This window comes from Nicotiana tabacum, chromosome 24, assembly GCF_000715075.1.
Source record: "Nicotiana tabacum cultivar K326 chromosome 24, ASM71507v2, whole genome shotgun sequence".
Taxonomy (NCBI): domain Eukaryota; kingdom Viridiplantae; phylum Streptophyta; class Magnoliopsida; order Solanales; family Solanaceae; genus Nicotiana; species Nicotiana tabacum.
In genome coordinates, this window is record NC_134103.1 from 98,377,269 (window position 1) to 98,449,357 (window position 72,089).

Here is a 72,089-nt window from a genome sequence, read left to right on the forward strand (position 1 = left end):
GTCACCTGTTCATCTGCTCGTTGCAATATGTGGGCTCTTGCTGTCTCTATAGTCGTGCATGGAGTGGGCTTGTTGAGCATGCTTACTAGCATATCCGCCAACCATGCTTTGAGGAGTTTTTTCATGGCTGGTGGCGTCCCTTCTCCTGTGTACGTATGTGGAGGCCCATTTTCCATTTGGTTTTGTTATGCTACAATGGGGGGAGGCGACCTTTCGCGCTTAGGGGAGGCAATGGGTATCATATCATCGCCTAATGTTTCACAGCTCTCGTTGATAGCGTTCATGAGGTTGTTAGGGAAATCACCTGTCACTTTAGTCCTCTTTCCTTGGTTACCTGCCATATAGGTTTCCTTACGTGCAAAGAAAGAGAAATATCTTGGGGTTTGTTAGGCTAGTGACTCACGTTAGCTGCAGATCTAAAGGAAACTAAAAAATTAGCTAAGAAATCCTCACAGACGGCGCCAAATTGTTTGACCCAAAATATAGATCTTGGTTCAACCAAATAGATTTAAATAATGAAGAATCAATCTTTGCTAATAATAATATCCAAAAGATAATGTTATTGGTTTTATGATAGATGATATGTATATTGATCGAATGGTAATGAATGTGAGCACTAATAACAATATTCAATGATCCAAAAAGATGGAAGATAGCATTAAGTAGTGATAAATATCAATAAATGACATTTACGTAAGTCACCCGAAAAAGGATGAAATCTGTGAATATTCTTTCTGACAATGAAGAATGATTGATGAGTCTTAGAACACTAAGGTTGTTCTTGGATCGAGTGAAAAAGCTAGACAAGAATCTTAGTAAAAATAAAAATTTTGTATGCTTGTAATATGAACAGATTCTCTTTATAACGTCAATGTATTTTCTTACAAGTAAATATCTCATGTACCTTATCATTGTGTCTCTTTCTATTTGTAGGGAACATATTCCTAAAAACTCTAATAGTACAGGTGCAGAGAATATCTATTAGAATATTATCTTTAGTGTCCTATCTTGAAACTAACCGTTATAACTCTGTCTAGGATGCCCGGCCTCGACCTTGATCTATGATGACTTCTCGACCTTGATCCTTGCCGACTCTTCAACCTTGGACATGTCTTCATTGGAGTTGTGTGAGTGACATATAGCAGTCTGTGAATGCTTCCTTAATGTTAACATGGTTTAATCATATTAGAGATAATTTTTGACCCATACAGGACTAACAAGTGCTTACGTTGACCAATTACTAAAAGGCACCACATTAGCATTAGTGAAGTGATCAACAGTGACATATAATCAAGGACGCGTCTCTAGTTGTTGAGGAAGGTGATCGACGGACTTTAACAATCAATGCTACACGGATATTGATTTGGCAAAAAATAAATTTTCAGAGAATTGAAACCTGAGGTCAAGCTAATTAATTGTGCACGGGATAAACTTCTCATTTTATTTGATACTCTAATCTATTTGAAGATCGAAAGCTGGACCTTCAATATTACAATCCAAGCCCATGACACGTATTATTGCGCTTTGACTCAACTGACCTAATGAATTTATTGCTTGGACTATACTATTATCCAGTTAAAAAATACGTGTATTATGTAAACTTGTATTGTCTCTTTTAAAACTTATTACTATCATCTTTCTTTTAAATGTGGGATTTGCCTAAATAACATATGCATCCCTTGTTCAGAAGTTTACTAGTTTAGAAGTTTGCCAGTCTCTTTAACTCGCCCTCTTCGACTTGTCCTCTATCATTGACGGCACTCATCTTCAGGTAAAAACTAACCGTTATTCACACTAAGTCAACGAATGCAAGACTTATATCTTGTATTTACACCTTTTTATAAAAATCATGGTTAAGTAATATACACTTTAAATTGTTGATTATTAAGGTTAATTATTTAGTTAGGGTGTAAACACCCGATGCAACTGCATAAATTGTGTGAGGGTTGTCTATAATTGACAAATAGAAACTCTAGGATCCAAAATCTTACATTACCAATGTTTTGAATTCACAAATTTATGTTGTCAAACATCGATCACCCTCAATTAACCTGTATCAGTTGTGCGAGTCACATTCCATTTTCTTGTATACTTCTCATTGTAGACTCCTACTATTTTTAGAGATTTCTGTTGTTATTGGTAAAAACAGAACTATCTACAAAGTACGGTAACTTTTTTGTTTTGATGATCCGATCTTTCTTCAATAAGATGATTTTACTGAAATATTTAGAACTCTCATGGGTTTTTGGCCAAGTAGACAAAAGTAAACAACCTCGAATTCTACCAAAACTTAACAAAGGTTAAAGTCTTGTAGTATCATGAGGCAACTCTCGCTAGTTTCATGAATTTGGACCAACGAACTTTACATTATTCTTTAAAATGGTTAGTAATGAGATGATTCTGTATTAGTAGAAAAACGGCATGACATGTGGACTATCATCGAGGTGACGAGGCATGGTACGTGGACTATCAATATAGCGACAGGTGGCATTCTTAATTAGACGAGTTAAAGAATACAAGAAGACACGGGAGGAACACCTTCGGGTTACACTGAGAAAAGAATCGGACTTGACAGCTGTATAAGAAGAAATATGATCGGAATGGACAAAGACCATTAAGAAGGGAAGATGCACGAACCTGTCATAAATAAGAAAAATCAATATATAATTACAGTTACGGGAAATTATCAGCCATATATACTTCCGTTACAATTATATATGGTAACGGGTAATCAAGACAATTAATGCCATTAACGAGCCCGAATTAAGTAAGGAAATCGCTATAATTGTTTACTCCTATATAAGGACTTAGACCTCATTTGTAGTGCCATCTGATTTTTATTGAAATTTATGCAATCATTCTTTACTTTATTCACAAGGTTCTAACTGTAATTTTGGGAATGATTAACAATCTATTTCGTATTTTCTTTCTTTGCCAATTATTTTCATTACTTGCTTTATCCTTCAAATTATTGGAAAAGTAAAGTAAATCTTGGTTATCAATAACCCGATTTCTTCTTTATATTGACTTTGACCGAGAAATCTATTTTTGGGTTAAACAAATTGGTTCCGTTACCGAAAATCTGATAATTTGTTCACTTTCCAAACTTCATTTCTAACGACCAAATATGTCAACCGCTAACGAGAAAAAATAGTTGAACTAACAAGTTGGAACTCCACATCACACACCTACGGGATCCCCTCAGCAATCCCGTAAAAGTTCACCTGAAAAGTCTGCTTCGTGCACTGATGGTCAATATGGAGGCGACCAAACCGTGGAGCAGGATACTCTAAAGCAATTGATTGCAGAACATTTGAGCAGTGCACTGCAGGCTTTTGTCAGAGGATTACACAACGCAGCACAAACTCCTCCACCAGTTAATACAACGACTTTGGAGAACCTACGTTCAGGACTTGATAACTCTGGAAGTAGAGAAATTCCCAATGAATCTCGCGTTGGAGGGTCAGGTACACCAAATAATTCTAGTTTACAAAGTTTAGTGCTAACTTTGCAGAAACAGCTGAAGGAGAAAAATGAGCGTATAGAGCAAATACCTGGCGTGCCTCCCATGATCAAAAGTGCGGATATTGACAAGTATTCACAACAACTCTGGAAGCCAAGTGCATCGCCATTGCCAATTCCCAAAAAGTTTAAAATGCCTGATATTTCCAAATATGATGGAACGTCTGACCCTCGAAATCATCTAACCGCATTCACTACCGCTGTGAAAGGCAATAATTTAACGAAGCTGGAGATCGAATCAGTGTTGGTTAAAATGTTTGGCGAAACACTCACAAAAAGAGCGTTAACATGGTATTCTCTCTTACCTGAAAATTTCATTGATTCTTTTGCTGAGCTTGCAGATTCATTTATAAAAGTACATTCGGAGGCTCAAAATGTTGAGTAAAGGATGGAATACATCTTCAAAGTTAAACAAGGGAGTACAAAGTTGCTTAGGAAATTCATAGATAGATTCCCACGAGATAGGATGATTCTTCCACGAGTACCTGATAACTGGGCGGCTATGACATTCACAAACAACTTGAACGAAAAAAGTTCAGAAGCCACGAGAAGGTTGAAAGAAAGTTTGTGAGAGTTTCCTACAACAACATGGAATAATGTGTACAATAGGTACAATACAAAGCCGTGGATAGAACAAGATACAGTCTCACAACTAAGGGCTGAAAAAAACCAGGTTCGAGACGCTTAGAATCAGAAAGAAGGACCGATAAAAACAAATACGAGCCATACATGGGATCCGCGGGGAGAGACTCTCGATCTAAACAAGAGAATGCACGATTTGATTCAAGATCAAGACAAAAAGATGCGAGTTCTTCATCCAGGTTCAAAAAGGAGCGGAATGCCCGAAGCAATGATTCCAGTACACAAGCAAGAATAGGAGATTATAACTTTAACATTAGTACCTCCGAAATGGTGGCTGTTTTAAGAGGTATGGGAGATAAGGTGTGATGGCTGAAAAAAATTAGATCACTTCCAAATAAAAGAAACCCAAATTTGTTGTGCGAGTTTCATAATGATCATGGCCATATAGAAGTAGATTACAGGCTTTTGCAAGGAGAGGTCGAACATTTTTTGAAGAAAGGCCATCTTACTGATTTGTTCAGTAAGAAAGGGAGAAAATCATACATGAAGAACAGGCAAGAACCCCTAAAACCTCCATCACCAAAGAGAACAGTCAATGTCATAACCGGAGGAGATGAGGTCAATGGAGTAACTTACACAACTGCGCAAAAGACATCAAAAGTTATTTTCACTCACGAAAAGCGAGTCCGGCAAGTCTTGGATGGCGACAATATAACATTTGACGATGAATACGCGGACAGCTTGATGATTCCTCGCAATGATGCACTGGTAATATCTCTACTTATACATGATACTAACGTAAAATGAGTTTTGATTGATCCAGATAGCCAATGATAATACCAAACTGGGGGTGGTAAAGGAAATGAAAGCCAATGATAAGATCATACCAAAGGGATGGTCTTTTCTCGGTTTGATAATTCAAGCGTAGTTACGAAAGGGGAAGTTGTACTTGCCACATTTGCAGAAGAGGTCATCAAAGATACAAAGTTCCAGGTGATAGATGGCAGACATGGCCTATAATATAATCTTAGGAAGACCATGGATTCATGATATGGACGTTGTCCTATCCACGTTGCATCAAGTTATCAAATTCCCTTCACAATGGGAAATCCGACAAATCCGCGAAGATCAACAAGCTTCACAAAGAATTAACTCGATGGTGATTTCAAACACAGTAGCCAATGATGCAGATGCAAAATAGCAATTACATAATTCAATTGCGGACATTGTTGTTCATACCTCAACTGAAAACACACAAGGTCAAGCCGACTCAAGACTTGATGTGATTCAAGAGCTAGAGGAAAATGAGAACATTAAAACAACCACGGAGGAGCTCGAAGGTGTAATACTATTTGTCCACTGGCCAGATAGAAAAGTTTACATCGGAGCAAATTTGAGCACAGAGATGAAAGGCAAGTTAATTGAATTTTTACTTGTTAACGCAGATTACTTTGCTTGGTAGTATTCAGATATGACAGGTATACCACCGGAGGTGATGACTCATAAGCTGAATGACGATTCATTACACCCACCTGTCAAGCAAAAGAAAAGGAAGCAATGGTCCTTCAAAAATCAAGTGATTCAGGATGAGGTACAAAAGCTTTTGAAATTTGATTCAATACGAGAGGTAAACTACCCTGACTGGTTAGCTAATACCGCTCTGATTCCAAAAAAGAATGGAAAATGGTGAGTTTGTGTAGACTATACTGATTTAAATAAGGTTTGTCCTAAAGATTCATTTCCTTTATCGCATATAGATCAATTAATTGATTCTACCGCAGGTCATGAGCTTTTAAGTTTTTTAGATGCATATTCAGGTTATAAACAGATAAAAATGCACCCTCTAGATGAGGAAAAAACTTCGCTTATCACAGACAGGGGAACTTACTGTAATAAAGTCAATTCATTTGGCTTGAAAAATGTTGGAGCCACATATCAGAGATTGGTGATTTAAATGTTTCAAGAACATCTGGGAAAAACTATGGATGTCTACATAGACGATATGTTGGTCAAGTCAACACAGGCGGGGGATCATTTTTAACATTTGTCTGAGACCTTTAAGATTCTCCGCTAGTACAACATGAAGTTAAACCCAGAAAAGTGTGCTTTTAGCGTGGCTTGAGGTAAGTTTTTAGGTTTTCTTATCTCTAACAAAGGTATTGAAGTAAATCTCGCACATATCAAAGCTATTGAGGAAATACTAGATATACTCACGCCCAAGAAAGAAGTTCAAATATTAACAGGTAGGATAGCAGCTCTGGGAAGATTTATATCAAAGTCATGAGAAAAAAGTTTAAAATTCTTTTCAGTGTTGAAAAGGCAAAATCAGTTTGAAGACTGACAAGTGCCAACAAGCTCTGAAGGACCTAAAGGCGTATCTATCGAATCCACCTTTGTTAGCTAAACCAAAATACGGAGAGAGATTGCTCATTTGCCTCGTTATGTCAGAAGTAGCGGTAAGTGCGGTATTGGTGCGTGAAGATAAAGGTAAACCATATCCAATTTATTATGTTAGTAAGTCCTTATTAGATGCTGAGACAGAGTATCCTCACCTAGAAAAACTTGATTTAGTTTTAATTATGGCATCAAGAAATTTACGACCTTACTTTCAGTGTTATCCTATTTCTGTTATAACAGTTTTCCCACTAAGGAACATACTGCATAAACAGGAATTATCAGGTAGATTAGCTAAATGGGCAATAGAACTCAATGAATATGATATCCTATATCAGCCTAGAACTGCAATAAAATCGCAGGTGTTAAAAGATTTTGTAGCGGATTTTAGTACGAACCTAGTTCCTAAAGCAGAAAAAGAACTACAAGTGTTTACCGGAGCTAATCCGGGGACTTGGACCCTATTTATTGACGGTTCCTCAAATTTTAAAGGAAAAGATTTGGGTATTGTTTTAATTCCATTTTCGGGTGAAGTCATAAGACAAGCAATAAAATGTTATCCAATAACTAACAACCAGGCAGAGTATGAAGCTGTGATTGCAGGCTTGGAGTAAGGTCTCGTAAAAGTTTACCTAAAACCTGGGGTTTCGTGCTGCCGTGGCAGTGCATGGCATTTCTGCGGTCCATTCGGCGATCACAAAACTGATCTGTGGACCGTAGATCTGCCGCGGAATGAAGAAGAAACTTGAGCTAATTTTAGGACCATTATGCGGTCCATTATGCGGCCGGATAATCATTTCGCGGGCCGCACAATCCATCGCAGATCCAATATAAAGATTTCCAGAGGGGAGTTCTGCGGTGCATTATGTGACCGCGGAATTGGTCTGCGGACCGCAAGCCTATCGGAGAGTGAAGCAGAAATGCCCAGTTCCGGAGGGACATTATCCGGTCCATTTTGCGGATCACAAAAGCATTATGTAGTCGCATATGCGACCGCAGATATGCATCGGGACTTTATTTTTCTAATTTTTGTAACCCGACCCTATTTCGATATATAGTCGTTGAAGACCATTTATAAGGTAAAAATCTGATATTTTGAGAGTGGGGGAGTGCTCTAGAGTGAAAGGGGGTTCCTAAACTCATTGTTTCTCAATTCTTCCTCATGTCTTGGAGAATTATCAAGAAAAACCTCACTAGGATTTCATCCTAAAGGAAAGATTCTACTATCTAGCCCTCAATTTCGGGATTTAACTAAACATAGGTAATGAGAAAAGCAATTCTGGGGTGTGGGAGTTATCCATTATGCATGCATGTACTATCAAGGTTTAGGGGAAGATTGTTGAGCTAAATTGGATAGACTTTGGGTAGTGGAATGAAGGAATCCACCATATGAGGAGCTTGAAATCATAATACCCACCTAGTGTTTGATAAAATGCTCAAATGAGCTGGAACCATGAACTTTTTCCTAATTTGTGTTCAATTTTGCTAAATCTCTAAATAGATCAAAGTTGCTAGGACTTATGGAACTGTGTAGTGAGTTAAGGAAGGCTCAAAGTGAGGTATGTTGGCTAAACTCCTCTTTTAGAATTGAACCCCACAATGGCCTTATAAGTCATGCGTTGCTCATTCGTTCGAACTTCATATACGAGAATTCTAAACAAGAACTGGACACTTGAAATGAATCCAAGTGTAGGTTCTTTCTCAGGGCGTAGGGAATAGCACGTAAAAGATAGTCTGGAAAAACAAATACATGATTTCAACATAAAAAGCGGTGGATGAGCGGCAATGGCTGGGGAATGGGGAAAGTACATCCTTTTGTTCTCAGTTCGTTGGAATTACTTCCATCACTAACTAGTTCAGCTCGGCTAGTGGGCTTTTGAGTTCGAATAGAATCTAATAAGTGAGATCTCGAGTAAGTGTTTACATAATCTTCTTATGTCCAAATAAATGATTCATCGAAATAATGAGACACCATTGATATCGACAAATCTGAGGTCGCCAAATGCTTGGGAGTTCCTCTAATCAATCCCTTTCCTTCTTCTTGTTGCTAGATACGGTGAAGGGATGGTAAGGCTTTGAAGCCAAGCAGGTAGCTATTAGAAAGAAGTTGAAGCTACAACAGTATAAGGGAGAAAAGAAATGACTCTTGCTTTGCCCACAAGCCCTATTAGCATAGCAAGTCTGGTCACTGGTGTGTTGTTCATTCTAGCGATAGGCTCCAAGCGTGATTCTGATTCTAAATTCGGTTTTATGTTCTAGAATAAATCTGTTATAAAGAAAGACCTGCCTATACTGAAGAGGGGCTGAAGTCTAAAATCATTCCTACCAATCATATAGTCAAGCTTGAGTGCCTCCCTTTTTTGATGATCTTGTCACTTCTCTTTAACTATAGCTTCAAGATGAACTAAAAGATCTTAGTAGCCAGAGGAAAAGAAAGCAAAAGCGATTCCCGTACTAGCGGCGGGCGAAATGGAAGCTGCCTAAACCGTAAAAATTGGGTTATGGAGAGCAATACAAGCGTCATGCAGCTAGGCTGAAATTGTTGAACCAGAGAAATGAGTTGGAAAGGAGTGGAACGAAAGCAAAAAAGTGAAGACCAAAAGAGACAGGCTTATGACTAAACACTACCCGGAACGAAGCCCAATCAATTCGAATCGGTCAGTCGAACAAACAAAGACTATAGTTCGCGATCAAGTCGCTCACTTCTATAGCAGTTCGGAATTCCATTTTGATCTGTAAAGTTCTTCAATTGATCCATCAAGGATAGAAGGGAGTAGGGGTAGGCATGAGTACACTCATTTCACACTCGAACTCTCCTATTGTGTGTGCTTTCAAGCAATAAGAAATCCTTTTTATTTTTTATTACAAGTCTATATTTGATTCTATATCATATATATATCTCTCATTCTATATTTATTTCAAATTCTAATTGTTTAATGGAATGGTTAGTTATAACTAACGAGATATTCCTCCACTTTCAGGCGAAAGTGAAGATAAAAAAAAATGTTTCGAACCGATGGGATTTTTCAAATGGTAATGAAGCTTGTCATTCTGTTTATTTGGCAAAATCCGACTCTGGGTTTCATATATGTCTGAGGATCCGCATAGACCTCGATTTATGTGTTATTTATCCATTCTTACTTTTTTATGCTAATGTTGGTGACTGAAAATAACTCTCTATATTTATATAAATAATAATAAATAAGACGAATGTAGCATTAGAAGCTTAAGTATCCGGAAAGAAGGACGAATGAGAATGTGGAAAAGAAGAGATGGTCTTATCTATATCAATAGGAGACAATATGAGCAAAAGACAGGAATCCCTAAATCCTGTAGAAAAGAACTCACTCTATTCGGATAAGGGAAACTCCAGAGATTGCTTTGAAATAAGATCCTTGCGTTGACCCTTTCCTGAACCAGAACCGAGGGAGGATGAGAGGAAAAGGGGATCAAAATGTCCCATAAATAAAGTGAGGGATTTCCATTCTTCCTTCCCCCCTCCTCACCCCCCTCCGCTTTTCAATAAATAAGCCTCGCGGGCCCCTCTCTGATAAGGAAGGAAATGAAATAATCTCAATATTATGACAAATCCGGTCTAATGGTTGTTCTCCACTAACCACAAGGATATAGGGACTCTTTATTTCATCTTCGTTACCATTGGTAGAGTGATGGGCACATGCTTCTCAGTACTGATTCGTATGGAATTAGCACGACCCAGCGATCAAATTCTTGGTTAAGAACTATTGACTGTAAACCATAGGTCTCGGTGAAGTAGCCCATAGGTATGGGATTATTCCAAATAAGCCTTGTGTCAAAAGATATATGCGTTCAATATGTATTCCAAATGTTCTTGTTATGTTGAGATACTATGTGAAAAGGTGATTTAAGTATGGGTTGTGTGTTAATATGTTATCACTTGAAAATGTGATTCTAATGAAAGTTATCGTGTCGAATTGCGTAAGAAATCATATGTGCCTAAGACCCTTAATTGCTCAAATGTGTATTTAAAGTCTTGAATAGAAATGTTTGTTGTTGACGATCCATGATGATGTTTGAAAGTGAAACAGTAAGTATAGAATATGAAATACGGCCAACATGCCAAAATAATGATATTACATTTGGGGCCATTAGTGACAATGAAACAAAGAGGCGAGAACAAGATGTTGAAATTAGTTGTGAACCCTTTTAATAATAAATGCTTTGGGAGTATCGTTTAGTCACCGAGGAAGGGTAGGTCAAAATAACCTAACCCCGAAACTACACGTGCCGGTGTAGGAGTGATTGAGGGGTAAATCCTCGTGTTAATGTGATCAGGTTGTTTCCCCTTATATGAGATGAGAATGATGTGTTGAAATGTTTCCCCTTTAATGGGATGAGAATATTGCTAGCGAGATGTGATGAGATGTCGACCCACACGGCATTGTGGTGAGACGGCTTAGCCGATCAGGCTGAGATCGGATGTCATGCCACGCACATGGTGGTATTCTCAGTGGATGTCTCGGGGTGAGACAGGTTAGCCGATCGGGATGAGATCAGACTCTGTGCCAAAAATACGGTGGTGTATCGGTGCTAAAGCTCTCCCAACTTAAAAAGATTAAAACTTACTTGAAATTTACCTTTCCCCTAACTTGGCACCTTGATGGTGTTTGAATCTCTTAATGATTTCATATTTCCTTCTTTGTTTACTATTATTCGTTCTAATGAGAGGGTGTTTAGTTTTACATACTAGTACTTTTCCATATGTACTAACGTCCCTTTTGTCGGGGGCACTGCATCTTTAATGGATGTAGATGGTTCCATAGCAGGTGGTATTGATCAGTGACAGCATCACACACTCTCCTTAGCTGACTTGGTGAGCCCCACTTTATTTCGGGGTCTTGTATCTCTTGTCCTTTGTACATAACATTTTGAGGTATAGCCGGGGGCCTTGTTATCGGCACTGTCTTAGCAATCTTTTGCTTCTGTTAGAGGCTTTGTAGACATAGTGTGGGTTGTATCTTGTTTTGGGAAGGTTGAACTAAAAATGTTGTAATCATATCATTTGTTCCACTTTAACTATTATTGTATAGTGTTCTATTTTGGGGACTTGTTAATGATGTAACTTATGGAAATGAACCGGTGTTATACACATGACCTCTTACTGTATAATTAATGAAATGTATTCTTCTCTTTATTCATGGGTGAGTTAGGTAGGCGACATTGTGCAGGCTTTCTCGATCGGGGTAACTCTGTCGAGCGCCGGTCGTGCCTCCCCGAGGTCGGGGCGTGACACTTGGAACTGGTACGAGAACTTGGTATCGAACAAATTGTGATCAAAGTGGCTTGCAGGTAGTAGTTAATCAAATGCAGGGGACTTACGTAGCAAGAGAGACATGAATGCAGCATTACATCGAAAAGGTACGGGAATTGCTTAGACAATTTCAAACACGAGAAGCCGTGTAAATACCCAGGGAGGAAAATGCAGAAGTAGAGACGTTGGCAAATATCGCGTCTGCCGTAGATGCAACAAATGCAGAAAATATTGTTGTGGTACATTTGTTTCATCCAGCACTCGATCAAACCAAGAGTGAGGTAAATTTCAATAATTTAACTTGGGATTGGAAAAACGAATTTGTGAACTTTTTGCAGTATGATATCTTGCCTGGGGATAAGAAGAAATCCCAATTGTTATGGTTGAAAGTTGTCCGGTACTACTTAATTTGTGGAAATTTATATCGTAAAATTTTTGGTGGACCTTTAGCACGGTGCCTCGGACCATCACAAACGGAATATGTAATGAGAGAAGTACATGAGGGGCATTGTGTCAATCACGTCGGGGGAAGATCGTAGGTGAAGATATTAATAAGGGCCGGATATTATTGGCCAAAAATGGAAGAAGAAGCAGAAAACTTCATAGCCAGGTGTGATAAATGTCAACGATATGCCAATAACATGTATCGGCCAGCGGAAATGTTGCATTCAATTATATCACCATGGCCCTTCATGAAGTGAGGGATGGACATCATAGGGCCTTTGCCTCAAGTTAAAGGAAAGGTACGATTTATGTTAATTTTAATGGATTATTTCTCAAAATGGGTAGAAACATGCGTCTTTAAACAGGTGCGAGAAAAAGAAGTTACGAATTTCATTTGGAGAAATATTATATGTCGATTGAGAGTTTCAAAGGAGTTCCCATACCCCACGGTATGGGATAAGACTAGGTATATTGTTGTTGGAGTTCCAAAGGAGATCGTCTGTGACAATGGACCATAATTCAAAGGTGCGAAAGTCATTGAATTCTTCCAAAGTTGGCAGATTAAACAAATTACTTCCGCACCTTATCACCCAATGGCCAATGGACAAGCTGAGTCGACAAATAAGGTTATCATCAATAACTTAAAAAGGCAATTGGAAAAATCAAAAGGCAAATGGCCAGAAGTACTATCAAGGGTGTTATGGGCTTACCGAACAACGGCAAAAACTAGTACGGGCGAGACACTATTTTACTTGTGTATGGAACAGAAGCTTTGATTCTGGTGGATATAGGCAAACCAAGCACGAGGTACACACATACAACTTAAGCAACAAATGAGGAAGAGTTACGAGTAAATTTGTATTTGATGGGAGAAAGGAGAGAAGCAGCACTAATTCAAATGGCGGCTCAAAAGCATATGATTGAACGATATTATAACAGGAGAGCCAATTTGAGGTACTTCAAGATTGGGGACTTCGTCCTCATAAAGGTGTTTCGGTCAACAAAAGCAGCAAACGCAGGAAAGTTGAGTCCAAATTTGGAAGGCCCATATAAGGTTAGAGGCATTGCTGGTAGCGTACGAGTGGGAAACCATGGATGGCAAGATGTTACTATCAAATTGGAATGCAGTCTATCTAAAGAAGTATTACTTCTAAACGAGGTTAATACCCATGGTCAGGTATCACGCAAATTCGATTTTATTTTGCTCATTTAAATTTTACTAACCATTTTAGAAGATTGAAAAAAAGCTGGTCCATACCAAATGATGATATTAGACTCGAAAAACATACGGAATGCTAAATTATTCCCGGTCTAGGTTACAATTTTTCTTATGAAAAAAAGGGTTATGCAGTCATCATCTAAAAAATTATCTCCGAGTCCCATCTATATTTTCCCTTATAGGAAAAGGACCAAACGAAAGGAGTTGATCCAGTGTTCGGGATTTCATACTTGAATGCTCTAACACTTGGGGGACTATGCATATAGAAGGTTGCACAGGGAAGGAAGATGTACACCAAGGGCATAGTTCAGCCTAAATTAAAACCTTGAAGAAACCCTTGAAGATTTTTCAAAAGCGTTCAAACTCGCAAAAAGGATGCAAGATATTCCTACGAGCTTCTAGGTTAAGGCCATAAATTTAGTCGAGGGAAGATATACCCGAACTTGTAAACCTGCTAAAATGAAAGCAGTTATGAAAATATTGTACGAACAGATATGAAAATGATGTACAAACTTACTTATTTGAGAGTTTGAAAAATAAAACTTCCTCAAATTACCTATCGCTTTATATCCACTTCATGTTTCATATCTTTGTACCAATATGAAGATGAGACGTCATCTTCATCAGTTTCGTTAATATAAAAGGGCCCTTTTTTTATGAAAACCTGTGCATTTTGTAGTCACTGTCTATTAAAGCATTTTAAGTACAAGAATAAGCTCAAAATTTAAAGAGCAGAAAGAATAATATGTGGTAAAAGCAATAAAGATATTTATATCATTACACCAAAAAGTAGGGACAGTAAAACCTTCCAAAAATTGTCCAAAAAACACAAGGGAATTCCAAACAAAAACCAATAAACAAACACTTTCAACAAAAGTCGGGAAAGGGGAGAGTTAAGGAGCATCATCTACGGGAAAATAAGGATCAACTTGAGGAGAAGAGAGTTGCAAATCGGCTTCACCAGGAGCAAGTCCATCTCCGTCACCCTTAGAACCTCCATCCTAGGCGTAGAGAAGATTTGACGCTACTGAGTTTGTTCAATTGTTTCTCTAGCCTTTACAATATCAACATTAAGGTCAAAACCTTCCTGGCTAGCTTCAGTTAAAGTCTCAAAGCGAGTGTTCAAAAAAGCCCAGCTAACATCAAGTGATGACTGTTGCCGGCCAATTTTGACTCTCCCTTTTAAAATTAATTTATTTATACTTAATAATTTGCAATAAATGTTTTTAAAGTATTTTTCACTAATGAATACCTATTTCTACAAATAAATCCAGTATTAGTTTCAAAATTAATCATTTGGTATTAGTATTATGTAATTACAAATTATATTTACTATTTTAGGATTATTAAAATAAATTCTATATGTAAGTTCTATAATTAATTCAATAAATTACTTCTTAAAATATTTAATTAGTTTACTATTTCAATAATTAGTACTTCCTCCGTTCCAGTTTATGTGAACCTATTTCCTTTTTGGTATGTTCCAAAAAGAATGACCCCTTTCTAAATTTGAAAATAATTTAGCTTAAACTTCCAATTCTACCCTTAATGAGAAGCTTTTATAAGCACACAAATACTTTGAATCCCTTTTGACTTTTTTAGGACCACAAATTCTAAAAATCTTTATTTTTTCTTAAACTATGTGCCCAAACAAATAAGTTCACATAAATTGGAACGGATGGAGTAGTATTTAACAGTTATAACTTTCGTTACATTTTTATGTAAATTATTAATTTTCTTTAACTTAATTTCAAAAGGGTTTAAAGACCAAAAGCTCACAATTCCAATTCTTGAATCAATTATAAAATGACTAACTTTTAAATGATTTTTAGCCCAAATACAAGGCCCAATACGGACCTGACCCAGTCCAAACACCCATCTTCTTCTCCACTTTGGCAATACATGCCACTCTTCCTAAACCAATCACAATCTGCCACATCACTCGCCTCTCTCACTCACAAAGAAAGCACAATGAATCTAGACTATTGATCTATCAGATCAACGGCCCACATTTTATTCCCAATTTTCCTTTACTTTTTGTATCTCACGAGACTCAATCTCAACCGTCCAAACCCTATCATCTAACAGCCATCAATTTTCCTCATCTAAATCATTTCAAAATTCCTAATTATTAAAATGATCGGAATTGTTGATCAACAAATCCAACGGCTCCCATTCCATCTCCCTATCTTAACTCAGAGACGACCAAATTCCCTCCCCAAACCCTAATCATTTCACTCAGAGACCTGGACGCCTCTCTTTGCCTTTCTCCTCTCTTTTCTCTCAACCTCACGAACTCAATCAGTCACAAACCTTGCACAAATTAGTGCAAGGTCACAAATCAATAAGAGACTTCATCTCATTTGCCTTCTGAATCCGCTAATCTCTCCAATTTCATTCCCATTTCATCACATAAATTCGAAATCCCCAAAGCATAACCCTAGACTCAAAGACAAAAGCTCAAATCGCTTGAGCTATGTTATTATCTTTCAAATCGGAGCCTAAAATCACCTCTTACCTCCTGAACTCCGTGAATCGTGATGCAAATTCCAATTTCAATCACAAAATTCAAACCTCTGAATCTTGAAACCCCAGACCCAAAGACGTAATATTAGGTCTTTGATGTTTCTTCGTGTTTTGTCAAATCAGAGTATGCATGAACCTTCTTCAGAAAATCATCATGGAATCCTATACCCAGAGGTCAAACGTAGTGACCTCTAGGTTTTAAGGTTTGTCCGTTGGTTCGAATTTTCAAAAACCAATTACCCTTCACTCAGGTAAACTCAATACTAAATTCCCCCCTCAATCTTTAGATTTTCACTCGATTTGCTATCATCATTATCATAAGTCATCTTCCACTATCTTAGTTTGAATCCTGAAACCCTAAGGCATTGAATGCGACTATAAAAAGGGGCTTTCAATGCTCTCACCTAACAAGAGATAACCTAAGAACTAAGACCTAACACTAAAGAGATACACACACAGAAAACACTAAGATGTTTAATCTTAGGTTTCTCATTGTTTTTCTTTTCCTTTTTGCTGAGTATTATTGCTAGTCCAAACTCGAGTGTTCTGGGATCTTAAGAAGCTGAAAAGAGCTCTCGTTTGGTATGCTGCTCTCAAAAAGGTCAGCACCTCTATCATTCTTCTTTTTGGTTCGTTTTATTTGAATACTACAAAAATGCTAAGTTAGGTTTTGTATATTACAGTTGTTCTATAGTGTTTAATATGTTAATATTTGTGCTCTATTAGTTTAATGACTGTTTTTGATTAGTTGTCCTGCCATGAGTCTTGAAATGATGGTTGATTAAACTATATGATTGATTCTTGCTGATCTTATTCCTTGAGTTCCAACCGTCTACATGCTTAAGTTGTTATATGTTCATGTTCACATGAACCTTATAAGCTTTGTTGGCATACAGTAACCTTTATCCTTGCATGTTGCATCTTTGTAACTTGTGAGTTTCTTAAGTTGAACCTATATTCTGATAATTATGATTGAATGAATTTTTAGGTGTTTCAGTTTATATCTCCTATCCTTTAGTCTTATGCAGTAACTCTAAGTGTTTATATGTTATTTCCCTGCTCATGTCTGTTAGACTGTTTCTGAGTTGCTACTATGGTCTTCATTTTGTTTAGTTGCTTGTTGCTTATGTTAACATGATCTTGTTTGTACTAAACCTCTCATTTCTTCTCTTTATAATCTTATTGTACACACCCTTTTAAGGTTATGTCATCTTTCCTCATAATGTGATTAACCTTCTATTATTCCTTCTCTATTATAAAGACTAGTAATTGGATAAACTAAACTTAACTGTTTTCTTGATTAGTCAACAACCTCAGCAGCATGTTTATTTGATATCTCATATCTCTTATCTTTAGGGTCATCATGCATCTTTATCTTTTAAGGAACCTAGCTATTCTATCCTAGTTATGTAATAACTTGTAAAAAGTAAGTATAATCAACTATGTATTCCTATATTGACTTAGAACTAAGTTTTGAGTTAAACCGTTTTTGATGTAGTGTCTTTCCCTTATCTGTAACCTTTTTCTTAATTGAACTCTCAAAATGTGTAAGGTTTTCCCCTGTTTACATAAGAATCATCATTGCATTTGAAATGTTTAAGTATATGACTGAATGTTGCATGTTCTTGTTTAGTTCCTGATTATATATCCTGTCCAGAACTGCCCTAATCCTTGCTCTTTTGATAACTTTAAAACCAAGTCTAATCCCTAAAGTCTCATAAGGATCCTGGCTAATATTATCTAAACTTGATGATTTATTAGAAGTATGATTTGTAGAAATCCTTAGGAACTCCTTGTTGTGGTCTGTAAATTGTACATATGTTGAAAGCCTTGATCATGTCCTAGATGTCTTCAACAGCCACTGCAAAATGATTAGACATGACTATGTTGCTTGAATTTACATTGCTGATTCTTTTTAAAAGTATTAATGTAGTAGTACCAACCTATGTATGTGCTGAAAACAAAGTCAACCAGTTCACATTAGGTTTACCATATACAAGAAACTTCTATATATGCTGAGTTGCTATTGTATAGCTTTACCTTTCTTTGGAGTATTGCCTTACTCTAAATTTGGACTGTTGTAACATGTTTGGGATGTTTCTTATGTTCACCTGTATGAGTTTCATAATTTTTCTTTCATGTGATACATATGTTTGTTTGGACATCCAGTACAGTTTGTATGTTCTTATGATAGGAGGGAAGGTATATATTTTGTGATTGGTAATATTGTAACATTTAAGTTAAATTGGAAGGGCCTCATTGGTACTTAAACTCGTAAGGGAAACCAGTTATTAGTGTTTAAGGATTTTTGGGAGCGGAGCTCGACTCTAGGTTGGGCTGCCCTCCCCGGGCCAAGCATTGCCCTGGGCCTTGAGTCCCTTGTGAAATTTGAAGTGCCGGGGGATCCAAAGGGAGCATCGACCTCTCATTGACACATTTAGTACTTTAAAAGTTTAATGTTTAATGACAACGAAAGATTTTCAATGTGAATTATTTGCTAAGTGAAATCACCACATTAATATATAATTTCCCACAGTATTAGTCATTTCCTCATTTCAATTAATTTTTTATATACATGTCATGTGTATTAGAATATGCTGAGAAAATTGAGTATATTTCTAATGACCTTCTCTGCTCCTTTGGGTATGCGTACATTTGGGCCTGCTGAGTTCTTAAGGAACTGAGGCCCAAACCAGCTCTTGTTGCATTTTGAAGAGTTTAGTTTTGTCATGGCCGCATCTCTCAAGTCGCTAGGCCTATCTTGTTGGGGCCCAATCATCAGAGTCGAGTCCTCTCTCCCTACCTCTTTCGTTACTGTTCTTCATTTCCATAGCTTAGTTTACATCTTTCATCATCTTTTGTTTACTGCCCTTATTTTTGTTTTTATCATATGATGTCCTCTTGTATTTACACTCATATATTACATTATGTATTTTTCTTTTATGCTATAGTATTACATGGAACATAGGTAAACCTAAATTAAAATAGGACTTAAAAAGAAATAGCTAGTAATTAATCTACGCCTCCTGTTAATTATAACTTGTTCATCTTGCACACTCACTTTTTCTTAATCATTTTTGAAGCTCATGTGCTTAATCAGAACGACAGCTCGTTTCCAAAGAAAATTAGGAAAGAATAATTGGTTTTCACTAACAAGGAATGAAATCAGATTTTCTTGGTTTTCACTAACAAGGAATGAAATCAGATTTTCTTAAAAAAGCGTGAACGAACAGTCTCAAATAAATTTCCAAAGACTTGCTTCTTTAAATCTTCTTTTTTTAGAAAAATCAAGGTATATTTGAAAATCATCTTTCTTACAAACAACTCTTAAGATTACTCTCGCATCTATTCTTCAAAGTACTTATTTTCATGACTTAATAATTACCAGCCTTAAAATCTAGACCACTTTCAAAATCCTCTTAACTTTCAATAACTCTTTATAATCCTACACCCCTTCTAAAGTCTTATATGTACTCCTTTTAACATGTAGTAAATCATGACTTAGTGACAATTAAGCATAGTATAAATAATCGAGCCTTTAAATTAGTCTGAGTCCTATGGAGCTACCTCATGTAGATTTTAAGGGGTGCCTAACACCTTCTCCTTAAAAGAATAAAATCCTTACCCATAATCTTACTGGTTTGCAGATCTGTAATGAACATAATTTAATAATTAAATAGGTACCCTAGTATACCTTTAAATATTAGGTGGCGGCTCTCTTTCATCAGCAAGAGAGAAACCACAAGTTGAATCCTGTCTTGACTAGTGCAAAATAGGGTGCATCAACACGGCGACTCTGCTTGGGATTTCACACTTAGGTTTTGACCTTAATAGACTTAGACTAATTTGGCTTCTAGATTTATTTACACCTTGCTTTGATTATAGTTGAAATTGCAATTACATGAGTAATGCTTTATTTACTCTTTATAATTATTTGCTCTTTATGATAATCATGCTTATTGCTGCTACACCCTTATTTGTTACTACTTTATATACACTGTCATCACATCTCTTTCAATTGAGTCTTGGCCGTACACTATCACACATAATGGCACGCGAGGGTTGTCTTTTACACCCCCTCCGAACCTTCTTTTAAAAAACTCTCTAGTTTCAGAGAATGGTTTTGTCAGGTCAACTGACATAACTTCTCGCAGCTTTCATTCCAATTCAAAAGTAGGAAACACTCTACTCTAGTAAAATAGGTAATACTGCATAAACATTAGGTGAGTCGGTCCTTGGTACCGACACCAATTAGGAAGCCACCTTGATGTCAACGGGTCATGCACCCAACGATATAATTTTAGTGAAAAGACCAACAAACATGACAAGAAACTTAAGGATCCAAAGCAAACACTTACCCAAATATCCTTCTTTTACCCACCTCGGAAAAATGAAAATAAACCAAAACATCCCTGAAATTAACATGGTAATGGGAGCACCACATAAGCTAAAACAGTGGTGGAAGAATATTCGTCCGGAACACGGAGACGAGGTTCGGACGCACCTAGGGGAATTAACGACATTGATGAACATCCGAGCAGACAGGGTGCTCACTCGCCTGTTGATAGAACTTTGGGATCCGGTGAAGGTGGTGTTCAAATTTGCCGACTATGAGCTAGTACCGACATTGGAAGAAGTCACAAGTTTCATGGAGCTGCCGTTCAATAGAAGAAAGCTAGTATTGCCAGTTACTATGCCTGGTTATCAGTTCTTGGATGCTCTAGGTCTTACCAACAATAGAAGTCTCAGAAGTATCGAGGATATATCAGTGAGCCTCGACCAGATGTTCGATAGGTTTTGGCACCGTAAAAGCTACGAATGGTATTCAGGGGATTTTCAATGTGACTAGGCGACGTGGGAGAGTTTCAGACCTATCACCTTTGCAATGGCACTGCTGGGATTATTGGTCTTTCCACAGCGAAGGGACCGGATCAACATCAACCTGCAACCAGTGGTCCTGGCAACCTTCTGCGGCGATCTTCAAGTTACTTCGGTGTCGATGGTGTTAGCTGAGATGCTGAGATCTTTGTCCGCATGTGTAGGAGGGTACAATTTCTTTAAGGGTTGTAACCTCTCACTTCAGATCTGGGCTACTGAACACTTCTTCCAGCGAGAGGCCATCATCGATTACTTCGTGGGTGTCAGCAATATGATCTGCAGCCACAATGAAAGAATGAGACACTTGATCTTCCCACATGGGCAAGAAGGAGGGAAACACTGACCAATCTGGCAGGAGAATGGATCAACTGGAAACTCTCTTGCTTAGGTGGAAGGGAAATATTGAGGACTCCTCAGAAGTATTTCATTGAGTTGATCAGACTGCAAGGCAATCAACCATACTCACCCCTGCGGGTCCTCAGACAATTCGGGATGATCCAAGATGTGCCTCTATGGACAAGGACGGCGCTGTACAAGGATGAATACAATGGCCAGATCCCAATTCCCAAGATAAGAAGACTGCAAGAATAATGGAATAACCTGGTGACAATGACTATGGGTCAAAACTCATGGTGTACTCCCGAATATTACGTCTGGATTAACGAAGAAGAAGAAGAAGAATTGGCCCGCCCAAGCAGAGAGGGTATAGCCTAGTTAAAGGATGCAGTGGTTGCCTTGCAGATTTATCATGAGACCCTGCCGCATTATCTTGTGACCATATCAATGCATCGTCAGGTGTTCCCAGGATCCATTGACCTCATGTTGCCACCCACTGAAGATGATGGTCGGGTAGTAGAGTGCATCTAGATAGAGTCAAGTATAGAGCCAGAAGAAGATCCGGAGGAGGAGTCTGAATTCAACGATGATGAGGAAGACCTGGAGGAGGATCCGGAAGAGGAGCCAGAAGAAGAGAATGGCACAGGAAACTACTCAGGGGATGGATATTAGAGTTGGTTGATTTTCCCTCTTTCCTACTTTGTACCTTTACCCCTAGTTTCTCTTTTACTTTCCAAAAGGGTGAGTTGTCCAAGCCCTAGCAGTCAACAATGATGTAATCCTTGTTCCCACTTATATCAGTCCAAATTATCAATGAAAACAAATTTCTTCGGATCTAAATGTGTCAAGTCTAAATTTCTATCAAATATCCACGAACTAGGCCTACCTCCGGCAATGAGAGGCCCCCGCAAATTCTAGGAACGCGCTAGTTGTAATGCACGAATTATCTTCTCTATGTGATTTCCTGCTCGCATAAATAAAGAAACTGACTCTTGTTCCTTTTATTTTCTTTCTTCTTGTTTTCCTTTTGCTTTATTATTATCCCCAAAAAGAAAAGAAAGTTGGTTTGTGCTGACAAAAACTGGTGGAACCGCCATACAATCTTAGGTCAAAGGGAAAGATGCCAGTCGTAGAAAACTAAAAATGCACATGCTCTGGTCATAGCCGACTGCCGGGGCGATCGGGGGAAAAGATAACACTAGGAATGATGAACATGTGGCCAGGATGGCCCAGGAAATGGTTAAGGGAGGAGGTACAACATATCAGAGAACTGGTGCACCTGGCCATGACAATACTTCCTCAGCCACCTAGATTCCCTTCTTTGGACTCACTTCCAGATCACTTTCCTTCCACATCATGCCAAAATAATAACACCCCAACTTCAACTCCCACCACTCAAGTCATACCTTCAATAACACCCGCTAACCCACCAAATCCCCCTATTCACACTCCTTACGTACCACAATACACTCAGACATCACAGAACCCGCCTATTACCACTAATTCAACTACCCCTCCTTGTGACGGAGTCACTTTCACCACAAACCAGCACATATCTGTGGTACATGTCGCCACCCATGAGCGGTAAGTTCCCCCTGTATATGCCATTTTAGAACCTACCTTTACAGCACTGTCACGGTCAGGGTGCCTTATGATATTGATCAATACGCCGAGATAGAGTGAGAAGACAGGCGTAAGGAAGAAGAGTCAGTACCTGAGTAGTTGCAAATGTTGAGAAGGCAAATGAAGAGTCTCCAAGTTGCCCGAGGAGGTGAAAGTTTGGACTCTGAGGACCTATGTATTCATCCAGATGTGGATATGCCAGTAGGGTACAAACCCCCAAAGTTCGATATTTTTGATGGGACGGAGGACCCTCACGCACATTTGAGGGCTTATTGTGACAAGTTGGTCGGAGTGGGAAGAAATAAGAAGTTGAGGATGAAATTGTTTATAAGAAATTTGACGGGAGAAGCACACCAGGTATACCCGACAGGACCCACAAAATTGGAGAACTTGGAAAGATATGGCCGAAGACTTCATGAATCATTTTTGATTCAATACAGATATCACTCCTGATCAGTTCGCAATGGTGAACCTGCAAAAAAAACCATCTAAGTTGTTCCAAGGATATGCACAACGGCGGAGGTCGGAGGCTGCCAGGGCGCAACCTCCACTGGATGACAGTGAACTAACCAAGTATTTCATTAGAGCCCATGATGGAATATACTTTGAAAAGATGATGGGAATGATGGGTCAAAAGTTCCCCGAGCTGGTCAAGATGGGAGATTTCTTAGAAAAGAGCATAAAGTCTGGTAAAGTACAATCCATGGCAGTACTGCAAGTGGCCAGCAAGTCCATCCAGTCAAGGTCAATCGGTATCGTAAAGAAGAAGAAAGAGGAGGTATCAGCAGTCGTCCCTTACTACCAAACCAACCTACCTTACGGAAGCACCTCTTATTCCCCAGACAGCCACATACCACCACCCACTTACGCTCCAGTCTATAATACCCAGTCATATTACCACCCTCAACCACAATACAACCCTCCCCGAGCCAACAACAACCAAAACCCATAACGGCCATATGCTCATGTCCAAAGCACTACTCATCAAAACTTACATGTTTAGGCACCACACCCTCATCCTAACTTTGAAGAGAGGGATCCTAGAACTTATATCCCGATTGCTGAGCCTCTAGCCTAATTGTTTGAAAGGTTGAGAAGAGAAGGATTGATACACCCAGTGTGGGAAGGGTTCATGAGCATTGATGTTTGGCATATTTCGATATGTGTTGATGTTACTTTGCCCATGTTTTAACCACTTCTTGATGTTATTTAATCTTTAAAACGCCCAACATGGTGTAATTATTGGTTTGATGACTAATTAAGTTATGTGTGACGATTTAAGGTGTTCGGAGTGCAAAATATGAAGAAAAGGTGGTTTAGCCAGAGGAAGAAGGGTTGGATGCGTCGCATCCAACCTAGGAAAACATCATCCTGCGTGCAACCTTAGCAGTGAAGTTGGGCCATAGCGTTCGCCATCGCGTGCGAAACTGGGAAGTAGAAAAGAAGGCTGGATGCGAAGCATCCACCGTAGCATCCGAAGCTGAGAAGTGGAGGACGAGGTGGATGCGACGCATCCACCCTAGCATCATTCCCTGAAGCTGATTTGGATTAGAAATAGGAGAACTTTGGCCCACGACTTTGGTACGCAATATATAAGCCAAAAACGCCTCTTTTAGGTCATCTAACATAGTGGGAAGGGGGAAAAAGCCACGACAAAGCTGTGGAGGCCGGAATTCATCAAGTTTCATCTTTCTCCTACCAAACTTAGTAATTTTTATATTTCTTTGTATGATTTGTTGTTTGGCTACCATGTCTATATGGAGCTAAACTTCACGTTCTAGGGTTGTGGTTCTTTCATGACTATTGTTATTCGGATATTGATTTTGACTTCTTGATTTATCATATTAGTTTATTTATTCAATCTTGCGCTTAATTATTTAATTGCTTGATCACCAATTGAATATTATCTACGAATCTAGAATTGAACTCGAAAGTGGGAATTCTATATTGCATATAGGATTGAGTAGGGCAAGTTCTTGAACTCGGGCATCGGGGAACGGATTCGTGGTTAGGATAGACATATACCTAATTGCCTTGCTTGGTTGATTTACAGGAATTATAAATGCGTTCTTGTTGATTCTAACTCCATAGACATATAGGCGTTAGGTTAGCTTGAATAGGCGAGTAAGAACTCGACAGATTCTTATGAGCAATATTAACCCTGTCAACCAACAAGCTAGATAAATTAGTCGGTCAATTCAATTGAAGAATACAATAGGATTGTTAGATAGCCCATAACCCTAGATCGTTTTTATTACATTGATATCATTAAAATCTGCTCTTTCTCTGTTCAAAGTTTATTATTTATATTTTTCTTATTTAATTAGTTAGAATAAAATATTTTTAGATTTAATTCTTGTTTAGATAATTAAGATAGGCTAATTTAGTTAATAGCTAATCATAAGTCCTCGTGGGTTCGACATCCGACTTTTAGTCACTTTATTACTTGACGACCGCGTATACTTGCGTGAGTGTGTTTGGTAGCAACAAGTTTTTGGCGCCGTTGCCGGGGACTTAGAAATTTGCTATTTTTCTAGATTAGACATTTTTTTTATCTATTCATGTTTTTTTATTATTTTATTTTAGTTAGTATTTTTTATTTATTTTAGCATGGCATCTTGGAATAAAAATTGTTCGAATGATGGTTATTCTTATTTTGATGATCCTTGTCCATATTGTGGAGGACCCCACTGGTGGAAAAATTGTCAGAATGTTCCCAGGAGCGAGTTGTGCGCACAATCTCAATCCTTTGAGTGGAATATTTGTAATATGTGTGGTGGTCAAGATGGCCATTGGGATGGTTGTCCTAATTTTGTTCATCCTTCTCTGAGCCCTTATTATGATCTTTCTAATGATATTTCTGAGTTTGATAGGGACAATGAAGTGCAGGATATGGAGCCTGATGCATATATTAGGGATATTCTGAGGCAAGTAGCAGAGCAACAGGATGAACTCAAAAAAGATATGAAAAGAATGAGGGCAGCAATCACAAGAATGAAGGCCAATATGGAAGAATTGAATGAAGAGAGTGAGTACCAGCAAGAGAAAATTTTTGAAAAAGAGGAGATTTTGAGCCAAACTTGGCTGGCAGAACAGGCTGAAAAGTTAGAAATATATGAAGCTCAACATGAGGAACTTACTGATGGGATGAGACACTTTATAGAGGGAAGATCTAAACTGGGACAAGGGATCTATAAATTTGTCACTACTATTCACGACTTGCAAGATAAATTAAATGCAAAGGTTGTTGCGTCTATCGCCCAACAAAATAGTAATGAGTTGTCAGAAGCTGAAAGGGAGCTTATACGCCAAATTGAGGAGCTAAAAGTGGAGAGCCAATCATTCGAGCATATTTCTGTTGATGATGCCCATGTTGAGAAAAGTACACTAGAGCCATGCGAGGTAGCAGATAATGTTATATTTGAAGACTCTAATGTGTGCACATATGAGGATATAAATAGTAATACAATTCTAAAGTTGGGGCGTGTTGGTCCTCATTCTAAACATTTTTCGACATTGTATTTGGATGATGACATGGAAATCGAGTCATCTAAGCCTTTGGAGGAGTCGATGGAAGAGGAAGATGATGCCTATATTTTTGAATTTGTCATGCCAAAAAGAAAAAAATACATTCCTCATCTAAAGGCCGAGAAGTGTAGAGTGAAAAATTTATTACTTGGCCTGGTTATCTTTGTAGCCCCACCACTGGAGCATAGCCGCAAACTGGATGCCATGTTAGGGGCTCAATTCATAAGTTCGAGGTGGAGGCAAAAAGTGGTTCACGTTGTGCCGCTACGTTAAATCAGGCGCTTCTTGGGAGGCCACCCAAGTTAGTTAGTTTATTTTTATTTTTATTTTTATTTTTTTGTAGTATTTATTTTTGTTTTGTAGGATTATGAGCATAGGAAGCAAAGCCATTAGAAGAGTGCAAAAGCGAGCTAGATGGTGAGGACTAAGTGTGGGGTGCCCACACAAAGGACGATGCCTGGGGGAAGTCTGAGTACCTCGTGAGCCGCTATTGCTTCGGCCTTTGGCCTACCAGGGAGTCTCGTTTACCCTCTTATTATTTATAATGTGCATTGAGGACATTGCAAAATTTTAAGTGTGGGGTGAGGAGATCGTTTGGATAAGTTTCTTTGCTATTTTAGCTTAGTTGTAGTACTCATTCTTAAGTGTAGTAGCTTTTGTGAAGGAAAAAAAATGAAAAATTAGAAAAATTGGACTTTTCCCGACGATTGATCTCCTAGACAGTTTTCTTGAGGGATTAAAGTCTAAACAAAAATCCAAAATATATCTTTTAGCTTTCTTTAGGTAGTAATAATCCCCTGTGGTTTTTCTTTGTGCCTCGGTTCTTTTCCATGGGATGTAGTTTGAACCGGGTAGTTTTTTTCTTTCCGAGTAGATTAGGAATTTAGGGAATAAAAGGAGCAAGAATGATGAACCTAGGCGCCCTTGACTTGTTTGATAGTAACATATTTATACTTTCGCATGTGTAGTATCTTCTGTATGATTTGAAATTATTGATGATGCCTTGTTAAAATGGATAGCATGTTTTGTGGCGCCTATTTCTCATTTTCTTGACTTGTGTTCACTTTGCGCTTAATGCTTAATATCTCGTGGCTCCGTGAATACTTGCATTACTTGAGAGTCGGAATGTAACCGTCCTTAATGAGTCATGTGCCATGTGTGGTGAGGTTTTTGTGTAGTCCATGTATTGTACTTGTGTCTAGAACTTGCCCGGTATGTGAGTTGAAGCGAAATTTTAGGTGATGCTCGGTTTGAAAAATGATTTTAGGCTTTCTTTGATATTTTTGAGCTTATTGCTTATCACAAATAAAATCTATCCCTAGTTAAACCTTTTGAGCCTGTAGACCTTTTATTTGGTACCCACATTACAAGCCTATACCCTTTTTATTCTTAATTGACATTGTTTTGATCCTTTTACCTCTTAAAGCACTTTAATTGTTAGATGAGCGCTAAAAGAAGTAAGAAGGGACTAAGTGTGGGGTGACTTTTGAGTGGAACCAATGAAAGAAAGAAGGGTGCACTTATTTTGTAAAATAATACACCACTAGCGGAAATTGAAAGAGAAAAAAAAAAAAAAAAAAAAAAATATATATATATATAAATGAATAAATTGTTATCTTGTTCTTGCTAGTGGGTATGAACTAAAGTAGTGCTTAAAGAAAAAGGGACTGTTTTGGGGGTGATATTGTTTGTGAAATTGAAGTGGGGTTGAAAAAAAAATGCTTAAAGTAATTTTGTGATGTATTAAAGTGCTTAGGAGGGTGAGTCACTATTCCTTAAATATATCCTACCCGTCCCTTAGTCCACATTACAACCATGAAAAAGTCCTAATTGATTTTAGATCGAGCGAGCTTACATTAGTAGAGATTTACATTAAGGGCAAGCCTATGGTACTAATTTCATGCATGTGACTTCTTTGTGAGAGTGAGCGATTTTCTTTGATATATGTGAGTCATTAAAATATATTTGATCATGAGATTCGAATGTGTGGATTGATTCTACTCGCTCTTTTGTTCTTGTTGTGAGGGCACATGGTTTCACGAGGGATAGGTAACGTTATTAGACTTCTCTATGATGTTGGTTGTTCAAGCCATGAATGCATTGTGACATTGAGTCGGTTTTTGAGGTTAGGATTGTTGTGAGCATGTTGTCTTTGTTCGAATATGTTTAAAGAATGGCTTAAGTAAAGCGAAGGGTATGTGATGCATAGCCTAGAGCCTAATGGTTGCAAATAACCACGGTCAGAGGTGCAGTGTGCTTTGAATGATAAGAGCTCAATTTTGTTTCGTCTACTATAGGATGGTTTGTTCGAGGACGAACAAAGGTTTAAGTGTGGGGTAGTGATGTTTGGCATATTTCGATATGTGTTGATGTTACTTTGCCCATGTTTTAACCACTTCTTGATGTTATTTAATCTTTAAAACGCCCAACATGGTGTAATTATTGGTTTGATGACTAATTAAGTTATGTGTGATGATTTAAGGTGTTCGGAGTGCAAAATATGAAGAAAAGGTGGTTTAGCCAGAGGAAGAAGGGTTGGATGCGTCGCATCCAACCTAGGAAAACATCATCCTGCGTGCAACCTTAGCAGTGAAGTTGGGCCATAGCGTTCGCCATCGCGTGCGAAACTGGGAAGTAGAAAAGAAGGCTGGATGCGAAGCATCCACCGTAGCATCCGAAGCTGAGAAGTGGAGGACGAGGTGGATGCGACGCATCCACCCTAGCATCAATCCCTGAAGCTGATTTGGATTAGAAATAGGAGAACTTTGGCCCACGACTTTGGTACGCAATATATAAGCCAAAAATGCCTCTTTTAGGTCATCTAACATATTGGGAAGGGGGAAAAAGCCACGACAAAGCTGTGGAGGCCGGAATTCATCAAGTTTCATCTTTCTCCTACCAAACTTAGTAATTTTTATGTTTCTTTGTATGATTTGTTGTTTGGCTACCATGTCTATATGGAGCTAAACTTCACGTTCTAGGGTTGTGGTTCTTTCATGACTATTGTTATTCGGATATTGATTTTGACTTCTTGATTTATCATATTAGTTTATTTATTCAATCTTGCGCTTAATTATTTAATTGCTTGATCACCAATTGAATATTATCTACGAATCTAGAATTGAACTCGAAAGTGGGAATTCTATATTGCATATAGGATTGAGTAGGGCAAGTTCTTGAACTCGGGCATTGGGGAACGGATTCGTGGTTAGGATAGACATATACCTAATTGCCTTGCTTGGTTGATTTACAGGAATTATAAATGCGTTCTTGTTGATTCTAACTCCATAGACATATAGGCGTTAGGTTAGCTTGAATAGGCGAGTAAGAACTCAACAGATTCTTATGAGCAATATTAACCCTGTCAACCAATAAGCTAGATAAATTAGTCGGTCAATTCAATTGAAGAATACAATAGGATTGTTAGATAGCCCATAACCCTAGATCGTTTTCATTACATTGATATCATTAAAATCTGCTCTTTCTCTGTTCAAAGTTTATTATTTATATTTTTCTTATTTAATTAGTTAGAATAAAATATTTTTAGATTTAATTCTTGTTTAGATAATTAAGATAGGCTAATTTAGTTAATAGCTAATCATAAGTCCTCGTGGGTTCGACATCCGACTTTTAGTCACTTTATTACTTGACGACCGCGTATACTTGCGTGAGTGTGTTTGGTAGCAACAAGTTCCCTCCAGATATTTTGATGCCACTAAAAGATGCGTGTATCATTCCAATGTACCTGGTCACGATACTAAAGATTTTTTTGAGTTGAAAAATGAAATTGAAATCCTGATCAAGAGCGGAGCCATTCAGTGCACTCCAGCACCACCTAATGTGAATCGCATCCCACTGCCAAATCATCGAAACCAGGCAGCTAACATGATCACATTAGACGAAGAATATAACCTTAAGGGAACAATTATCACTATAGAGAATGCAGAAGCCGCAATGATCCCTCCTCAAAAAGCTCCAATAATTATAGTACAATTAAGGTCTACATTGATAGTTCAAACCTATCCGCAGCAACCTGCAGATGCTACTCGAGACGAAGAAGATCCGGAGTAAAAAACCATCCCATGGACGTACCAGCAAAAGGGAAAGGCCAAAATGATAGACTTTGTCGTAGCCCACGGTATGACTAGGTCTGGGAGATTCTACGCCCCTTAAGATGTCAAAGCTTTTCGTAGTTGTGAAAGCAGTTTTTTGTTGGAATCCTTTTTTTAAAGAAAAAGATCGAGGAAACCCGGGGAGAGAACAATTTCCAAGGAGGAACAAAACAGATCTAGAAGCCGCTGAGTTTTGGAAAAGAATGTCAAGCAAAGAGTATTATGTGGAAGACCAGTTGAAGAAAACTCCAACACAAATATCTATCATGGATATATTAATGAGCTTTAACGTTCATAAGAACGCTTGCTTAAAGTACTAACTGTACCAAGTAACACCACTAGCGAGGCGTTTGCTGCGACAATTGGAAAAATGGTCGAAGCAAACATGATCACTTTCAGAAGAGACAAGCGAAGCCACATAAGGGTCAGAGCCTTTGATGGTTCACAAAAGATATTATTGGAGAAATTTATCTAGCTTTGCAAATTGGGCCGGTCGATTTTACGGTGTTGTTCCAAGTGATGGATATCTCTTCTTCCTACAATTTTCTGCTGGGCAGGCCCTAGATACATATGGTAGGGGTTGTGCCGTCTACTTTGCACCAATGCATAAAATTCAAGTAGGGATGCTAAGAGATTATGGTTCACAGCGAGTGGGATCACTCCGCCTATTTGGAGTATGTTGTCCCATTCATTGAAAGGTTGGACGGAGTTGTCTTCCATGTTATAGAAATCATGCAGACTACTGAGTTGGTGAAGACTGAACAAAATTTGGGAATGCAGTCGTCGTATAGATCCAAAATGTCTATGAAGGAGATGATGAAATATAGATACAGACCAGGAACAGGGTTGGGAGTCAAGTCAGATGGAATCACAGAGCCAATTGAACATAATGGGCATAAAGGAAGGTCTGGCATATGATATCAGCCTCCGAAAGTGAATGCTCGCATCGTTAGCTCCGGGAAAAAGGTTGTTTTGCTAGAGCATGTTGTAAGTTCGGGATAGAGTTTGACACCCGAAGATGATTTCATTGATGGGATGGGAAAGCTGTTCATGAATATGATTGAAGAATGTTGTGAAGGAACTGACATCAAGACACTGACTATCAGGGATGCCGAACCAGGGGAATAGCTACAGAATTGGACAGCCAGTCCATTTGGTTCGTCGGGAGTCTTGATAGTATGGAACTGTAAAAGTTTTCTTTTGAAAAGAGAACGATCAATTGCCTCTTGTGAACGCTTAAGACGTTCCCCTTTTGATGAAACAAAAGAATCATTTTCCTAAATACCACCACTTTGTTTTACCGCTTTATTTATACTTAGTTTTTCTTTTCAGTAATCAAATCGATAAAAAATCGCGTTCCACGATTATGACATGTAACGAAACCGCTGAGCGCAACGACCCAGATTATGAGGAATATGATGAGAGTTTGATGCCAGACAATCTCCCGCAGGAGATCGAGCAATTGGAGAGTCAGAATAATCCCAATCTTGAAGAAACAGAAGTGGTCAATCTTGGAAGCGAAGAAGATGTAAAAGAAACCAGAATCAGCATTCACCTAGAAGCCGAGCAGAAGGAAAAAATGATTGAGCTCCTCTAATAGTATGTCTATGTGTTCGCATGGTTCTATGATGACATGCTAGGATTAAGCACCGACATTATCTCGCATCGACTACCCACTGACCCTACCAGACTGTCGGTAAAGTAGAAGCCCAGGAAGTTCAAACCTGATTAAAGTCTGAGGATAAAAGGAGAAATGACCAAACAGATAGAGGCAAATGTAGTAAGGGTGACCAACTATCCAAGCTGGTTGGCAAACATTGTCCTAGTGCCCAAGAAGGATGAAAAAATCAAAATATGTGTGGACTACCGAGACCTCAACAAAGCTAGTCCAAAGGATGATTTCCCCTTGCCAAATATCCAAATTCTCATCGTAAATTGTGCGAAGCATGAACTGCAGTTGTTTATGGATTGTTTCGCCGGATACCACCAAATCTTAATGCACGAGGAAGACACAGAGAAGACATCTTTCACCACGCCTTGGGGAGTCTATTGTTATAGAGTTATGCCGTTCGGTCTCAAGAATGTCGGCGCCACCTACATGAGGGCCATGACGACCCTCTTTCATGATATGATCCATAAGGTTATTGAAGTATATCTGGGTGACGTTATCATAAAATCTCGAAGGAGTTCAGAGAACTTGGACGACTTGAGGAAATTGTTTGAACGCTTGCAAAGGTACAGTTTAAAGTTGAACCCAGCAAAGTGTGCGTTCGGAGACCCCGCTGGGAAACTATTAGGTTTCATCGTAAGAAGGAAGGGGATAGAACTGGATCCATCAAAAATCAAGGCCATCCAGGAATTAACACCACCAAAGAGTAAGAAAGATGACATGAGTTTCTTGGGAAGATTGAATTACATTAGTCGTTTCATAGCCTAGTGAACCCATTTTCAAGCTGCTAAAGAAGGATGTTGCCACGAAATGGACGGAGGAGTGCCAGAAACCCTTCGACAGAATCAAAGAGTATCTTTCAAACCCGCCAGTGCTAGGAAACCATTGTTACTCTATTTGTCAGTCTTGGTCAATGCCTTTGGAGGTGTGTTGGGGCAGCATGACGAGACTGGGAGAAAGAAGCAGGTCATCTACTACTTAAGAAAGAAGTTTACACCATGTGAGGCCAAGTATACCCTGATAGAATGCATTTGTTGTAATGTAACTTAGATTTCTAAAAAGCTAAGTCATTACATATCGGCATACACTGCACATCTAATATCTCGGATCGACCCGCTCAAGTACATTTTTCAGAAGCCAATGCCTATCGGAAAGTTAGTTAATGGAAAATTCTCCTCAGCGAATTTGACATTGTGTACATAACTCAGAAGGCTATCAAGGGAAAAGCTTTAGCCATCCAACTTGCTTAGAATCTAGTGGATGGAGATTATGAACTTCTTACCACGTATTTCCCCAATGAAGAAGTACTATTTGCCAGGGAGGATATTGCAGAATCATACCTTGTGTGAAGAATGTTTTTCGATAGAGTAGCAAACTTCAAAGGAGTCGGGATTAGGGCAGTCCTGATTTCAGAATCTGGACAACACTATCCAGCATCGACAAAGATAAGATTCCCTTATACCAATAATATGGTTGAATACGAGGCATGCATCCTTGGAATCAGAATGGCAGTCGACATGAACATCAAAGAACTTTTGGTTATAGGAGATTTTGATTTGCTGATACACCAAGTCCAAGGAGAATGGTCCACCAAGAATGTTAAGATACTGTCGTACCTTCACTACGTGAAGGAGTTGTGCAAGAAGTTTACAAAGATTGAGTTCAGGCACGTCCCCAAAATTAAGAACAAGTTCGTCGACGCCCTTGCGACCTTACCATCTATGATTCAGCATCCAGAAAAGAATTACATCGACCCAATTGAGGTAGAGTTCAGAGATCAACATGCCTATTGCTTCCATGTGAATGAAGAACCAGATGGTAAACTATGGTATCACGACATCAAAAAATTCCTTGCGACCCAGGAGTACCCATAAAATTCTACTAATAGTCAAAAGCGAGCACTCGGGAGGTTAACAAACAACTCTTTCCTCAACGGGGAAGTCATGTATAGGAGGACCCCAGATTTAGGTTTGCTGAGATATGTGGATGCCGCTGAAGTGACCAGTCTATTGAAAGAAATACATGCAGGGACGTGTGGACCCCACATGAACGGGTTTACATTAGCCAAGAAAATTTTGAGAGTTGGATACTTTTGGATGACTATGGAAAGAGACACTATCCGCTACATGCAGAAGTGTCACCAGTGCCAGATCCATGGAGATTTAATCAGGGTTCCACTAAATGAGTTAAATGTAATGGGTTCACCCTGGCCGTTCGCCTACTAGGGAATGGACATGACAGGATCCATAGAACCTGCAGCATCAAACGGATGACGAGCTAAAAACATAACACAAAATTATGCTCGCTAGTCGAATATAGTATAGAAAATATCATATCCACAGGTATTGGATTTAAACAATGTTTTCGTAGCTTCCAATTTTAATTGCTATCCAAGAAGATCAACAATTTAGAGTTGTGTGATTTAAAACTAAAATTTACTAAAAGTCTAAACTATTGGCTAATGACAATCGCAACAAGAGTAAGCAAGAAGATATAAAAGGGAGAAAATAAGGGTTGATTGGATAGGTGTAAGATACTTGTTTGGGAATTAACTCTAGTTACTTCACTTCTATGGTTCAAGTGAGTCTCTCGAATTTACTCTATTATGTTCAAACATTCAGTAGAAACTCATCTCTCGATTATGTCTCAACCTTACGATATGAACTAAGTTAAGCTCGGTGAAGATATGTAAGAATTCATAGTGGATTGATCCTTAGGAGAACCTCTTTCGATTATCCTCCTAACTAGGTATAAACATTAATTCAACTAGCCTCTTTCGATTACTAACAAGAATCAATGAATTCAACCAATAAGATAATGAAGAACATCACAAATTATGCCTCTTTTGATTACATATACAAGTGAATATATATGCAACAATAAAAACACCCCAAATGATTCAATACATAAAACTAGAGTTAATATTCACAAACAAAAACAATTCTCAAAATACCAAATCCATGAATCCATAAGGAAGAATTACTCCATGGATGTGGAGAAATTCATCACAATTAAGTTTAAGTTAAAGGAAAACATAAAACATCCAAACCCTTGTCTTGAGTGAGGATGAATGGTGAAGTCCTTATGCTCTTGCTTCTCCCTCTTCTCCTTAGCTTCTTTAGGTCTAAATTATGTCAAAAGTCCTCAAAATACCATTTTTCTATGTATATATACCAAGTAGGGTTGGGCCCAAATAAATACACCTTCTTCTACGTGAAAAGGGACACTTTTCTGGAGTTGGACGTGCGCGGCCGCGCACCTAGAAGTGTGCCCGCGCACTTTTCACATTGTTCTGCCCCATATGTGCGGTCAGTGCGTGACTGCACATTTTTCGCGCACTGTTCACCCTGTTCTGTTGGGAACTTGAAACACTATAAAACAGGAAAGTTGTAGCCCTTTGGATTAGCATTCCAACAATATATTGTGGAGCCCAAATGAAGTTCCGAGCGAAAAGTTATATTCATTTTACTAGATACTATGCAGTATGCCTGCTCGATTCTTTGTTCGTTCTAAACTATCATCCGTTGATCCCCGAACACGATCCCGGCTTAATTTCTTGGGCTTTTATTCATCAAAGCTCCAAATCACTTGAATTCATTCCATAACATCTACATAGCTCGTAATCACTCCTACAAGGCATAAAACACACAATTAGTGCAAAACACTAGCGATTAAGGCTCAAACTCAACTAAAGTGCAGTAAATTGGAATGTAATAATCGACTAAAACATGAGATTATAGCCTACCATCAACAACCCACACTTAAACCATTGCTCTTCCTCGAGCAATCAAACCACACTTTATATAGACACAACCTTACTAAGTAACTCTCCTAACTCATCATACCAAGAACATTTAAAATAGACTAAGCACAATAGTGTAACATCTTCACCTCAAGATTTGACTCACAAGCACCACGCATTATTCACAACTTACTCACTTACTCTGACATAGAGATTAAGAATTACCTTTCCCTCATGAATCAAGTGCCCTCACACAACAAAAGAGAGAGTAATTCCACAAACAATAAAATTCAAGAACAATGAGGAACTCAAGATAGAAAGAATTCACTCACTCTCAGAAACGATATTCATGTGCCACAAAAGATGTACCATAGGCTTGCCCGTAGTGTACTACTCTACTAATTGATCTTATTCACTCAAGGATCAAGTAGGACTTTTAACTGGTCGTAATGTAGGTTGCGGGACGGGTAGGATACATTTAGATATAAGAATGACTACACCTCCCTAAGCACTTTAATACATACACTTTAACATTCAAAACCCCACACTTATGTCAAACCATACTCCACCTTAACATCAACATGCATTAACTCCCCAATTTATTTAAGCACCATTACATTAAGAGTTACCACTTATCAATGAATCTAGTTCACAACAATACAACTATTTTTTTTCTTTTTCAATTCAAGTGGCTCTTGATTTTTTCAATTCATTGCTCCTTTCTCCTTATTTTAATAGTTCCACTCAAAACCCAAACCAACCACCCCACACTTTAACTTTTATAAAGTTCATAATAATTTCAAGTGCTCACGAGAAGTAATTGGTTCAAATAGATGATCAATTCAAACAACTGGGTAAGACTTGTAATGTGGTTGCCAATGAAATAGGGTTACAGGCTCAATGGGGTTAACTACGATTACATAACAATTTGGTGGGTAAACACATATATCTGGCTCAACAAAGAAACGCCTATATCACTTTCAAGACTGAATAAAACTACTATTTCGCTTTGCAAACACACGGGGAAAATTCTAGACATCAAATGCAATGCACAGAATAACACAAAAATCTCACACACACATGGCACATGACTCACTCAAGATTGGCCTCATCAAGACACTCTAGTCAAAGCAATTAAGCAAAGTTAAGATCATACAAATTAAGGCACTTATCCAAGAGTCAAAAACTGAGCCTAAGCGTCACAACTAAAGCACTTACTATTCTCAAGGCATAACAAAGTCAAGAGGCATTGCTTTCAATTCAAATCATAGCACAAGGTTCCCTACTCCTAACAAAAATAAAAACTAACTACACCCGGTTCAAACAAAATCCTTGGAAAAGAACCACGGCACAAAGAAAAACCAAGGGGGAATTGATACACTACCTACAAAAGAAAATCTTTTTGTTTTTTTCTTTCGACTTAATTCCCTCAAGAAACACGTCAAATGATATCCATCGTCGGGAAAATTTGATATTGTTTCAAATTTTATGGATTTGTTTTCAATATTTTTCTATCAAACTACTACTAACCAAATAAACGAACCAAATTAATATACATACAACATACATACAAACATATCCCCCACCCCACACTTTAAGTAGTGGCATGTCCCCATGATAGACAATTAAAAAGTATAAGGTAAAGAAAACTTCCCTGAATTTTCTTCTTTTCCGAGAACTTATGAACTCCACCCCTAATTCTGAATTTATTCCTCGTTTTCGCTCCTTGGGATTCTTTATGGAGCTCATTAAGCCCAATTCTTCTAAGGATACATGCAAGACCCGCTCTTTTCTTTCTTTCGTGTCTGCATCTTGAGTGGTGAAATGCTCGTTCATGATGATCCTTAACTTGTTTCTGCATTCTTTCACAGGATCAATCCATATATATTCCTGTAAATCCCCAAAAATAAAATCCACATGATCAAGATTAGAATAAGAAAACAAGGATGAAAGGTCAAGTGAATATTCCTCTGGTATGCCCAAGACCATTTGTTTCTCATTCTCTCCTACTACATGTTGCAGATGTGGAAAGGTGGATGGGGGTTTGAACTCTTGTTTCGTTGCTTCACACTAAACCACAGCCTTATTTTTTATCACCTCGGTTGAATCAGAGTCATCTTGAACAGTGAAAATCTCTCTCTGTGGATGCTCATCCTCTTGGGTAGGCTCATTCTCACAGGGTATCTCCTCTATATATTCACCATCACAATGCAATGAGCTTCCTGACAGTGTACTTACCAATTGACTCACTTGCGTTGTTAGGTTGTTAATGGCTTCATCATCTTGTGTAAATCTCTCTACCGGCTTATTTATGAACTTATACACAAGCTCTTCCAAACTATCATTCTCCCCTTGAGGTGGTTGTCTCACTTCACTTCCATTCAAGTTATAATAAGGATATTTATCCCAACCAGAGTCAAGATTATGCTTGTATGAATCCTTAAACATGTACGGACTTGAAACAGAGTGAGGCTGTTCAAAATACGAACCATAGGAAGAATACATATCTGCTTGACAGTCAACCCATAAATAATTTCCACCGCATTTAAAATACATAGCAGACCGCTGATAATATTCAGCTGCTAATTCTTCAACCATTTTTTTAGGCTGGTTGTACTCCATCTTCACAGCATTTAGAGTTCAATACAGTATCTTCTCCAACTTTTAGGTACTACAAAACAAATCTTGAAAAGAAGTTAACTAATAAAGAAAATAAAATAGAAAAGAAAAGAGAAAAGGAAAACTAAAACATAATTCCTAAATTAGCACTACAAACTATTTCAAACACTATTAATTACCAATCCTCAGCAACATCGCCAAAATTTGACTAGCCAGAAACACAACACAAAATTATACTCACTAGTCGAATATAGTATAGAAAATATCGTATCCATATGGATTGAATTTAAACAGTGTTTTCGTAGCTTCTAGTTTTTATTGCTATCCAAGATGATCAACAATTTAGAGTTGTGTGATTTAAAACTAAAATTTACTAAAAGTCTAAACTATTGGCAAATGACAATCGCAACAAGAGTAAGGAAGAAGATATCAAAGGGAGAAAATAGGGGTTGATTGAATAGGTGTAAGATACTTGTTTGAGAATTAATTCTAGTTACTTCACTTCTATGGTTCAAGTGAGTCTCTCGAATTCACTCTATTATGTTCAAACATTCAGTATAAACTCATCTCTCGATTAAGTCTCAACCTTATGATATGAACTAAGTTAAGCTCGGTGAAAATATGCAAGAATTCGTAGTGGATTGATCCTTAGGAGACCCTCTTTCGATTATCCTCCTAACTAGTTCTAAACATTAATTCAACTAGCCTCTTTCGATTACTAACAAAAATCAATGAATTCAACCAATAAGATAATGCAAACATCACAAATTATGCCTCTTTCGATTACATAAACAAGTGAATATATATGCAACAATAAAAACACCCCCAAAACGTTTCAATACATAAAACTAGAGTTAATATCCACAAACAATTCTCAAAACCCCAATTCCATCCATCCCTAAGGAAGAATTACTCCATGGATATGGAAAAATTCATCACAATTAAGTTTAAGTCAAAGGAAAACTTAAAACATCCAAACCCTTGTCTTGAGTGAGGATGAATGGTGAAATTCTTGTGCTCTTGCTTCTCCCTCTTCTCCTTAGCTTCCTTAGGTCTAAATTATGTCAAAAGTCCTCAAAATACCATTTTTCTATGTATATATACCAAGTAGGGTCGGGCCCAAACAAATACACCTTCTCCTACGCGAAAAAGAACACTTTTTCGGAGTTGGACATGCGCAGCCGCGCACCTGGAAGTGTGGCCGCGCACTTTTCACACTGTTCTACCCCATATGCGCGGTTAGTGCGCGGCCGCGCACTTGCCACACACTTTTCACCCTGTTATATTGGGAATTTAAAAATATGTAAAACATAAAAGTTGTAGCCCTTTGAATTATCTTTCCAACAATATATTATGCAGCCCAAACAGAGTTCCGAACAAAATGTTATGTGCATTATACTAGATACTGTGCAGTATGCCTGCTCGATTCTTCGTTCGTTCTAAACTATCATCCATTGATCCCCGAATATGATTCCGGCTTAATTCCTTGGGCTTTTACTCATACTTCAAGGCTCCAAATCACTTGAATTCATTCCATAACATCTACATAGCTCGAAATCACTCCTACAAGGCATAAAACATACAATTAGTGCAAAACACTAGCGATTAAGGCTCAAACTCAACTAAAGTGTAGTAAATTGGAATGTAATAATCGACTAAAACATGAGATTATTGCCTACCATTAACGGACATCATTTCATTTTGGTATCTATCGACTATTTCACCAAATGGGTTGAGCCATCTACTTACAAGGCCGTCACAGAGAAGGTAGTGGTAGATTTTGTCCGAAACAACATTGTCTGCATATTAGAATACCGGAGTCCATCATCACTGACAATTATGCTAACCTCAATAGTGACCTCAATTCCACAGCCTACAGACCGTAAATGAATGGGCAATCGAGGCAGCCAACAAGAATATCAAGAGGATTTTGCGAAAGATATTGGACAATCACAGACAATGGCACGAGAAGCTGCCCTTCGCTTTATTAGGTTATCGGACTACCATGAGAACATCCACTGGGGCAACACCGTACATATTGGTATACGGCACTGAAGCGGTGATACCTGCAGAAGTCGAGATACCATCCTTAAGAGTCATTCAAGAAGCAAAATTGGACGACACAAAGTGGATACGGGTCATGCAAGAACAACTCATGCTCATTGACGAGAAAAGAATGGATGCAGTGTGCCATGGATAGCTATATCAGAATAGGATGTCCAATGTGTTTAACAAAAGAGTGAAGCCTCGCCAATTCACACCGGGGCAGTTGGTTTTGAAGAAAATCTTTCCCCATCAAGAAGAAGCCAAAGGAAAGTTTGCACCAAACTGGCAAGGTCCTTATGTGGTTCACCGAGCACTGTCTGGTGGAGCTCTAATCCTGGAAGAAATGGATGGAAGAGTCAGCATGAAGCCTATCAACTCGGAAGTAATCAAGAGATACTATGCCTGAAAACAAATAGAGTTAGGGTTTTTAAATTAATAAAACTACGTTCAACCTAACTTCTCATGGAGGGATACGTAGGCAACCCACGTAGGGTTCGGTTTCTCTCCCCCTTTCTCTTGTAATAGAAAAACCAAATATCACTTTTGTATGTTGTTCAGAAACTACGCCGACTTGATTTCCTCAGAAAGGAATATGTAGGCAATCCTCATCAGATTCAATCGTCTTTTGTAATTGAACTTCGTTCTGGCCTGATTCCACTTGGATACATAGGTTGTCTGAGTCAGACTCAGCCATTTTCATTCTTAGTCTTATCATTTTGCATCTGTTGTAATCAAACTACGCTTCGACCTGATTTCGTTTTGGATACTTAACCTAGCTTCGCAATCAAGAGTATCTCTTGGAAATGCTTTTGTTTCCTTTACTATTATTTTGAATGTTTTGACATTTTGCTCATGCAGGTTTAGGTATGATTACGATTTTTATCAATCACTCCCAAACGGAGAATACTGTACATTTAAGTGCAAAGCTCTCCCAACAAGCGGAGACGCACTTTACTAATCGAGCTCTGCCAACAATCAAAGACATTTCTCAGTGAAAATATCTCCCAACAAGTGGAGATGCACTTTACCAACAAGCTCTCCCAACAAGCGGAGAAAATTTTCAAATGCTTCAAACAGCTACAGAATGGTACACAGCCCGACTAACAAATCGAGTCAGGATCAAGTATGCCATCATCCCAATCCCAAATAACGGCTCGCTGGCAGCCAGGCATCATCATTCTTGCATCATTTACATCACATCTTAATATATTCTGCATTACAATATATTGGTATGCGTGTATTTCATTTATTTTGCAAGAACAAACACCGCATAATGGAACTTTTTCTTAGCAGCAGACCAAACTACAATGCTATGGGGACAACCAACCAATAGCGGGCCTAAGATCCCAGCTCAGGACGATCAGCGAGCTCAAAATTTTGAATTAACATAAGTTCGCTGATCGTCCTAGGCTGGGATTTATGTAAGTTCCCAGCTATACATAAGTTCTATAATTAACTCAATAAATTACTTCTTAAAATAGTTAATTAGTTTACTATTTCAATAATTCAAAATTAATATACTAGTGAAGTATTTTTACAAATAATCAATTAATTACAATAATTAGTAGTATTTAACAATTATAATTTTCATTATATTTTATTGAAAATTATTAATTTTATTTAACTTAATTTCAAAAGGGATGAAAGACCAAAAGGCCACAATTGCAATTCTTGAATCAATTATAAAATGGCTACCTTTTAAATGATACTTAGCCCAAATACAATGCCCAATTCGGACCTGACCCAGTCCAAACACCCATCTCCTTCTCCACTTTGGTAGTCCATACCACTCTCGCTAAACCAATCACAACCTGCCACACCACTCGCCTCTCTCACTCACAAAGAAAGCATAATAAATCTGGACCATTGATCTATCAGATCAACGGCCCACATTTTATCCCCAATTTTCCTTTAATTTTTGTATCTCACCAGACTTAATCTCAACCGTCCAAACCCTATCATCTAACGGCCATAAATTTTCCCCATCTAAATCATTACTAAATTCCTAATTATCAAAATGATTGGAGGCGTTGATCAACAGATCTAACGGCTCCCATTCCATCTCCCTATCTTAACTCACAGATGACCAACCACCCTCTCCAAACCCTAATCATTTCACTCAGAGACCTGGCCGCATCTATTTCCCTCTCTCCTCTCTTTTCTCTCAACCTCACAAACTTAATCAGTCACAAACCTTGCATAAATTAGTGCAAGATCACAAATCGATCAGAGACTTGATCTTTATTGCCTTCTGAATCCACGAATCTCGCCGATTTTCAATCCCATTTTATCACGCAAATTCGAAATCCTCAAAGCTTAACCTTAGACACAAAGATAAAAGCTCAAATTGCCTGAGATCTATTATGATCTTTCAAATCGGAGCCTGAAATCACCTATTACCTCTTGAACTCAGTGAATCCTGCTGCAAAATCCTTTTTCAATCACAAAATTCAAACCTCTAAATCTTGAAACCCTAGACCCAAAGATGCAATATCAAGTCTCTGATGTTTCTTCGTGTTTTGTCAAATCGGAGCATGCATGAAACCTTCTTCAGAAAATCATCATGGAATCCTAAAACCTCTAGGTTTAAGGGTTTGTCTGTTGGTTCGAAGTTTCAACAACCAATTACCCTCCACTCAGGTAAATTCAATATTGAATTCCCCCCTCCCCCTCCCGTCTTCTGATTTTTACTCGATTTGCTATCATCACTATCATGAGTCATCTTCCACTATCTTAGTTTGAATCCTGAAATACTAAGGCATTGAATGCCGCTATAAAAGGGGGCTTTCAATGCTCTCACCTAACAAGAGATAACCTAAGAACTAAGACCTAACATTGAAGTGATACACAAAAAAACACTGAGAAGTTTAACCTTAGGTTCCTCATTATTTTCCTTTTCCTTTTTGATGAGTACTATCGCTGGTCCAAACTCTAGTGTTCTGGGATCTTAAGAAGCTGAAAAGAGCTCTCATTTGGTCTGTTTCTCTCAAAAAGGTCAGCACCTCTCTCATTCTTCTCTTTTGTTCGTTTATTTGTATACTACAAGCATGCTAAGTTAGGTTCTGTATATTACAGTTGTTATATGGTCTTTAATATGTTAATATTTGTGCTCTATTAGTTTAATGACTACTTGTGATTAGTTGTCCTACTATGAGTCTTCAAATGATGGTTGATTAAACTATATGATTGATTCTTGTTGATCTTATTCCCTGAGTTCCAACTATTTACATGCTTAAGTTGTTATATGTTCATGTTCACATGAACCTTATAAGCTTTGTTGGCATACAGTAACCTTTATCCTTGCATGTTGCATCTTTGTAACTTGTGAGTTTCTTAAGTTGACATATATTCTGATAATTATGATTGAATGAATCTTAAGGTGTTTCAGTTTATATCTCCTATACTTTAGTCTTAAGTAGGAACTCTAAGTGTTTATGTTATTTCTCTGCTCATGTTTGTTAGACTATTTCTGAGTTGCTACTATGGTCTTTCATTTTGTTTAGTTGCTTGTTGCTTATGTTAACATGATCTTGTTTGAACTAAACCTCTCATTTATTCTCTCTGTAATCTTATTGTACATACTCGTTAAGGTTATGTAATCTTTATAATGTGATTAAGATTTTATTCTTCTCTCTCTGTTATAAAGACTGGTAATTGGATAAACTGAACTTAACTGTTTTCTTGATTAGTCAACATCTCAGCAACATGTTTATTTGATATCTCATATCTCTTATCTTTAGGGTCATCATGCATATATATCTTGTAAGGAACCTAGCTACTCTGCACTAGTTAAGTAATAACTTGTAAAAAGGAAGTATGATCAACCCTGTATTCATGTACTGACTTAGAACTAAGTTTTGAGTTAAACCTGTCTTGATGTAGTGTCTTTCCCTTATCTGTAACCTTTTGCTTAATTCAACACTCAAAATGTGTAAGGTTTTCCCCTATTTACATAAGAATCATCACTGCATTTGAATAAGTATCTGACTAAATGTTGCATGCTCTTGTTTAGTTCCTGATTATATATCTTGTTTAGAACTACTCTAATCCTTGCTCTTTTGATAACTTTAAAACCAAGTTTAATCCCTAAAGTCTCATAAGGATCCTGGCTAATGTTATCTGAACTCGATGATTTATTAGGAGTATGATTTGTAGAAATCATTAGGAACTCCCTGTTGTGGTCTGTAAATTGTACATCTGTTGAAAGCCTTGATCATGTCCTAGATGTCTTCAACATCCACTGCAAAATGACTAGTCATGACTGTATTTGCTAATTCTCTTTAAAAGTATTAATGTAGCAATACCTACCTATGTATGTGCTGAAAACAAAGTCAGCTAGTTCACTAAGTTCACCATGCACAAAGAACCTCTATATATGTTGAGTTGTTGTTGTATAGATTTACCTTTCTTTGGAGTATTACCTTACTCTAAAATTGGACTGTTGTAACATGTTTGGGATGTTTCTGATGTTCACCTGTATGAGTTTCAGAATCAGATTTTCTCTTTCATGTGATACATATGTTTGTTTGGTCATCTAGTATAGTCTATATGTTCTTATGATAGGAGGGAAGGTATATATTTTGTGATAGGTAATACCGTAGCATTTAAGTTACATTGGAAGGGCCTTATTGGCACTTAAACCTATAAGGAAAATATGTAGTTAGTGTTTAAGGGTATTTGGGAGTGGAGTTCGAATCTAGATTGGGATGCCCTCCCCGGCACAAGCATTACCTTGTGCCTTGAGTCCCTTGGGAACTTTGAAGTGTTGGGGGATCCAAAGGGAGCATCGACCTCGGGTGGAGCTTCCTCTTTAGCCCTTAATTCATTGACACATTTAGTTATTTAAGGGTTTAATATTTAATGACAACGAAAGGTTTTCAATGTGAATTATTTGCTAAGTAAAACCTCCACAATAATATATAATTTCCCACATTATTAATCATTTCCTTGTTTCAATTATTTTTTTATATGCCAGTAATGTGTATTAGAATATGCTGAGAATATGAAGTATATTTCTAATGACCTTATTTGTTCTTTCAGGCATGTGTACATTTGGGCTTGCTGAGTTCTTAAGGAACTCGGGCCCAAACCAGCTCTTGTTACATTTTTGAAGAATCCAGTCTTGCCAAGGCCGCATCTCTCAAGTCGTTGGTCCTACCTTGTTGGGGACCAATCATCAGAGTCCAATCCTTTCTCCCTACCTCTTTTGTTACTGTTCTTTATTTCCATTGCTTAGTTTACTGCTTTCATCATCTTTCGCTTACTACCCTTGTTGTTGTTTTTATCATATGATGCCCTCTTGTATTTAATACTCATATATTAGATTATATGTTTTTATTTTATGCTTTAGTATTACATGAAACATAGGTAAACCTAAATTAATATAGGACTTAAAAAGAAATAGCTAGTAATTAATCTACGCCTCCTGTTAATTATAACTTGTTCATCTTGCACACTCACTTTTTCTTAAAGATTTTTGAAGCTTGGGTCCTTAATCATAACGGCAGCCCGTTTCCAAAGGAAAATAGGAAAGAATCACAGATTTTCAGTAACAAGGAATGAAATCAGATTTTCATAAAAAAGCGGTAACGGACTGTCTCAAATGAATTTCGAAAGACTCGCTTCTTCAGATCTTCTTTTTTTAGAAAAACCAAGGTACATTTGAAAATCATTTTTCTTACAAACAACTCTTAAGATTACTCTGGCATCTATTCTTCAAAGTACTTACTTTCATGACTTAATAATTACCAGCCTTAAAATCTAGACCACTTTCAAAACCCTCTTAACTTTCAATAACTCTTTGTAATCCTACACCCCTTATAAGGTCTTATACGTACTCCTTTTAACATGTAGTAAACCATGCCTTAGTGATAATTAAGCATAGTATAAATAACCGAGCCTTTAAATTAGTCTAAGTCCTATGGAGCTACCTCAAATAGATTTTAAGGGGTTCCTAACACCTTCTCCTTAGAAGAACAAAAACCCTTACCCATAATCTCACCGGTTTGTAAACTTGTAATGAACATAACTTAGTAATTAAATAGGTACTCTAGTATACCTTTAAATATTAGGTGGTGACTCTCTTTTATCAACAACAGAGAAATCACAAGTTGAATCTTGTCTTGACTAGTGCAAAATAGGGTGCAACAATGACTTATCTTCAATGGCTTCATAATCCTTCTCCCACTGCTCGATCTCAACTTTCAATTCTTCTTTTTCCGCCTCCAAGGCTTCATAAGCTGCCTTCAAAGGAGCAAGAGAAATTTCAAGGAACAAAATCTTATTTGCAGAGGCACAGAGGTCTACTTGAGCTTGGGTAAGCATCTGAACCAGATCACCCGCGTAAACCTGTTTTTGATTAAGGAGTTCTTTCAAACCCCTTATCTCTTCAATAGCCTTGGAATATTGTTCAGCAAAGGAGAATTTAAGTCTGTCCTTATCTTTCTCAACTTGACTGGAAGAATCTTTTAAAACCGTTAGTTCAGCGGAGACCATCCTAAGTTGTTGTTCCGAAGCTCTTTTCTCCTCTGCAAGAACGTCTTTCTCTAGTTGAAGGCCTTCGAATTGTTCTTTCTAGTTGTCAGCCTCGATGTGCAACTCAATTACCAGCTGGTCAGTCCATGAAATCCTTTTCATAAGCTTTGTACCTGTCAAATTAATCTACAAAAAGACAAAAGAAGAGGAGTTACGAATGAGAAAAAAAGAAGGAAAGGAAGATAAGTGAAGATATACCTTAAGAGAAGAGTTAACGATGTCATTCATCAAAGTCAAAGAACTGTGACACTCCAACTTCTTCTTTTACACGGGTCCTAGCAACGGTTTCAGCCACACATCAGCTTGTCCAGATGTTTTCAACAAATTTCCACCATTGGGGACTTCAATCAAAACTTTTTTCATACCCCGCCTGCTTTTAGAAGGCTCATCTTCTACACGAGGAACTGCAGCGGGGGCAACCATTAGGGCAACTCTGGGCAAAGAAACATGGGGTTTAATAGTAGGTGTAACTGACAACATTGGAAGGGAAGCAAGTGGCAGCTCTTCGGAAACAGGCCTGAGTCCTTCTTCACCCTCAAAGCCATGGGTGAATAACATTTCAATAGGACTGGAAGGGGGTTGTCTAAGTTACCAATGCCTTTATCAGAAATTTCCAAAGGGACACTCTCTGGCTCATCAACAAGACTAAAGGGTATTGAACTTGAAGGGGGATCTTGAGAGACTGGGGCTTCATTATCTGAAACCACACGTCTTCTGACACGTGGTTTTTTTTACCAAGGAACCTTCTTCGGTATCCTCTTCATCATCGGACCCACGGGCTTCAGTAGATTTTTTTCTTGGAGGAAGAAGCACTCAAAATCCGTTCTTGTGCAAAACTTACAGAAAGCCTGACTGTGGGAACAGATGCGGGGTTGATGCCACGAATGGAAAACCCTAATAAAAAAGGGTGATGAAAAAAGTTATATATGAATAAGCAAAGAGGGAAAGAAACCATGAGAATGAAAATGTATCGTGAGTCTTCACTTTCCATCCAAATTTCTGTGAAAGAAATTGTCACGCCCCGAACTCGGAGAGCGTGATCGGCGCTCAACCGAGTGAACCCGGCAGAGCAAGCCTGTTAGATTTCCTTCTACCCAACTCATCCATGAATAAGGATAATACATATTTTGGTTAATTAGACAATAAGGTGATCATGTCTACAATACCAATTCATTACCATTAGTTACTCCATTAATAAGTCTCAAAACACACACACACACACACACACACACACACACACACACACACGCACATACACACATACACACCTTCATGGTTCAAAGTGAAACAAGTGATTTAATCACAACACAACTTGTTTAACATTCCCAACACCTATACACAACCCACACTTAGTCTACGGAGCCTCTAAAAATACCAAAGAGTACAATGATAGTACCGGCAACAAGGCTCCGGCTATACCTCAAAACACGATAACACATACGAAACAAAAGATGCACAACCCCAGAATGAGATGGGGCTCACCAAGTCAGCTGGGAAGAACGAGCACTGCTATCACTGGTCAGTATCCTCCGTTGTGGAACCACCTGCATCCATTAAAGATGCAGGGCCCCCGGCAAAAGGGATGTTAGTACATGTCGAATAGTACTAGTATGAAAACCAAACACCAATTTAAGAACTCAGAAATACAGTATGAATATGATGAATCAAGGCGATAATAGGATAGTATAGATAGTCGTTTAAACCAAAGCAAACTTATCAAGAGTTGTCATTAACATTTATAGAATTTAAGGTGAGATTTTATGTAACCATTTTCACACAAAGCAGCCCTGCTGGCTCGCCCCAATGTATGCAGGTAGAGGTGTAAGCACAATACCAAATCTTTATTCAAGCGGCCCTGCCGCCTCACCCTAATGTATGAGGGTTGAGGTGTAAGCATAATACCTATTTTCACACAAAGCGGCTTTGCCGCCTCACCCAAATATATGCGGGTGAAAATGCATCAACGATACCAATAAATACCTACACAAAGCGGCCATGCCGCCTCACCCCAATATATATAGGTGGGTGGTGGTGTAACAACAATACCAGAATCATACACAAAGCGGCATTGCCGCCTCACCCCAGTGTATATGGGTGAAGGTGTAATCCCAATCACAATCTCTACTCGATTTGGCATAATAAATGCCCCATAAATCACGACTTGGAATTATAACATGTAGATACACAATCCATAGTTTGGAACACGTCCTCAATTTATAATGCAATATAATAAGAGCATTTGAAACACGATTTGAACATATATCTTTGTCACAAAACTTATTCGGAATACTTGATTTGTAATAAATATCTTGGACCTTAAAAGGATATTGGGGTTCCAATACTTAAAGGACAGTTTAGCCAACATACCTCAATTGAGCTTCCTTAAACTCTAAAATATCCCGGAATTTTTAGCAACTTCAATCTATTTTAGAAATATAACAAGTTGAACCAGAATTAGGAAGATGATCATAGTTCTAACTCATTCGAGCATTTTATCAAACACTAAGTGTGCATTAAGGGTCCAAGGTCCTTTTATGGAGGATTCCATCATCTCACAACCCATTCTTTACCATTTTTAGCTCACAATCTTCCTACACCCTTTGATAACACATGCAAGCAAAATAAATAACTCCCATACCCAAGAATTATCTTGCTAATTACCCATTCTTAGATAAATTTCAAAATTAAGGGCTAGGGTGTAAAATCTTACCTCTAGGATGAAGACCTAGTGAGTTTTCCTTGTTAATCTTCAAAGATTTGAGCAAAAATTGAAGGACAATTTTTTGAAGATCACTATCCCACTCTAGGGCACTCTCTCACCCTCAAAATATCAGATTTTAGCTCAAAAATGATACAAATTGTCTATTTAACGAAGTAGGGTCGGGTTATAAAAATCCAAAAATGAAGTTCCGGAACAGAGTATGCGGTTGCATATGCGGTCCGCAGAATAGGCCTCATAATTGCCCTCCGGAACTAGGCAAATCTGACTCGGTCTACGGTTATTATGCGGCTCGCAGACCTGTTCTGCGGTCGCATAATGCACCGCAGAACTGGTCTGCGGTCGCACAATGCACCGCAGAACCTTCCTCCGAAAATCTCAAAGTTGGACATGCGATCAGAGTGCGGCCCGCAAAATCGTTTTGCGGTCGCATAATGGACCGCAAAATGACATAAAAAATTCCCCAGTTGCCTGCCTCACTTTGCGGCCACATAGTGGGCCGCAAAAGTGCATTTCTTCTGCCCAAATTTTTTCTTTACTTTCCAGTGCATTGTTCAACCCAAAAAGTCTGAGCCGCGGAATTTATACAATTCTCAAACACATAAGCCCAGTTTGGCACAACGAAATATTATTTTTCCTTTGCGAAATTTTACGGGGCCTTACAGAAATTTTCAAGATCTTTTCTCCATGAGAGCAGCAGTAATATTTTTTTTACCCAAGCATGGAAGTCAGGAATTTCCTCGAAAACTTTAGTGATTGCTGGAAAAAAAATACGATTATGTAAAGGAACTAAAGACATCAAAGAAAGAAAAAGAAAAAAATACTTACGTGCAAAGTTCCATTTTTCTGAAAAAGGCAAGTTCTCTTCACCCACTAATCCACTAGTGGGGGGCAGCAACAAATCGGGCGTACCAGCCACTATCATGATTATCCTCGGGACTGACTAAAACCCTTTTACTTCTAGCCGCGAGAGAAAAGATTCCTTCACGAAACAGTTTTGGAGAATGAAGGTGAAGTAAATGACGGAAGGTAAAAGGAGCGGAAACCAAATTCGACAAATAGCGAAGGCAAGCAACTGCCCTCCACATGATGGGACTGATTTGACCAAGGCAAACATTAAAATAGCGACAAAACTCAATGATCACTGGGTCAATAAGAGGTTTAAACCCTAAAGTGAAAGGATAGGTATAAATAAAAGAAAAGTCAGCATGGTAAGAAGTGATTCTTTGGTTGGTACCAGGAATTAAAACTGAAAAATCTGGTTTCCAATGACATTCACGTCGGACTAAAGAAAGAAGACCTGGAGTGATCAAACTTGGGTAGTGTTCAGCAGGGTTAAGGGAAGCTATAGAAGAAACTTGATTTTTCATGGCTTCATGATTTGACACGAAAGAGAACTCTTGAGGAACAATCTCAGAAACTGTGGGCTCGCGTATAGGTTCATTCTGATCCCTACACTTGGAAGAAGATCTAGGGGTTAAGGGGGTTTTAGACCTAGAAGAGGATGGTCTGACAAAACTACTTTGAGAAGTAGAACTGCGAGTTGATAATAAACCAAGACTACGAAGTCTTCCACCTCTCCTACTCCTAGTAGGGGCAGTAGAAGGAGCAAGTTCATCAATGATCACAACTTTACGAGGGTCTGGTGTTGAAGAAGACATGTTTAGCAAAGAAAATACAGAGAAAAGATAGAGGTGTACGAGAGAAAGTTAAGGAGACAAATGCAAAGAAGAAGGAAGAGGGTTTTAGAAAATCAAGTATGATGAAGTATTTATAAGAAGAAGCAATTGTCATCAAGGTTGGTCATTATGAACTGTCATAATGGAACAGTCACTTCGTGACTGATGCAGCCGCCGAAAACCCCTAAAAAAGCACTGAAAACTGCAGAACCAATCAAGGTAAGACATGTGGCTTGAGTATTAAATGAACGTGACGTACGTCGCATCGACTCTGCAAAAGGCATTATGATACTCGAGAAACGGCGGCAAAGAATTCCCGCCATAAATACTTACCATTTTCCGAATATTCAATTTAGAATATTCAGAAAGTTAGGAGGGGGAGGGGGAGGGGGGACTATCTGTATTAGTGGAAAAAAGACATGACACGTGGACTATCATCAAGGTGACGAGGCATGGTACGTGGACCATCAATATAGTGACAAGTGGCATTCTTAATTAGACGAGTTAAAGAATGCAAGAAGGCACGGGAGAAACACCCTCGGGGTTACACGGAGAAAAGAACCGGACCTGACAGTTGCAAAAGGAGAAATAGGAGCGGAATGGATAAAGACCATTAAGAAGGGAAGATGCACGAACCTGTCATAAATAAGGAAAATCGATATATAATTACGGTTACGGAAAATCTATTATAATTATATATGGTAATAGGTAATCATGACAATTAATGCCATTAACGAGTCCGAATTAAGTAAGAAAACCGTTATAATTGTATACTCCTATATAAGGACTTAGACCTCATTTGTTGTGGCATCTGATTTTTATTAAAATTTATGCAATCATTCTTTACTTTATTCAGAAGGTTCTAACTGCAATTTTGGGAGTGATTATCAATCTATTTCGTATTTCCTTTTTTTGCCAATTATTTTCATTACTTGCTTTATTCTGCAAATTATTGGGAAAGTGAAGTAAATCTTGATTATCAATAATCTGATTTCTTTTTTATATTGACTTTGACCGAGAAATCTATTTTTGGGTTAAACAGTTTGGTTGTGATTATTTTACATTCATTTTGTTTATAAATTAGTTTAATAAAATATCAACTAATGTGGTCGGATATCATATAAAAGTTAGTTTTTGAAATAATGCATAGTACTTCAAATAAAGTGCTGATCATATACTTATAAGAATTATATCAAAATTTATTCTCTACAGAAAAAAAACATCGAACTAAACAAGCTGTCTTGATGTACCTTAATCTATGTTAGGTCGTGAAAATGAATTTTTGCCCTACATACTAAGAGCCCGTTTGGACATAAGAAATTTTTCCCTTTTTTTCCAAATTTTTTTTATTTTTTTTCAAAATCAGCGTTTGTTCATAAAATTTTTAATTTTCACTTGAAAATGCATTTTGGAAATTTCTGAAAATTTGAAAAACTCCAAAAAACTGTTTTTCAAAATGTTCACTCAAATCACTCACAAAATTTCAAAAGCAACCCAAAATTATATTCATGTCCAAACACAATTCTAAATTTCAAATATCATTTTCACTTGAAAATTTTTTCCCCTATTTTAGAATTTTATAATTCTTATGTTCAAACGCTCACTAAATCATTTATAAAAAAAATTTAGATCAAGAAAGTCAATGGTGTCGAACTTTGAATTAAACTCTTTTAAAAATTAAAGTAATTCTTTAGTATCATCACGTAAAATCAATGGAAAAGATTTGCAGATACAGATGGACTGTAACAGTAAGATTGGATATTGGTGGTAAAGAATTGGGACTCACATCACATGAGGTAAACATTACACCATGTATTCTCAGGGCCAGGGCCATAGTGTTAGCTAAAGAATATGTTGAAGTAAATTCAGTGGTTTTTACTCAAATTCTGTTATTGAATTAAATATTTATTAAATACTTAAAAATAAATTTAATTATTATTATGTATTAACTTAAAATCATTACAAGAACTAATAAATTTTAAATTCTAAATTTATTTCCGCGTATCCTTTGTTTCAATAGGCGTCTAGGAGAAGGATGATAAGTTCAAGCGAAAATGCAGTAGGAAAGTTCGTTGTTGCTTCCTTGAATTGACAAACCGTGTCAGACGAAAATTACGGTACTTACACAATTTATTTATTTTTGCCAGCATTTCTTGGTTTCACTTTCAGATATTCATGATTGTAGCTTAGTCTGGATTACTAAGCGTTAGTCTTCTGATTTGTCTGCTTTGTACTCAAGGAAAATCTCATTCTAATGTTCATTTTCTCAGTCAAGTCTTGACGCTGTCAAAAATTTCATACTCATAATCCATTTTCACATTCTCCTTACATTTTACTACTCCCTCATCAATAACTTATACAGTATATATTATTTTATAAATTCTTTATAATTTTTGTTACTATAAAATTAGACGTAAAAATTTTCTATTAAACATAATGTTAAAGTTCTATAAAGTGCAAACATAAAAAAAATAAAAATCATTTTTATCAGAAATTAGTAACTAAGCGGAGCTGCGCCTTGCCATCAATGCAACTGCTAATGAATTTGACAATTAATGGCATCAATAATTTTAATATTTTCTGCATGATGTATAGACAAGAAAGTTGAATATTGAGCATGATAACATTTATTATAAAATTTGTTATAGTCAAAGAGTCTAATAATTCAAAGAGCTCTTCAGATGATTACATTTGGCAAGTTATTAGTAATCTTCTTTCCAGACAGAAGGATAGGGAATTTTCCAACGCAACAATAAGCATAGAGTTTAATTTGTTTAGGCGCCAGATAAAGAAAATGGGTTTAAATAATTGAAATACAATGGTTAGAACGAATACGCAATGGAAACGCTAGTAGTCATTAATCATTAGTCACACCGGGTAATCAAAGGTGTATCTACAGTGTAATATACAGGTTCATGTGAACTTAGTAATTTTTTCCCAGATCTATAATATATATTATAAAATTTATATATTTGTAAATATTTTACTATGAGTTTAATTATTACTTATTGTATATTAACTTAAAATCATTATAGAAAACTATAAAGTTTAAATTTTGAATCCCATTTTGAAGGTGACAACTACATTTAGAGCTTAAGCGGAAGTTCTCTTGTCATTTTCCATTTTTGCAATTATTCATAAGGGTAGTGGAATGAGATGACAAACTGAAGATGGGAACTGAACTAAAGACCAAGTCAAGAATCCGAGGTTCACACACAAATCCAAACATTATGTACTTGAATAACATTTGAAAAATCAGAGAATCCTACTGTTCTTTAACCGACATAAGTAGATTCTTTAAAAAAATATATGTGTTTTTATTCTTGCACCAAATTGTATTCATTCGTTATGACTAATAATATCGGGAAATAAAGTTATGATTAAATAATAAATCTCTAATAATATATTTTAATTAATCATAATTAAAAAATAAAATATCATTAAATAATTGAATTAGTTATAAATTCTTAATAAAATAAATAGACAAGTTACTGAGAAGGGATTGAGTATGTTGATGTAAGGATGATCTGAAACTTTTGGTCTTAGGCGAAAAATGTTTGAAAATGGAATATTACCTTAGTGTGAAAATGACTATGAAATGAATAATTGACTGCGAAATAAGTTTGACTATGCATATCAGTATATGTGAAAGTGAAAGCAATAAATGATTCCAAAATTAGACAACATTTTTAAGTACAGTAGTATATCATCTGACACGGTTTGTCAATTCGAGTAAAAATTCACAATTTCAAATAAACAGTATAAATCCACTTAATTATTTATAAAATAAAAATAAATACAAAAGCAGTTTAAGTACAAATATTTTGAAAGCTTGTTTCAACTACACATGTATATAGAGTTACGTTCAACATGAAAACACTAGTTAATTTTTGCACTCTCTACCAAGCTAAGGACTTTGGCCACAAAATCCAAGAACTCAATGCCAAAACCTACATTCAGGGGGTTTGCGGTTCGGTTTGGTCAATTTTTTATTAAAATCAAAACTAAATCAATTTAATTAATTTTTAAAATTTTAAAATTAAAATCAAACCAAATTAAATACAAACCATCGGTTTGGTTATTGTTGGTTTGGTTCGGTTTGGTTCGAATTTTCGGTTCTTAATAAGTTAATGATAAGTCGATAATAGTAAAACGATACTATACAATAATATTTTAAGTACTACTAGAGCATAAATTCAAATACCTACAGTGATAGTTCTTTTAACTATTTATATTTAAAACTGTAGCATATAATATAAAGCAGAGTATTAAAATTGTAGCAATAATATAAGATAGAAAATTATACCCGGTGAACTAAGTTGAAGTACATGATAGAATCAAAAGAACAAGCCAAAATAAAGGTTCCAAAGTATAAACAACTTTGTCCATTTAAAAGTAAAAATTATGTATTTAAACTAAAAAAAGAATGATACAATCCATAATATCATATTCAATTTGAGTAACTTTTTTTTGACTTTTGTGATAGATTTTTTTGTAACTCTTCTGATAGGCAAAAGTAGATAGGGTTAGAGAATTTGAGTCTCTTAAGGAAAAGAAATTGGCCAATTTTTATTACTTTGGGCTTAGGCAATCTTTTAAGATATAAGTAGTATAAACCAAAATTTATATATAATAATTAAAATACAGAAAATATTTAAAATTATTTACAAAAAGATATGATACTTTATATAAATATTTATTAAATTTTATATATAATTTATCGGTTTGGTTCGGTTTATTTTTTGATTTTTTATAATAGAACCAAAACCAAACCAAATATTATCGATTTTTAAAATTTAAAATCAAAACCAATCCAAATCAAGAAAAATATCGGTTTGGTTCGGTTTTCGGTTTGGATCGATTTTTTTGTCAAACCATGATCAGCCCTACTTACATTTCACTGTTTCAGTCCATTGTATCTTTTTTTTCACACCGACTAATTCTATTCTATTGCTTTCTCTTTGAATAAAGATTAATGACAGGTAAAAATTACTCTCTCGGGTCTAGTTTAATTGATTTTCTCAGTTATTTTCACACATATTAAGAAATTTACCTTTTAACATTAATTAATAATAAAATTAACCATATTAACCTTAATTTGTTCATTAGAAATTTAACAAATACTTCTAGACTCTTTACTCCAAGAGCAAGTTTAGAAAAACAAGTTAATTTTCTAATATTTGAAAAAATTAAATATTATGGACCACAAAAAAACTTAAAAAATTAATTAAAGTAGGTCGGAGGTGAGGGAGTAACTGTTACTAGTAAGAAGACTACTTTATAGGGAGTTGGAATTGAGGAGATTAATTAATAGATGCAAAACCAACTTGGAATTTACTAACTTTTTGTGGAAAATGAAGGCCGCGTTACTTCCTTGAGTGAGGGAATATTTTTTTTTTTTTTTTTGGTACTAGAAAATTACTTTCTCATTAAATATTTTCCTGGAGAAATGATTCCATCATAGAAAACACTTATTCGCGGTCACAATTCGATATTTGAATATATTTTGAAAGTGTCCAAGGAACTACGAGAAATAGCACAAGTAAATATAGTGGTTATTGTTATACAAAGTTAAATCTTCTGATTTAAGGTATCATCTTAGCAGGCCTAGAATACTAAATTCCATGTTCTCAAGTCAACATATATAAATATAATATGTCGGGACATTTTTCTTGGAAAATTCTAATATTTTGGGAGAAACTTAAATATGAATTCTCTCTACTTTCAGGTCGGTATAGTTCAATTATTGTACCACATAGCATCAATTAATTTCGCCTGCCCCATAATACACTTCAAAAATTTATGTGATACAATCCTCCACTAGTAATAGAATACTAAACTGGGGTCAAACGTTAAGAAAAAAACTCAATTTGATATCAGAAATTAATCATTATACTGTTGCGACCGATGCAAATTGCTACTAAAAATTCGGTAATTAATGACATGGATAATTCTATAAAAAATTTATGAACATGAAAGTTGATTGTGCATGATAGTATTTGTATAGATCTGAGGTTTGACTAGCTAGTAATCATCTTACCAGAAGATAAGGAATTATAAATATACAATGCCAGATTTGGATTTGAATAGAAAATTTTTCGCAAGAAAATTTACTTGCCCATCTATATATATATATATATATATATATATATATATATATATATATATATATATATATATATATATATCTTTTCACACATACTCATCCTGTCAAGTTTTCCTTTATTATATATGCTTTTAGTCTATAGACTGGTAAAAGTGTACAGGGATTACTTTAGTACTAATAATTCTACTTTAATAATAATTATACGCAGCCAGATTTGGATTTGATCTCCTGTGTTAATCGGAAAATGAATTCCAATATTACTTTCACCGTTTTTAGGATATAAAAAATGCTGATATCCACTTCTTTACAAATGCTCAATTCAGTTATCTTTTTCTTAATGATATTTATTAAGTAATAAAAAGCACAGAGAGTATAAAGGAACTAGAGCAATGCCTTTACAAATCCTTTTTTTTTACCTAAAGGAATGCTCTTAGTAATTAGTTAGTGCGTTCTGAATTTCAAGATTTTTTTCATTTCGAACGTTCAACCCGAAATCTTTGATTAATGCTAAAAAATCTTATTCATCGCTTCACAAGATACTTCTTATTGGTTTTATACATTTAAATTAAAATGATGGCTTCTAGAAGTAGAAATATTGACTGTCAAAAGTGTATTATCTTTTTTCCTTGTTTTTCGCTTGGGGCGGGTCCTTAAACGATACTAAAACATATCTATATGGTCGATATTAAGTGAAGGTTTGTCCAACGAGTTGCTGTTTAGTATGTTCATAGTGATCCTCTGTAGATAAATTCTAAACGTACTGGAATGAGCCTTGAAACTCTATATTAGACCAAAGTAAGACCAAGTTAAAGAAACCGTAGAAACTTATTCGGATTTACACATATTCAATGAATAAATGACATGTGTTGTCTTTAAATACACTCTTATCACTAAATAATAGTACTAGTTAATTACTCTATGCGAATCTTTTTGCTTTTCGAATATCAATTTGATTAATTTTGAAGCTAATTGGATTAGATTAACTCAAAATTTTAAAGTTAGATATTCAAATACTATAGGAAAAGTACTATAGATTGCAATTCTTCTCAAGCCAATATTATAAAAAATATATTTTAAAATATTAGTCAAAATTTACACCGTTTGAATCTCAAAAACAAAAAAGGTTCATATAAACTGAAACAAAGGGAATAATACATATTCTCACTTTAATTTATAATTTAACTATGATAAATTAGCACGATAAATATAAAGATGGGATGTGGATAATTGTTTTTAAAAAAAAAAGAAACAGAGACTTAGAGACAAAACCAACCAGGTACTCAAACAACATTTGACAATCAGTGAATCCAACTGTTTCCTAACAGACATAACGAGATTCCTGAAACGTGGCACCCATCCCTCAACTACTGCACAACAAGACCAATAAGCTAGGAACAAGTGAATCCAATCCCTCTCTTCAGTAAATTCAATTGACCAACCTGTCAATATATTTTCTTATTTTTTTTCCTTTCATATTATCACCCAAAAATAAAACTTAAGAAAAAGATATATATGTCCAACCGTCTAAACGCGTAATCATAATCCAATACAGACCCAATGAAGATCATTCGAAGCTGTTTCTCTTCTCCTCTTTCTCCTTCCTCTCTTCCTCAAATACCTTCCATTTCCTCACTCATTCATCCTCCTCCAGCTTCCACCATTTTTTATAAATACTCGTGACAAAACCTAAAAACATTTAATTTCTATTACACACTTATCTTCAATGGTTGGTTTTGCAAAAATGGGTTGGCTTAGTACAGACAATAATAAGAGCTTGATAATGGGAGATCATAGTCTTTCTAACAGCGATTCCAATAATAGAAAGGCCAACCAAATGGGAATCTTGGCATTTGAGACGGCGAAAATCATGTCAAGATTACTCTGTTTGTACAAATCTCTATCCAATGCTGAGATTTCAAAGCTGAAAACAGAGATGAGATCACAAGGAGTTGCATATTTGAATTCCAAAGATGAAGGATTTCTTTTAAGCCTCGCGTGTGCTGAGAGGCTTGAGGATCTTGATAAAGCTGCGGCTGCTGTAGCACGATTAGGCCATAAATGCAATGATTTTGGCTTGAATCGTTTTGATCTTGTGTACACGGATCTCAAGCTAGGGATTATTGATTTTGGGAAACTGGAATATGGGTCAAAGGAAATTGAAAAAAGAGTTGACAAAATGGAGAAATTGATTAATGCCACGTCTGGTTTGTACGCAGCATTGGAAAATTTAACAGAATTGGAGATATCAGAGAGGAAAATGAAAAAATGGAAGGAGAAAAAAACAGCAGGGCAATTGCAGAAAGTGAATTGCGACATGTTTAATCAGAGACTAGAACAGCAAAGGAAGCAGGTTCGACAGTTAAGAGAGATTTCATTGTGGAGTCAAACGTTTGATAAAAGTGTTGGTCACATGGCACGTATTGTCTGCATAATTTACGCACGAATTTGCGTCATTTTTGGTCCTTATATTCCTGTTCTTCCCTCTGTTTCATTGCGTAACATGCGTTCATCTCAGCAAAAAGAGATTCTTAAAGTCCAACCAGAGAATTGTTTGATCGAACCAATAAGGGAACAGATTATTTCGAGGTCCGGGCCGATTCCCACGACGTCTAAACCTACTTTGGTACGATTTTACAGCCGAAAATCGATATTTTTCCTATGTGAAGATGAAGGTTTTGGATCGGAAAAATTGGCGAAAAACAATAGGGTGTTTCATGCAGCAGGGCCTTCAACCGTAGGTGGTTCAGGGCTCGCGCTACGTTATGCTAATGTAATAACATTAGTAGAGAAGTACTCGAATCCATCCGAATCGGTAGACCTTAATTCACGAGAAAATCTGTACCAAATGTTACCGGAAAACCTGAAAAAAACAGTGAGATCAAAATTGAGCAAGAATTTGAAATGTATGGATGAGGACGAATCGTTGGCCGAGGGGTGGAGGGAGGCATTGAAACATATAATGGAATGGCTAGCGCCAATGGCTCATAACACTATAAATTGGCAGCTTGAAAGGAATTTGGAGAAGACTAAGTTTGATATTAAGCCTTCTGTTTTGTTGTTGCAGACGTTGCATTATTCGGATAAAGAGAAGACAGATGCTGCCATTGCTGATATTTTAGTTGGATTGAGTTGCATTTATAAGTGTGAGAATCGCCAATGGAGTGAATCTTGATTTGGTGATTTTTTTGAGAATTGGTGAATTTTTCAATCATATAGTTAGTCATGGCAAATATTAGCTAGGATTCATTGGGTTGTGGAAAAGAAATTGGAGTACTTCCTTTTATACAAATATACTTTTTCTTGATTTCTTTTTCCAATGGTCCTAATTTTTTTAGCAGGATACCTGCAATAGTTTCATGCTGAGTTGTATATATGATCTCTTCATTTTCCAAGATTTTGATTTAAGATTAATTCACTCTTTTTCTTGTGTAAATATGAATAAACTCATGAGAAAGAAACCAAGCACTCCAAATTGGGTTGCATAGTAATGTAAATATGAATAAGAGCCGGTCCTTAGTCACTTGCCAAAAACATATAAACCAATCCTTAATTACAAGTTACAACACAAATTGAAACAGTGACACATATAACCAAACTTTTTAGGAAAATGAAAAAACAAACAACAACAACATTGTTTACCGTCAAAATCGGATAACAATTGAATTTATACGCGATTTTAAGGATAGGTGATCTAATTTGATACAAAGCTAGAATTCAGATTTAATATGGAAGAATAAATAGACCTCGTAGGGTTAACTTCCTTCGAATTTAGATGTGATATTATTGAAGCCAGAAATACATGAACAAAGCTGGAAAAAATAGTATGTTGTTCTTTGAAGTATGTTACAATGTTTTTCTAAATTACTCAGTTTCCTCTATATGTTTGGGAGATGAAGCTTTTAAGACATTACTTTATAAGAAATTATGTAGACCGTTGACTCCTTTTTTGACTTAATTCTGTGATTTGTGCCATAATAATTGGTTAATGGCGAGAATCACGGATCCTTATCGGATGAGTTGGCGAAGCTTTTCTTCGAGGCCGTCAAAAGCAGGATCGGTCATGCCTTCGGTAAACTCGAGGGCAAATCTGATGGTCTTGTCAAACTTCGAACCTCGATATTTTGGCCTTCTGTTATTTGGCTCAGCAAATTTCCCTCGATCTTGTTCGGACTTGATCTCGTTCGGTCCCGGGGTTACGAGCTCAATGATGTATCTTCGCATCGTGGTTTGATATAACTCCAGATCGGGCTTTAACCTGTCATATTTTAATCTCGATTGGTCACACAAGAGGCGAACCCGATTTCGACTGTATACAGATAGCCCCCTCATTTTTTGGAGAGAAGATGACGAGAAACGATGTGAACTTCCGAATCCCGCTTCGATGGATCATGATGTAAGCGATAAAAGGTTACTGAAACGTCTTGTCGGTCCAGTTACCAAGGCATTAAATGCATCTCAGTTATTGGTCGGCCATTACGGGTTTTGAACCGTCATTAGCAGACTATAAATATCCCAACTTTCATTCCTTCAAACTTTACGTTCAAAGCTTCTTCTATTCTTGTTCTTCAAAAATCTATTCACTCTCCAACTTTTGTACCCAAATTTCTTGAACCTTTTGCAAACCACTAAGCGTACCTTCTTAATTTTCTCTTATTCATCTCTACTCTAAAATGGCGAAAACTTCTAAGACTGTCCCCACAAAAAGAGGCTGCCTCTTCATCACGACCTACCGGCGATGGGGTTGTGGCGGAACCACACCCTGAGGAGTTCGTTCCTACAAGGTGCCCGACCGTTGCTGATTTCAAGGTCAAAAAAACTTCCTCGGTACTAGGTCGGTGTGAGCCGGTCTCGAGATATATATGTTCTATGATCGAGGATCTCCTTTCCAAGGTAAAAAAGATTGCAACTGGGCAAATAAGCATGTGGTGGTGCCTTCGCCTCAAGAAGAAATTACTACCCACGTGGAGGATTTTCACCCCTTCATGTTGGGTCCCTTAGATCCGGTCATTATCGCCTTCTACAAGAGGTACGAGGTGACCCTCGATCAAACTTACCCCTCATTCTAGAGGATAGTAATTCTTCTTCGTTTCTTTGTAAATAAAATCGAGGGGTGTTCCTTCACCCTCGATCATCTTATGCGCATGTACAATCCCTCAATCTATCGAGGGGGTTTGATCAAACTTGCTCGTTAGGCGAGTAAGGCCCCGTTCTCGAGTATAGATGAGGCTCGGGACTGACGCTGGATGGGCCGATTCGTTCGAATAAAGACGTCGGACTTGATCCATGCCGAGGACATGCCAGTTCCCGAGAAATGGAACATAAAGCGTAAGTACAGCTTCGCCTTAAAGATTTTATTTATTGTTTCTCCCCTTCCCTCATTTCTTATCGGTGTTTTTGTGGTGCAGCTGTGGCTCAGATGCTGGATGTCGTTCCTCAACTCAAGGTGTGGGTCGAGGAATTTGTGTCACAAAGACCATATTCCGAGCACGCTTTGATGTAATTGTCGAAGGGTCTGTGGGAGGCCCGTAACCATGGTAAGTTTTCTTTTTTGATTCAATAATGTTTGACTTTCTCCTTGCGCTATCGAATTCTTATCGGTTCTGTTTTCTTTTATAGGTCTCCTCAAAGATGTTGTTATAAGGAATCCATCCGGTGATTAGGATGTGCCTAGTAAGTCCCTTGCTCCGAGGCAGGGTGATGAGAAGAAAAGGAAAAGGTCCCCGATCTCTCTGGACTCGGAAAATAAAAAACCAAAGAGGAGGCTGGTGCGTAAACTTAAGGAAAGTACCGGTGTCCTCCCATCGGACTCAATCCACTAACTGAGGGATGAGTCCGAAGAAGAAGAAGAAGAAGAACACAGTTCCGAGGTAGTGGCTCGGGTGTGAACTGCTTTGCCTCAAGCTGGGGAGGCTGCTGAGAAGGCATTGCCCGAGATCTCTGAGCCGAAACAGGATGCGGCTACTTTGTCTCAAGCCAGGGGAGTCGAGAGGGAGACCGGGGCCGACACTTCTCGAACAGAGGAATGTGCCTCAAAATATGTGCTTGGGGCGATTAACCTTACCAGGTCTCCTCAGTTCTCCGATGCCATGATCCACGAGGCCGGTATGCTAGAAGGTCATTCTTATGAAGGGCCTCAAAGTGTGATAGATATTCACAACTTCTTGGATGGGTTAGAGTCCACTGCCTCAAAGGACGTTACTGGGCTCAGTGACTTGCCGGTGCCAAAGAAGGTACCATCATCAGGGACCAGTGGGTCTTCTTCGAGCCCAAAGTTGGTGGATCGGTTCCCAGCCCCGAGCATTAACCTAGACCAAAGGCAGTCAATAGTTTTCTCTATCCTGGAAGATTCCCAGATTTTCTCTACCCTCGTGGGGGTTGGTAGCTATCTTCGGTGCTTGATGACCGAAGAGGACCAGGTCGTGATGAACACGGTGGAAGCGACATGCCTTTTTAATGAATCTCAACAGGCTTTGAATCGGGTAACTTCGAGTGTCCCTTTATTATGTATTTTAAATTTGAAGTTGCAAATAGTCATAACACTTTTCTTTATGCTTGTAGGCCTCGGTATTGCACCATGAGACTTTCCTCCGATTCCTGGAGGAGTTAACCCAACATGAGGCCGAGGTTCAGGAGCTTGCTGAGAAGAGGGACTCCTATAAGCTTCCGAGTGAGAAACTTCAGGCCGAGTTAGAAGCGGCTCTGAAGGAGCATGTCGAGTGGGCCGAGCAGGTAAACCGAGTACCTGAAGGTAGTGACGACGAACTGGATTCAGTGACTAATGATCCGATTCTGCAGGTTCCACAAAGGCTTGAACAAATCGGGCAGCTCTAGGAGTAGGTAGACATGATACAAGTTGAGGCCGAGGAGTTCAAGAAAAATATGGATCTCTTATCCTAAAAAAAAGAAGTTGTCCAAACAGAGCTGACATAGGCCGAGGCCCAGCTTCGGGCTGCAAAAGAGAAAATCTTGGTGCAAGTCAAGAAGATCGATGGGCTTCAATTTCAGCTAAACTCGGCAATTTCTAGTCAAGAGAATCTGGCCAAGGAACTCGAGGCGGCCAAATCAGGGGTGCTTGTGGTCGAGACCGAGGCTGATGCAAAAGTGGCCAAATTTAAGGTTGACATCGAGGCTATTCATTCGCAGGCTAAAGGTATGGTAGACCATGAAAGGTTGCAAGCTCGAAGGGAAGCTTTCGAGGGAGTCCATGCTCAGAACTTCGACCTATTGGTTGAAATCGAGAATGCCAAAGTAGAAGAAGCCAGGGCCCGGAAGCTGGATTTTACCGAGGAAGCTTCTGAGAGCTTAACCGAATTTGAAGGCGGGGAAGATCCCAAGGATGAAGATTCCGCCATCGATGAGAAACAAGCCGCTTAGGCCTTTCGAGTTTTTTATTTTTTGCTTTTGCGTCTTTTTGAGGCCGTTTTGGCCATTGTAGATTTCTGTATCGGGGCCATTTTACTATAAAGAAAAAGATTATATATATATATATATATATATATATATATATATATATATATAAGGCTTTCTTTCCCTTTCGGCTTTCAAATTTTTCCTTTTCTTTATTACTTGTATTCATGAGGGCCGGAATGCATTAGCATAATATAAATTAGGTTATGTTCGAAAGTCCAAACAAATCTTACCTTTATTGCCGCTTTGGGTTAAGGCATTGTAGAGGTTCGGCGTTGCCGATAATGTTTCCCGAAAATATCTTAGCTTTATAGCCTTGCCGAGGGCAACCTTTAGAACCGATTATAAAGAAGAATTTTTTCGAAGGCCGTGTTTTGTTACGGGTTTCGGATGTCTATGAGCCGTGTTAATATGGTCATAGCCTTTTAAATTCGTGCGTTTCCTAAAAGGTCTTTCGCTTGGACCATCTGAGATTGTTTTTGATCGGCAGTCCCCAAGTTAATGTTCAAACTTGGATTTAGGTGGCCCTTGGGCTTTATACCTTTAGTTCTCGGTTGTGTTAATATGGCTGTAGCCTTTTCAATTCGATCATTGCCTAATAGATCTTTCTCTTGGACCGTCCAAGATTGTTTTCGATCGGCAGTCCCCAAGTGAATGTTAGAACTTGGATTTAGGTTTCCCTTGGGCTCGATTAGTAATTCTTGAGTGAATATTTTGAACTCCGATTAATGTGTCCATTGGGCTCGATTGGTAATCCTTGGGTGAGTGTTTCGAACTCGAATTAATATGCCCCTTGTGTTACAACCAGCACTTTGGGGTTCTGATTTCGGCCAAGAAATGGTGAGGAAAGGCTCTTCTGATTGTCTGACGTAGGTTTGTCTATTCGGGCAACTTGGGCTTTTTAATTTTAGAAAATATAAATGGGGTATAGGTGATGAAAGCTCCGACCTACCTCCCCCATACGTGCTGCCACCGAGCCTTATAGAACGAGCTACCTTAGGGGAGACCTCAAGGGCCTGCCTGGATGACTTAAAGGAGTATCCTAGGTATCCATACGAGTTTGGGGACTCTATGGATGGCACAACTCCTTCAAGCTAGCGTTGGGCATCAAGTAGGTGCTGGAGGCTCGGTGTGTAGGATGGCCAGCCCCACGGGCTGCCGAAATGTTGGAAGTAGACCTCCGTGCCGATCGGATACTTGACGCACCTATCTTAGGGGCATCATGTGTCGACTTGTGAGCATGACTTGGATTCAACCATGCAAGCAAGGGTCCGTTGTCCTAAACTTGTAGTTATGGGGCGACATTGCACTATTCAGGATGGAAGTGTGTCGCGAGGGCTATGTATGGGCATGGCATGAAAGACGCGCATGACAATGACCAATGACTAAAGGTTGACTTACTCGGGCTAAGCACAAACTAGTTGCGGATGCACCAGGCGAGTGTCAAGCTTGAGGATTGGGCTGTGCACGCGAGAGCGATGCTCAACCTTAGGCGAGGGACAAGACATGTCCTAAGCCAAACCCCCAGGGCGCGCATGGATTGTGATCCTAAGATGAAGCGCCACGACATGTCTAGGTCCAAGTGCCTAGACATCCTACGGGCGACATAATTGGATTATGCCTTCCAGGTAGGCTTCACCAATAGGCATAGGATCGTGCTTGATAACCTGGGAAAGGACGAAGGTTGGCCTGCAGCGGGGGGAACTGTAGGCATTGCACGGGCGAGTCGATGCCGCTGGCTTACGTATGGAAATGGGCTTGTAACACGTGGTATCAGAGCTGATTAAGGCCATACTATACCATGGCATAATGTCAAGGCAAGGGTGGATATGGCGAGTGCATTTTGGATGTCCATGCAGAGATCATGTCAAAGAAGAGATTGAGAACCTGATATTGTTGGTCCAAGAAAGAAATGGGTGATTCCATTTGCTTTCAAAAGTCTAGGGTGCTACTGAATGAGGTGATATGCCGATGAGTCGGATGGTTGAGAGAAGGCCATGTTCGCCAGGTCGTGCAATCATATTGCAAAGAGTGGGAGCCGTGGACTATAAACGTTCGGCATGATCATAGCGGAGATCTTGCCAAGGATGCGTGCAACGCATCATTTGAGTGTCTTTCCTACGGGGTGGACTTTTGGACTGCCTGAGGGCATTGCCAAGGTGAGGAAATGAGTTCGAGGGTATAGCGAAGCTTCAGAATTGGGTAGATTTCCAAGTTAGAAGGTGTCATCATTATGGAAAGGGGTACGTTGAATGATTGGAGGACCGTTGAGAGTCCAAGTGCAAGGCACAACCAAACCAGGAATCCGTGCCAGCAGGACCAAGAGAGTACCTGTCTATAGGGCGAGTATTGAAGTACTACCGGGAGCATTGATTACTTGCTGAGGAAGTGACAATTGGAAAACAAAGAGCTTTGTTCGGGAATGCGGTGATGCTATGACTTTGAGAATGTAGTACTCACCAAGCGTCATCCCAAGAGCTGGTCGAATGCCAAGTGGGACGACAGTGCTAAGAAATATCCTTTATATTGAGTGTGGGAGGATCCCGCCTATGCAAGAGGCATAAGGGCGAAGTTGTGAGTCTAGAAGACAACACATCTTCAAGGTAATGAGGGCAAGCGAAAGGCTACATGAGCTATGCCAGAGGCGTTTGAAGGCTATGTGAGAAATTGAGCTACTAGAGCCGTGCCAAAGAAGCATGTTGAGGTGCTTACCTGTGAAGGAAAGCTTCAAACGGACATGAAGTCCGTGAGGGTCATGGTGTAGTTGACTAGTGTGGGTCAAATACAAAGTTAGACACCAGAGGGTGCAAGTGCGGAGGAACTTTCCAAGTGAACACCGAATGGAGGTGAAGTGCAGAGGCACGCTTGGAAGATACTTGGAGGAGGAGTGCATGGGGAACGACTCCTTTTGAAAAAAGGACTTTGAGGAAGTCTAACCCATAGAACAAAGGGAGCCGCGAAGAACTCACCTGAGGGGGCAGACTCCGGGATGTCTTAGGCCATGATGTGTCATCGGGGACGATGACATAATGAGTGTGGGAGGATGTCACAACCCGCACTTTGGGGTTGTGATTTTGGCCAAGAACTGATGATAAAAGGCTCTTCTGATTGTCTTACGTAGGTCTATCTACTCGAGCAACTTGGGCTTTTTAATTTTAAGCATATATAAGGAGGGTATATGTGATGAAAGCTCCGACTTGCCTCCCCCACACGTGCTACCAACGAGCCGTATAGAATGAGCTACCTTGGGGGAGACCTCAAGGGCCTGCCTGGATGACTTAAAGGAGTGTGCTAGGTATCCATACGAGTTTGGGAACTCTATGGACGGTGCAACGCCTTCGGGCTAGCATTGGGCATCAAGTAGGCACTGGAGGCTCGATGTGTGGGACGGCCAGCCCCGTGGGCTGCCGAATGTTGGAAGGAGACCTTCATGCCGATTAGATACTTGACGCACCTATCTTAGGGGAATCATGTGTCGACTTGTGAGCATGACTTGGGTTCAACCATGCAAGCAAGGGTCCGTTGGCCTAAACGTGCAGTTGTGGGGCGGCACTGCACTATTCAGGATGGAAGTGTGTCGCGAGGTCTATGTATGGGCATGGCACAAAAGACGTGCATGACAATGGCCAAGGACTAAAGGTTTCTTTACTCGGGCTAAGCACAAGCTGGTTCCGGATGCACCAGGCGAGTGTCAATCTTGAGGATTGGGTTGTGCACGCGAGAGCGATGCTCAACCTTGGGCGAGGGACAAGACATATCCTAAGACAAACCCCCAGGGCGCGCATGGATTGTGATCCTAAGATGAAGTGCCACGACATGTCTAGGGACAAGTGCCTAGACATCCTACGGGCAGCATAATTGGAGCATGCCTTCCAGGCAGGTTTCACCAACAGGCATAAGATCGTGCTTAGAAACGTGGGAAAGGACAAAGGCTGGCCTGCAGCGAGGGGAACTGCAGGCGCCGCATGGTCGAGTCGATGCCGTTGGCTTAATGTAGGGAAACGGTCCCGTGACAGTTGGGCTCGATTGGTAATCCCTGAGTGAATATTTTGAACTCGGATTAATGTGGCCCTTGGGCTCGATTGGTAATCCCTGAGTGAATCTTTCGAACTCGGATTAATTTGACCCTTGGGCTCGATTGGTAATACCTGAGTGAATGTTTCGAACTCATATTAATATGGCCCATGGGATCAAGTTGTAATCCTTGAGTGAATATTTCGAACTCGAATTAATATGGCCCTTGGGCTTGGTTGGCAATCCCTGAGTGAATGTTTCAAACTCGGATTAATATGGCCCTTGGGCTCCATTGGTAATCCCTTAGTGAATGTTTCGAACTCGGATTAATCTGACCCTTAGTCTTAATTGGTAATCCATGAGTGAATGTTTCGAACATGATTTAATATAGCCCTTGGGCTCGATTGGTAATCGATGATTGAATGTTTCGAACTCGGATTAATATGGCCCTTAGGCTCGATTGGTAATCCCTGGGTGAATGTTTTAAACTCGAATTAATATGGCCCTTGGACTCTATTGGTAATCCCTGAGTGAATGTTTCGAACTCAGATTAATGTGGCCCTTGGGCTTGATACCCTTAGGGGACTGGAAGTAGGAAATTCCTTAAACAGTGTGATATCAAAAACAAGAAAAGTCTTATTCTTTTTATTCTTATGCGCATGATTGTATATGTATACATGTTTTGTGCCAAGGCTCAATCGATCCATGTGGGAACGGTTCATTTTGGCTATTTGGCCCTTACAATTAGTCATATTGATCGGCCCCTATCGATCACGAAGTTTCTTTCATTGTTAAAGTCGCTATCTAAGGGATATTGCTTCCCCCCAGTGTTCGGGGTTGAACGAAGTAAAGCCTCGAATGTTGTTGTGATCGTTATCACCGATTCGTAATCGGCCTTCAATTCCAAGTTAGCACGATTTACTTGTTGCCTCGTTAAAAATCTTGCCGAAAAACCCATTTGGGACAAAGCCAGTTCAAGGAAAAAAGAGTGCAATGCATGATTTTAGACCTATGACTTCATTTTATCCTTTGTTGGTTACCTGCAAGTGTTAGCTCGAACCAGAAAAAATAAGAGAAAGAATCACAGTCGTACCTTAGCAATAATATCGCTTTAAGTGGGTTAAATTCCAGTTGTTCGGTAATTTATCGTTGTCCATTGTTCTGAGCTTATAGGATCCTTTTCCAGTGATCTCGATAACTTGGTATGGCCCTTCCCAGTTTGGCTCTAATTTCCCCTCGTTCGGGTTTCGGGTGCTCAGTGTGACTATCTTTAATACCAAGTCCCCTGTATTGAAGTTTTGAAGGTTGTCCCTTCGATTGTAATATCTTTCGATTCGTTATTTCTTGGTGGCCAGTAGGACGAGGGTGGATTCTCGCCTTTCATCTAGTAGCTCAAGGCTCGTACTCATAGCCTCATCATTCGATTCCTTTGTTGCGTATAGAAATCTAATGCTTTTTTCTCCAACCTCGACCGGTATTAAAGCTTCGGTACCATAAACCAAAGAAAATGGGGTGGCCTCGGTACTGGACTTCGAGGTTGTTCAGTATACCATAGGACTTTGGGTAGCATTTCCTTCCATTTTCCTTTGGCGTCGATTAGCCTCTTTTTAAGGTTTTGGAGTATGGTTTTGTTGGTAGATTCAACTTGTCCATTCCCACTAGGGTGATAAGGCATTGATATGATTCTTTTCATCTTATGGTCTTCAAAGAATTTAGTCACTTTGCTTCCGACGAATTATTTCCCATTGGGGCATACAATCTCGACTAGTATCCCAAATTGGCATAGAAAAATAGTCAGTCATAAATAATATAAATCGAGCCTTACCAGGTGCCTATGGAAGGGGGCGACGATATCCATCCCCCATATCATGAACGGCCATGGAGATAAAACTAAATGTAGCAGCTCCCCAAGTTGATGAATTATCAGAGCGTATCTTTGACATCCATCACATTTTCGGACGAATTCCTTTGCATCTTTCTCCATGTCGATCCAGTAATACCCAGCCCTGATTATTTTTCGAACCAAAGATTCGGCGCACGAATGATTTCCATATGTACCTTCGTGGATTTCCCTCAGAATGTACTCAATATCACCCGACCCTAGATATATTGGAAGTGGCCATCGATTGATCTTCCGAACAAGGTTCCGTCTTCGGATAGGCTAAATCGGGTTGTCTTTGTATGCAGGGCCCTTGATTCTTTAGGGTCCGAGGGCAGCTTTCCATTCTTGAGATATTCTACGTACTTGTTCCTCCAGTCCCAAGTTAATCTCATTGAGTTGATCTCGGCGTGATATTCTTCCACCACCGATTTCATAAGCTGCACAACTTCACCAGAGTTGAACTCATTGTCTTCGATGGAAGATCCCAGGTTAGCAAAGGCATCGACCTCATTGTTTTGATCCCGAAGCACATGTTGTAAAGTCCATTCTTTGAACCGATGTAGCGTAACATGTAACGTGTCTAAGTATATCTACATTCATTCTTCCGTGACCTCGAACATTCCATTAACTTGGTTTACAATAAGGAGGGTGTCGTACTTAGCTTCGATCACCTCTGCCCCCAAGCTTTTGGCTAATTTGAGACCTGCAATCATGGCCTCATATTCAGTCCCATTATTAGTAAATTTCACAGTCTTAATAGATTGTCTAATTATATTACCTATTGGCAGTTTTAGTATAATACCAAGTCCGGACCCTTTTGTGTTCGAAGCACCGTCTGTAATGAGGGTCCATATTTTCGAAGAAGTTCTTGAGTTAACCAATAACTCTCTTTCGACCTCGGGTATCAGGGCCGGTGTGAAGTCAGCCACAAAGTCTGCCAAAATTTGGGACTTAATGGCGGTTCGAGGTCGGTACTCAATATCGTACCCACTCACTTCCACTTCCCACTTGTCTAATCGGCCCAAGAGTTTGGGCTTATGTATAATGTTCCTTAACGTATAAGTAGTTACGACACTTATGGGGTGACATTGGAAATATGGTTTTAGCTTCCTACAGGCACTTAGCAAAGAGAGCGCCAGCTTCTTCAGGTGAGGGTACCTAGTTTTGGTCTCACCTAAGGTTCTGCTAACATAATAAATTGGAAATTGCGTACCTTGC

The 72,089-nt window shown here is 38.2% G+C and overlaps 3 protein-coding genes across 3 annotated transcripts; all 3 read left to right on the plus strand.

Moving 5' to 3' along the window:
* The first annotated feature begins 22,919 nt into the window (after nucleotides 1–22,919).
* On the plus strand, nucleotides 22,920–30,413 carry LOC107762972 (uncharacterized). The gene is made up of 3 exons (XM_075247671.1): nucleotides 22,920–23,171; nucleotides 23,272–23,592; nucleotides 30,147–30,413. The coding sequence occupies exons 1-3, from the start codon at nucleotides 22,920–22,922 to the stop codon at nucleotides 30,411–30,413; spliced, it is 840 nt and encodes a 279-aa protein (XP_075103772.1).
* Nucleotides 30,414–32,933: 2,520 nt separating this feature from the next.
* On the plus strand, nucleotides 32,934–37,939 carry LOC142178338 (uncharacterized). Its single transcript, XM_075247672.1, has 4 exons — nucleotides 32,934–33,133; nucleotides 33,490–33,951; nucleotides 37,737–37,757; nucleotides 37,888–37,939. The coding sequence occupies exons 1-4, from the start codon at nucleotides 32,934–32,936 to the stop codon at nucleotides 37,937–37,939; spliced, it is 735 nt and encodes a 244-aa protein (XP_075103773.1).
* Nucleotides 37,940–59,101: 21,162 nt separating this feature from the next.
* On the plus strand, nucleotides 59,102–60,885 carry LOC107760788 (protein PSK SIMULATOR 1). The gene has a single exon (XM_016578894.2). It carries the CDS (start codon nucleotides 59,292–59,294, stop codon nucleotides 60,738–60,740), a length of 1,449 nt encoding a protein of 482 aa, XP_016434380.1. The 5' UTR covers nucleotides 59,102–59,291; the 3' UTR covers nucleotides 60,741–60,885.
* Nucleotides 60,886–72,089: the final 11,204 nt, after the last annotated feature.

Excerpts from the sequence above, each read along its gene's own strand:
- LOC142178338 (XM_075247672.1), top strand. The coding sequence starts at position 32,934 with ATGGACGGAGGAGTGCCAGAAACCCTTCGACAGAATCAAAGAGTATCT. Across the intron at positions 33,952-37,736 it reads GAACCAGATGGTAAACTATG|GATCAATCCATATATATTCC; the intron begins GTATCACGACAT and ends ATTCTTTCACAG. Across the intron at positions 37,758-37,887 it reads ATCAATCCATATATATTCCT|ATGTGGAAAGGTGGATGGGG; the intron begins GTAAATCCCCAA and ends TACATGTTGCAG.
- LOC107760788 (XM_016578894.2), top strand. The coding sequence starts at position 59,292 with ATGGTTGGTTTTGCAAAAATGGGTTGGCTTAGTACAGACAATAATAAG.
- LOC107762972 (XM_075247671.1), top strand. The coding sequence starts at position 22,920 with ATGTTGAGAAGGCAAATGAAGAGTCTCCAAGTTGCCCGAGGAGGTGAA. Across the intron at positions 23,172-23,271 it reads TGACGGGAGAAGCACACCAG|TTCGCAATGGTGAACCTGCA; the intron begins GTATACCCGACA and ends ACTCCTGATCAG. Across the intron at positions 23,593-30,146 it reads TAAAGAAGAAGAAAGAGGAG|AGCGGAGCCATTCAGTGCAC; the intron begins GTATCAGCAGTC and ends ATCCTGATCAAG.